Source organism: Gymnoscopelus microlampas (assembly GCF_963454915.1).
Source record: "Gymnoscopelus microlampas genome assembly, chromosome: 20".
Taxonomy (NCBI): domain Eukaryota; kingdom Metazoa; phylum Chordata; class Actinopteri; order Myctophiformes; family Myctophidae; genus Gymnoscopelus; species Gymnoscopelus microlampas.
In genome coordinates, this window is record NC_139957.1 from 27,419,355 (window position 1) to 27,475,138 (window position 55,784).

Genomic DNA, 55,784 nt, shown 5'->3' on the forward strand with positions numbered 1-55,784 from the left:
TTTATCTTCATGAACATAAACTGACAAGCGAGCTGAATTCCTGAATAGGAAAACAGCCCACAGCTTTGCATGGAAAAGTTAATGTTTGATTTGAAAGTCAAGTAGCTTATATCGGATGCCTGTTCAGCTTGATTGGTTGATTTTTATTTTGGTAAAAACAGACAAAAAGTTGTCTGTTAGTCTGTCTGTCTGTCTGCCTGGACAATATATGGAGATCCCCAAGGTCTGAGAAAGAGCCATGGTGACTCGAAAAGTCACTTCCTTTAAAATACATTTGCAAATGGTAGTACATTGGTGTGCGGATTCCTTTTATTTTGATTACATGTCGAAGCTTTGATTCAGCACCCAATTTAGTAGGTTTAGGGTGTGCGCGTCTTCTGCCTTCTTCTGATCCCCAAACTCTCCCGTTGATTCTATTTCACCCGCGCAATGACGTCATAGACTGCCAATAGGTACTGGCGTCAGTACTGACATCACCGTACTTTGTGGCCATTGCTTGTACAGATATCCCATGTGGAAATCCCCATACTGTGCCAAGTTGGTGCATCACAACTGTACTCTGTACTGCCATCATAGACTGGCCTCCAAGTAAGGCTCTGACAACAGGTGCTGATGTCAAATACTGATGGCACAGTGCTGACCTCATAGATGCTCTACATCATAGACTGGCCTCCGAACGTTGTGCCTATTTCACCCCGCACAATGACGCCTCCATGTACGCTACTCTGAGTTTACTTTAGTTTAGTTTAGTTTATTTCGATCCACATCAACAGTTACACAAAACATAACACACTGTAATTCCATATTTCATACTGTTTGATCGAAAAGGCATAGGCTGAAGTTCATAGCTTATTTATGCCTATATCCTTTATACAAGTTGGTTTAAGATATTCATATAGTTACAAAGTTCATATTGAATGAACACTCAAAAATGATCCGCAGTTACATTCAAAACTACCCTAGTTGTTCGGATTAATCGAACACTCAAAATGTTTCAATATTTACATTCATGACTTCATACTTACCCACACCATCACATGTGTGATGATGGTGAGTCTCTGACATCATAGTACTGACACGCGATATATGACTGAAGTCATAGACTGGTCTCCAGGTCATTTGTGCCTATTTCACCTATGTGGTTTTCTATAATGAAAACTAGAAAAAGTGCTCCTCGGAGCACAGGTCTCCTCCGCCAGGTCAGGTACGTTATTGTGGCCTCCTGGTGGCGCTATAAGAGGCCCATGTGAAAAATTTGAGGCAGAGGTTCTGAATTGGCATCCAGGGAGTGAGTGTGCACAGTTTCGCAGCGACCGGGCCAACGGTGCCAGAGATTAGCTGCTAACACACGGACAGGACACACGGACGGACGGACGGACGGACGGACGGAGGGTAAAACATACTCTCTCGCCATGCCTTTCGGCCTTGCGGAGACAAAAAGATTCAAAGGTGGCAAGGCAACAGTAAATAATCTAATCATATGGATCTCAGGATCTACATGGGAACAGTATGGCCCCAATGTGGATCTTGGACTTCATGTGGCCAGCCATTATGTCAGTCATCTAATCTATGACTATAAATTTGGGCAAGGGTTCATCTAGATCAGGGCCCTAAATTTAACACATTATAATATGTTTTACCTATGATCCTAGATTACAGAGGCACTACACTGTCTCTATGCATTTGATGTACAGTAGGCCTATGGGTTTGCTTTGCTTACTGTAAGTCGCTCTGGATAAAGAGTGTCTGCTAAATGCCTAAATTGTAAATATGTGTGTGTGTGTGGGGGGATCTGTGCATGTACTTCTGTGGCCTACTGGCAATGTGGCACTGATCGGTCCAGTGGTTGGCAAGATTAGGCGACATTGGCAAAATGTTGAAAATGAGATATTCATTTGCATAAAGGAATCTATAGTATAAAACTAAAATAAACACTCCAATTGGTTAGTTACATTAAAACATAATGAATTACATCTATAGACTATAACCTTTTCCACGTTTTTTAAAGGTATACACCTGTTCCCCCCTAAATGACTCTATACAGACATAATCTATTTTTCTACGATTGCACGTTGATTGTGGTTGAACTTGCTAAAGGCTCATACTGTACCATACGACTAAATAAGACCACTTAACCCCTATTTTATACTTTAAACACATTTCTGGAATCTTTAGAAAAATAGGAGTGCCAGGTTGAAAGTGATTAACACCAGGCCAAATGTGTGGGTTAACTTATTTCTAAAGGTTATAAACTATAGACTAATAGTTAATAGTAGCCTAATTCCAATGCCTGGCACACACCCCCATTATTCATTTTATGATCTGCAGCTGACCACAAGGTCAGCTTAGTATTTAACATTTAGAGGTCATGAAACTCAAATTTGTTCTGGTGTTAGGAGGATGCAACCAATGCAAACTGATATTATGTACTGTACAGAATGTAATCATCAAAGCCACAGCGGGGTAGGGTAGAAGTTATGAGAGCACTTTTCCTCAGTTTAAAATACAGTGCTCCAGGGAGATGGGACAGCTAGCAGGCGTATACTGTGCTACTTACACGCATAATGTCCTGGTGCGTTGGCTCCAGGAATAGGTCTCAGAGTTAGCACTGTCACGATCATGAAACTTTACTTGACTATTAGTTGTCATACAAATAATTGTGATTAATGATTGAATTGTGTTTTTGGCATAGAACATTGATACATATGAATAAAAATGACCTTTGTGTTTGGCTTTTAGGCTTTGTAAAAAAATGCATAGGGCAGATATGACAAATCATACTGTATAACTATAAAGGAATGACTGACATTTAATAACTTTATACTTCAAAAAATATTCCAGAAATAGCTGAAATTGCCAATCTACAAGCTCACAACATCGCGAAGCGTTGAAAGCTTGTAGATCCGTGATTTTCACTATTTTCAAGTGTTTTTAAAAGAATAATAAAATAAAGGAACAGTTTCGGAGAAGGTTTCTAACCGACAGCAATGATATAACTTTTAGGTTATAAAGGTGTCTTACACGGCAGGAGCTCTACCAACCAGAAATGCTTGACATGTAAGAGGTATGTCAGTTCTCTTTTAAGGATGGGATTTATACCAGAACTGAGACTCATATCAATTCATATACTGTTGTTTTGATTTGATCATTGGAATGTTCTAGTTGCTTCAGACAGTTAATGTGGTGTTACTTTATGCATGCATCAGCAGATTAACAGGGTTTACAAAAAAGAGAATCACATCAAACTCCGTAAACTGCAAATTCCACCTGTGATTACCGACCCACAAAGTGACGACGTGAAACTGGACCAGTGAACTCAAGCTTTTTCTGTGTTGTGTTGTGTACTGTATGTATGGTACAGCTGTGATGTGTCCAACAAGGCAGGAGACCTGCTATTGCTCTGTGCCATTTATAGTCTCTGCTGTCTCATTAGCCTTGCTTTTGTGCTCCCAGAGATTGAGAAATGACCAGCTGGAAACCAGCAGCATGGTCCTAGGGGGTCAGCTGTGCGTCACTGCAAGGAAGTACAGTACAGTAACGGCTTAACTGTACACACTGCAGACTAGAGCCAGACCTTGGCCGATATATCAGTTTGGCTGATAAATTTGTCCGTAGAGTTTTTGGACTACAGCGGTATCTGCAATTATGCAGCTGATAAAAGTGTCCTGATTTGTAAACTATTTTGGGCATGTCATCATAGGTAAAAGTTTTCAAAGACTCAAATGTTTAAAAATAGCCGATCTACAGTGCAAGTTCACGACGCGTGACCAGCTACTTTTTTTCATTTACTTAAATCCAATTCTAATCAATTTTACCAATTGATTAGAATTCATTTAGCACTTTTTGATAAAATATCAGTCAAAACATTGGTAATCTGGTGTTCTAGTAAGTGTTTGCTTAAATGTTTTTCCAAAAGTGGAAAGAGGATGCAGTAAATCCTTAGTCATAGCAGCTGAGTAGAGTTATTAGTTGTGAATGGTTTGGTGGTGATCTTAGAAAGAAATTAATCCAGATGTATGTCAAGAGAGATTTGTTAAAAGGTAATTTGGTTCAAAAGCAATTTGGTATGAACAACCGCAACTTATCATTGAAAAGACATCAACGGCTTATCTGTTTTTCAACTTAGACAGTTATTTTATTACATCTCTCTCTCTCTCTCTCTGTCTCTCTCTTAGACACGCACGCACGCACGCACGCACGCACGCACGCACGCACGCACGCACGCACGCACACACACACACACACACACACACACACACACACACACACACACACACTAATTTCTCTCATCATTTTGTCCTCTTCCCTGCAGAGACCGTTCCTCGGATCTCTCCTAATAAGGTGGCTTAATTAGCCATGGTTCTTAGGGAATCCATTTGCCCAACACATGCCTGTGTGTGTGTGTGTGTGTGTGTGTGTGTGTGTGTGTGTGTGTGTGTGTACACGCTAAGCACATGTACATGTGCACATGTAGGCTACATGTGAGTGTGATTGGTCAGGGTCGGTAATTGGTAACATTTTTAGTCTCTTTGAGCTGAAGATACAGAAAAGGAATTAATGAGGTGCATACCTGTGGACCATACACTTCAGAGGGATATCTACACCATCAGATATAATGTCACAGTCCTGTGTATTTGCAGCATGAAATTACACCACTTCAAAACAAGTATGTGTGTGGAAATGGATTGCTTGAAGCAACTTTAATATTAATATTTTAATATATTTAATATTATATTATATTATATGTTGAGTGCTGGTTTACATATCTAATTGATGGTCTTTTACAAAGAAAAGCTTTTATCCATATAATTTCTAGAGCTATACTGGAGTTTTCAAATGAGAAGGTTTTGTGGTACAGAGAGTCAATTAAAAGATTGATTATAATCATAATCCATAACGTTTTTTCAATTTTAATACATTTTTCACACTGATTAAAAAGTAAGTCTTGTGGAAATACATCAGGACTAATTAATGATGTAGAAGATGAATGGATCATCATTTATCATCAATAAAGCTGAACAGAGGCTTTGTGGGCTTGGATGCTGTGCAGCAGGTGATAAGACTCCCTTGTCTCTTGTTGCCACCGCATCATGCTGCAACACGTGTATTTAGGAATCTGCTTTCTAAGAATAACTGGCTGACATGTTTAGTCTCTCAGAGGACACAAGAACCAACCAGAAAGAGGTAAATGTGGAGCTTGACGGTTGACGCACATCCCTTTGTAAGTGTCAGAAGGGATATAGTAACATCTAGTATTGTGGACAAGATCAGCGGAAATGGCTGATCTTGGCATTGATGGAGTCCATATACTATTTAAATGGAATTGCAACCTTTCCCCCTTTTTCTCAAATGATTTTGTTCATATTGAGCCCTGATAGTTTACATGGACAGATTAAGAACAATGTTGCTGCTACTACATATCAAAAATATCACTCTTACCGTAGTCCTACATTTTCTATTGTGATGATCTAGATCCTAGATCCTGCTTGGGAAAGAACAATGTCACAAACATAGAGGTCACAATGCTTCTATTTTAGGAGCATTTTATTTCTTTTTTTTGTTCAAGATTTTATATTTTCACATACAGGTCAACTACATAAAGTATACAAAAACACTGTTTTTCGAACGAGCCACAACCCTGGTTATTTTAGGAGGAATTTAACTATCAATAAATCAAATCGGAATTATTCAGGTAGGTATATTAAGAAGTACATTTTATATAAATGGCACCCTACTACATCAGAAAGGTGTTTTTGTTAAATGTAGCATGTTCATGTGTGAAGTCATTAGACATGCACTGAGCACTGAGCTATTCCCAGCTCTGTGACAGCAACCTGCAAACAGCTCAAGCACAATTACGCACAATTGCTTCAGCATGTCCCAAAATATAGCCCACATCAACAGATGTACCACTCATTTGAAGAGAGAGGAACTGACAGTGTTATGCTTCAACAAATTGATGTATCTTGGTGTTATGATGATGTGTGACATTTAACATCAGTTTAAGATATTAAAATATATATATATTAAAATGATCTTGAAGCAAGAAAATCAAATAGCCTTCTCACACAACAAACATCTTTTGAAGTCACCCCTGCAAAACAATAAAACACGTGCAGACCAGTCGAGTGCGCCAGTATATTTAATTTGGGTGGTCTCTCCTGAAGTGCCCAGGTATTATTGTCTCCGCCAGGCCGAAAGGCATGGCGAGAGAGTATGTTTTACCCCTTGTCCGTCCGTCCGTCCGTCCGTGTGTCCGTGTGTCATTCGATCTGTCTGTGTACAGCTAATCTCCGGCACCGTTGGCTTGCTCGCAGCCAAACTGTGCACACACATTCCCTGGATACCAGAGCAGAACCTCTGCCCCAAAATTTTCACAGGGGCCTGTTATAGCGCCACCAGGAGGCCAATTTGTGCAAAACACATTTTTTGACAGTACTCCTACAGATTTTGTCCCAAAATCCCGCAAATCGGTACACAGTATCTCTATTGTCATTAAACGAAACGGGTCTTTCAGATTTCTAATATTCCATCCTGATTGGCTAAAAATGTCTTCCAAAGTTTGCAGGAGTGCTCCGTTTTGAACAAAATGCCTCAAATCATGAACACAGCATGCAATTTCCGTGAAATTTTGCACGCACATTCCCATTAGGCCGAGGAAGAACTACCATTTGAAAATATTCAAATCAGCCTCATGGTGGCGCTATAACAGGCCGATTCGTGTTTTTACCTATAATTGCACCGATCTGTGTAAAACTTTGTATGCACACTCCCTATAGGTCAAGGAAAAACCTTTGCCCTGCATTTTTCACATCTGCCTTTTATAGCGCCACCAGGAGGCCGACTTATGTAAAACACATTTTTTTATACTACTCCTTCCAATTTTATCCAAATTTCACGCAAATCGGTACACATGATCTCTATAGTCATGTGATCACGATGGATGTGTTTGATTTTTTATATTCCATACTGATTGGCTAAGATTGACATCTAAAGTTTGCATTATTGGCTTGTTTTGAACAAAATTCCACAAATCATGAACGCACCGTCCAATTGCTCTCAAACTTTGCACGCACATTCACACTATGTTGAGGAACAAATGCCACCCTTTTAACATTGGCCTGTTATAGCGCCACCAACAGGTCTAATTTAGCGAAACACATGTTTTTAACAAAATGCCTCAAATCATGAATGCAGTCAGTCTGATTGTCGTGCAAGGCCTAAGAAGAAATGGCACCCTTTTCACGTTGGCCTATTATAGCGCCACCAGGAGGCCACAATAGCCTACCCGACCTGGCGGAGACCTGTGCTCCGAGGAGCACTTTTTCTAGTTTTCTCTGATGCAAGTTGTTGAGCACCGACGGGCCCTTCTACTTTCTGCTGGCTGAAGCGCACAGAACTTCTCTATCTTTTGAATTAATTTTGTTGACACTGTCACTGCTGTGGGTGAATCCCCTTATTCCCTGGATGAGTGAAAAAAGTTAAAAAATTAGGTGTTTGAACCGGACCACACAATTGAGGAATCCTGCACGGGGTCTCCTAAATTACCTCTTGATTAAGACGGATTAGCTTTGTTTTTTAACATGTTCATATTAGGAATTTGATTTCACATTAGTAATTTTAGTAGCAATTAGCAATTTCCCCTTGATATCAAGTTATGATGTATTTAATAGCCTGAAGCATTCCTAATGGAAATAATGATCAATTAATGCTTCAGAACTTCTTTTTTTTCAAGAAGGTGGCTGAAATCTTATGACATTTTGACATTGCTCATGAAATATGTGATCACATGCCTTACAAAGGTAAATGTATTGCTAAATGGAACCCGGTGTATATGAGTCAGTCCCATAAACAACTCAAGGCGGTGCTCAATCCTTCATCTGGCAATAGGTAAACAATTAAAGCCCCCTGGATTACTTTCACTTAGCAGCATAAATACCTCAAGGTTAGAGCATATGGAGAGTGATTCTCCAGCCTCTCCAAAGGATCATGAATGCAAGGGACAGATTTTTCTTTATCCAATCACATCAAATGCAAGTGTCATGAAACATCGATTAAACTGAAGCAATCAAAATAAAACTGAAATGAATGTATAACAGAGACATTAACAGAAAACAGGCTTTTGGGATTATGAAAACTGTAAGCAAAGTTATAGGCTACATTCCCAGAATTAGGAAGAAAGAAAGTGAGAAAGAATGAAACAATTTACAATTTGGCCATCTAGCAGACCTGCAGACGCTCTTATCCAAAGTGCAAGATCTGAGTAACCAGGTGGTCAACAAACAACAGGGTAAATCGTCAAGTAGTGTTTTAAAAAAAACTATGAATTGCTACAAAGTAACTATAGGATAGCTGGTAAAAATCAAACCCAGCATTTGTCTAAACAACATGCAACTTAACTAACATTCTTAGCATTCGTAGTATAGCAAACAGTATATGTAACTATAACAAAATAGCATATCATATGTGAACAAGTAATCAACCAACCAACCAATATTTGCATAGCATAACTAGCATCTAATCAAAAATAGGCAACAGAAGTGATTTCTCAGTTAGTAGTGCTAGGTGAGGTAGAGTCTGAAGAGGTGATTTTCAAACTGTGCTAGAGGGTGAGGTATAGAGTCTGAAGAGGTGAGGGGCCAGGGGCGATGGTCAGGGTGTTGAATGAATGGAGAAGAAACAAAAGCTGTAAGGTATAAACTTATACAACTTCAGTTCATTGCCACAATCCACCCTCATCTCCCCAGGCCATCTATTTCTTCCACCCCTCTTCCTTTTCAGCCCTTCATCCACCCCCAGCAGTCAGTTGCTGGTCCCGTCAGGACCAGCAACTGAGAATGTAAAAGCTCTCTCTCTCTTTCTCTCTCTCTCTCCATCACTCTCTCGTTGTCTCTGGTTGAATGGTCACACAGGAAGTGCGGTCTTCTTTTCTATGGACACACACACACACACACACACACACACACACACACACACACACGCACACGCACACGCACACGCACACGCACGCACACGCACACACTCTTTCCATTATATTGCACATGCAGTGAAGGAGTTGTGTATAGAATTGAATGGAAAGCGTTTTTATTGTTATATTGTTTACACTATCTTGAATAATTTACTATTATTGCTGCTATTATTGTTATTATCATTTAAGGCATCTTTAACATTACTTTGTTTAAAATATTGAGCAAAGAACATCACGTAAGGTATAGCATCTCCCTGGATTCTATAATGAAACCCTTTCATCATCTCCACCAGATTATGTTTTCGCCCCTGTCTATACAATTTCAATTTCAAAGTCTAGTCTAGTGCATCAGAAACACTAGGATACCAGGTATAAGCAACTAAGCATCAAATCTAGCATCTGTCTAAACCTATCTAATGATATTTGTGGGCATCACATTTTTTAGTCTAAATGACAAAACTGTGTGTGTCGTTGTCCGCAGCTAATCTTGCTAACCACTAATCAGCGGTACATTTGTTGAGCATGCTGCTAAGGAACTCAACTCCTGAATATTTTTCACATTGGTCACCAATAATTGTTTAGAGAGTGTGTGTGTGTGTGTGTGTGTGTGTGTGTGTGTGTGTGTGTGTGTGTGTGTGTGTGTGTGTGTGTGTGTGTGTGTGTGTGTGTGTGTGTGTGTGTGTGTGTGTGTGTGTGTGTGTGTGTGTGTGTGTGTGAGAATTCATAACCTCAGATCCACCATCCCTCCAGGTTATATGATGAACCTCCTGGACTTGGAGGCCAGTCTGGAACTGTGTGGAACTCCATATTTGGGTAAGACTGACATCATCAATATGGGTCTACTGAGCCCCCTTTCTATTATAGTTCTTGCATAGACTCTAGGCTGGATATTGGAGTAAAAATGTCAACCCAACATTTTAATCAAAAACATTTCCAGTATTGTAAAATGGAAACTAGTATTCTATATATATATCTGTATTGACACTAGAAGTCACACTTTATCAAAGTAAACATACCCTGTAAGTGTGGCTGCTACCGGCCCAGGCTGTGTTGATGTTTGCATTCCAGTCAGACTCGGAGGGATGTCTGCAGTCTGCTGGCTGCGGTCGTCCTGTGATATAACTTCAAGGGCATCACATCACAGGGGAGCCTTGAGGGAGCCAAAGAAATGTATCATCACACAGGGGATCACACCTTTTCCATTACAAAGCCTAATTTATTATACGTTGTTTCACGACACATGTCGCTTAATGCAACAAAGCATAAATTAGGCTTACAGGTTGTGATTTGCCAGTAGAGATGCCTGTCTCTCCTCATAGCCTATGACAAAATGTTCCAGTGGTCTGGCACATGAGTAACAACAGTTGGTTTGTTATACATTTTCTAATGAATGTGGTAAATAAATAAACATGTATCTAAAATGATCGAGGAATGGCTGAAAATATGCTGTATAACAGTGCTAATATCTTTTAATCTTAGAATCAGTGTACTCTTTCCAGAAATACAGAGCAAAGCTGATTTCAAATAGGCGACGGAATTGGATTTTAGGGCACCAATTAATTAGCCCAAATGTCATGGGGGTTGGTCCAATAAGAGTTCCATCAACTCTTCTAATGTACAATAGATACCTCTTGGAGCTGAGGAGTGACAGGGCAATTATAAAGACCCCAGTATAATGACATGGTGAACATTATTGCCAGGCTATGAGGAAAGAGGCTTGTGATCGTACATTATTATAATGGGGTATTTTAAGGTCACAGGTACACTGTGTGTGTGTGTGTGTGTGTGTGTGTGTGTGTGTGTGTGTGTGTGTGTGTGTGTGTGTGTGTGTGTGTGTGTGTGTGTGTGTGTGTGTGTGTGTGTGTGTGTGTGTGTGTGTGTGTGTGTGTGTGTGTGAGAGAGAGAGAGGGAGGCAATAACCTCAGCCATGGAAATAAAAAAGAAGATATATTATTTTACTATATATGTTTGGAGACAAAAGCAAAACTGTGTGGGAACAATTGTGTTTTTAACCAGTATTTGTAGCAATTAAGCCTAATGTGCACTGTGTGATGTGTGAGACAAGCCATAGCTCATCATGATGAGTCATTAGTTACTCATGTTTTGTTATTTACATTTGTTTTGCTTGTCCACAAATGTTAAGTGTGTTATTTAGATGGTGCAGCATTTAAACAGATACTAGGTTTGCTCTGTCATGAACCTTTTCTCCAAGAGGTCATACTTTGTATTTACTTTGTATCCTAGTTTATTTGAAGCACTAAATTGTTGTCTTAGTTTGCACTCTACGTATGTGACCATCTACCCTGTCGTTTGTTGACTAGGGTTCAGGCCATTTACCCTGATCTCACACTTGTAAGTCGCTCTGGATAAGACGGTCTGCTAAATGGCTAAATTGTAGGCTAATTGTTATGGCTCATATATGAGCCATAACAATTAGCCTACAATTTAGCCATTTATCAGATGCTCTTATCTAGATAGCTCTGGGCATATGAGCCATGCCTCCAGCCATGAACAATGGCTTGTCTCACACAGTATACAATTAGGCTCAACAAGTTACTGTCACGGAAGTATTTCAGAAATGTCATCAAACAAAAATAAGTGTAAATAGATGTATATTCCAATTTATAGCAATAATTTCTATAAATTGTTCAGTAACAGAGGTCTCCCCGCCTCTCCAGCTCTTAGTAAATAGAAAATAAATGTTCAGGTTAGGATACCAATTTTGTCCAATCAGGAGAGAGAACTCATACAGGGTGAACAGGTGAACTGGAAGTGATGAAACAAAGAAATAAGATGAAAAAACTGGAACACTAGGCTATAAATGAATGGGCCCTCCTGATGAAATTTGCAGAGAGACAGGGAGACCCCCGTTTCAGAACAAACTCTCTATAGCAATGATAGTGCATAGCAATGAAGTTTTGTTTTAGTGAAAAAAAAGAAGAAACCTAAAAGTTTTTTTTTGTGACATGTTTTATCCTATTAAAACATATCACACCACCTTTTAAGCAAAAAATTGCCTCTTTTACAGCTGATAGCGTTATAAGGTCAGCATCAGCAACAGCAACTAACTGACACATCAAAGAGTAGGCTACTCAACAGCACTGTGTGAATATTCCTCCTCCTTCATCCTTCCTTCCCTCCCTCCCTCACATTATCTCTTCCTCCTTCGCCATCCCTCCCTCCCTCACATCATCTCTTCCTCCTTCTCCCTCCCTCCCTCCCTCACATTATCTCTCCCTCCTTCTCCATCGCTCCTTCCTTCCCTCATATTATCTCCGCCCATCTGTAAGTTTACAGCAGGCCAAGCAGCAGCGCGTGCCACAGTGTTTAGCCGTTAGAAGCGCACGCAGCGCACGCATGGACTCGGAGGGGGCTGTTTTGGCACGGCAATGAAGCGACCTTTGCACGATTTAAAAGGTACTCCTCGATTGACTTTCAACTTATAATTGGACAGAACTGAACGCTGTCCCAGACCTATGAGTTGTTTGGTGTGGGTGCCTCCCTCATCCAGATCCAGACACATCGGTTCTTTTCTTCTCAACACAGCGCGTCCTCGGACTGTCTGGCGTGGACACAATTTGGACGGTAACCGGAAGACTCGCCCCAAAACACGCTTGCCCCCATTGTTTCGTGGACCCGTGGTTCTTGTATGCTTGTATTTGTTTTACTGAGGATAAGGTTAGAAATAAGTTTAGGGTTAGGCATAGTTTGACTGAGGTTAAGTTTAGGAATAAGGTGAGATTTTGGCACCGTTTTACTGAGGTTACGTTAAGGAATAAGGTTAGTTTTAGGCACAGTTTACTGAGGTTACGTTTAGGAATAGCCCTACCAGGTGAATACCGTCGGATTTGGCCCGGGGCGACTGTGTTTTGGGCCGAGCGTTTTGGTATTCGTGGACACACGTTTGGACTTCTCTGTCCTGCTAATTCACGCACGTGTTACGAATGTAACATAATTATGTAGACCAAAGTGTCGAAGTGGAAACTCGAGCCCCAAGTGGAGAATATAGTCTCTCGTCGCAACAGTTCTTCAACATCAGACAGGCGAGAGGATGATCCCACCGACCAACATGATTCAGGACCAAAGTGACGGTAAAGATGACGAACGGGACGACGGAGAGACGCCTCCTCAGTCACCGGCGACAAGTGTCACCCAGCCGGAGACCAAGGTAGAGCTCAAATCTATTACAAGAACACCTGATCAACTTAGCCTCGGATCAAGACTATCATAGATGCATTTGATCGATTCTGACATTTGGATATCTAGATACGAAAGTAAAAGTCAGACTCGATAAAATACATGTATGACTATGATGGCTTTCTGCCTGACTTGATGGAAGACATTTACACAAAGATTCGCTTCATTGAAGCCTCATAAATCATAGCTTGTCACTTTAGTTGTATTAACTAGTAGAGTATGTTAATACAACATAATTAGCACTTCTGCAGTGGCTGGTGGTCTTCCTGAGTAATGTAGACCCTGGTGTCTGTAAGTCCACAATTGTTCTTTTAGGCTGCTTATGTCAATTGTATATTCAGAATGACTTAATAGCCTAGGCTAGTCCAAGCCTTTTTTTCAGTAGCTATATCTTGTAGCCTACTCAAGTCTAGTCTTAATTAGTTTGTTCATAATAACTTGATAGAGGTGGAAAAGCAGAACTTCTTAAATTTGTTTTTTCCTTGTATAAGATTTCCAGTTTATGGTACAGTATAGGCTATATTCAAGTGAACAACAGTTGGCAATTATGAGAACATGATCAACAGTTCCAGGTTTGCCACAGGCATTTTATGGTGTTCTGTCATTTATGTGGGTCACTCACTCATCGCCCACAGACACAGTAATACAATTACCAGTGAAATATAGTGCTATTAATCATGGTTGTTGAGGGGTTTACAGCCATAATGTTACTTTCTATTGCTCTCCTCAAGGCAGTTAGACAGATTAGACCTCTCTGACCTTTATAACCACTTTCACCCTGACCTCCCTATTTTGGGCATGTCATTATAGGCAGAAATGTAAAAAGATTTTCAAAAAATGTCAGTGTGGAAAAATAGCAGATCTACAAGCTCACAACGCATTGCATCCGTGACACGCTGTGAGCTTGTAGATAGGCTATTTTTGCCACACGACACCACACCATGTAAAATAGTGCTTACTGCTTAGTGGTTAAAACCACAACCATCAAAAAGCTGACGGAAATGTATTCATCTCTAGCCTACCTGATTATATTATATAATTATAAATTAAATTATCCATGGTCAGTTCAGTTGTGCAAATTAAATGACTGTTTGTCTTGTTTTAAAAGAGACTTAAGTCTCAATCTTTTTGCTGGTTAAGTAAAGGTTTATATCGTCTCTGTAGGGTGGAAACCTCACATGTCCAAAACTGTTCTACTCATCTACAAGCTCAAAACGCGTCGGGCCATTGCGCGCAACCAATTATAAATCTGGCTTAACACTGAGGATTTTGTTTCTCTTCCACCTTTAAGAATACTGTGAGGCCTGATCAGAAGAAGCGCAAGGTGAGAGAGTGATCTACTCGTCTGCGATCTGTAGCGTATACTGCCAATTTAAATTCATCATAACAGCATTCCTGCATGTAGCCTACATGAAGATAAAAGTTGTCTCACATCACAGCTTTTATTGCCCTTACAAAATAACGTCACTTGCTGATATAGGCTAATATCACATTTATAACTCACATTGCTGCCTAATATACAAATTTATTTCTTGAAGAAGCTCTTGCCCGTTTCGTTTTTTTTATCCATATAATTCATATTAATATATTCTAAGAATATAAGGAAAAAGTAAGCCTAGCTGTTTTGCATTAGCCTACCCTTATTGTCCCCCCTTAAACATCTCATGCTTTATGGTAAACTCTCTGAGTTAAATTAACACTGATTATTTTACTGTGTAGAAGTCTCTCCATGTGGCTGGGTAAAACTCATGTGATAGATATTCAATACCATCAACAGCATGAGCTCTTAAGTGCATGTACTGTATCGCATTAAACCGCTGTCTGACTTCTCTCCAAACAGTCATTTATTTTTAATATATAGAATATTAACTGCTTAGTTTTTACCCAGCGGAAAAAGCTAACATTTAGTCATTTACTTTATTAGATATAGATAATGTGACAGCAATACATAAAACATTAAAATAATAGTTGTATGATATGTGGCCTGGCAAGTGTATGGGAATCGCCAATAGCAGAGTGAATTTCTTCCCTTCCTGAAGCCACATACGGTGAAAGAGCGGTGAGAGGCAAAGAAAGTTTGTGTGTGTGTGTGTGTGTGTGTGTGCGTGCGTGCGTGCGTGCGGAAGAGAACGGGTCCTAATTGATTGTTTCTAGATTTACCAGCAAGATCAATTGGTCATCGTCATCCCAAACACATACTTTCAAATGTACTGCCATAATAAGTGTGTGTGTGTGTGTGTGTGTGTGTGTGTGTGTGTGTGTGTGTGTGTGTGTGTGTGTGCCACTGTGCCACTGAGCACAGATTTTCTGTGTGCATTCATAGCTAATGCTCTAGTACTGTACGTATGCACACACCGACGGCGTAGGAAACCATGCTAGGCACCAACCTGCTCATCGGGAGCAGTTAGGGGTTAAGTGTCTTGCTCAAGGACACTTCGACACGCCGGCAGGAGGAGCCATGGATTGAGCCAGGGATTGAACCAGGGACCTTCCGATTCCAAGATGGCTGCAGTTCCTCCTGAGCCTCTGCCACTTCTATGTTATGAGACATAATGGATGATTAGTCACCCTTTCTCCACTCATCCCTAAAATATAGATATGTTCTTTAATATTGCATCGTCAGACACCGGACTGGACAGAAACCAGCCCTATAAAATGACATTATATGTAGTCTGGAATGTGTTACTATACTTGGAAGTATGGGGGGAAAAAGTGGATTACATTGTTGAAGGGGAGGTCCTCATATGGAGGGTAAATGAGGAGATGCTGTCACCAGTCGTGCAGCTTTATAAATAGCATTTGTGTTAAAGAGGACCCTAATGAGATGAATAGAGGCTGTGGTCAGAGACGGTAACACAGTGTGTTTATAAATAGTGTTGAAATGATGCATCACCCTAACCTTGGAAATTGCATTACCTCTCAAGGTGGGGGAACTCTAAAGCTTTCCACTGAACAATGAGAGGTTGCCCCTAGCAATGGTCTTTTTGATGGCTATCCTAGTGCAATTTAACCACTTGAACACTAGCATCCCTATTTTTGGAGTAATGTTTGGCGAAAATAGCAGATCTAAGATATTTAGTGAAGAGGGAAAACACATTACAGGAGGGGGCCTCGTATAGAGAGCTTAAGTTGGGAAACCGCAATCCGGTCAACTAAGTATAACGTGTAAGGGGTTAAGAAGAACTGTCTGGAAAAAAAGGACTGAATGAGGAAATTGGCATTACCTAAGGACATTTTACTGATGAGTCTGTGAAATTCCAATAGGTTTGTTGTAACATAGGTTAATAATGTAACATGGTTAATGATTCATGGTAATTAATCAAAGTTATATAATTTACAGATGAAAAGAGAGTTAAAATGAATAGATTTAGTTGGTAATACATTTGATTCATATCGAATCAATACACATTTTCTGTTGTTGGCAAACAAATGATTAAGAAACTGCATGTACCAGAATGCTTTGCGACTGAAAGCTGGAAGTAGAGAGTTTTTTATATTCGCACAATAGTGCAAAGTATAAAATGTACATCCACTGATTTTCTATATAAAGAAGCTTTTGCTACACATCCGACGTCCTGCCAATGCCATTTAATCTGAAGGTACGGTAGTTATTCTACAAGGTTATTAATGGAACTAATGCACTCACAATCCACTTTCTCCTTTTTTTGTCTCTCAATCTCACTTTCTGTCCTTTCTGCACGCTGGCATTATGTCCTTTTTTCCTTTCTTTTTGCCTCCTCTCTCCTTCTCCTCCCTCTCTCATCTCCCTCTCTTTAAGTTGCAGCGGCTCAAGCGATCCCTGTCCTTCAAGACCAAGACCGTCCGCAGCAAGAGTGCCGACAACTTCTTCCGAAGTAGCAACGACAACAAGACAGAGCTGCTCTGCGATGGCAGCAGTAGCAGCACGGGGCATCTCAGCACGGTCGGGATGGCACTAGGCCTGTCACAATTACTACATAATCGCCTGATCGCAATTATTTGAGATAATCGCAAGTATTTTGCATAAGCGTCAGATTAATTCATCTGTTGAAAAATAGCAAAGGTAGCCGATCTACAGGCTTCACAATGCGGCACGTTGCGTTTTGAACTTTTTTTGGACTCTTTTATTTCGTAAAAAATGTATTTATCAAATGATAAAATGTATGGCCTGTTTTGGACATAGTACATTATTTTGATTATTGGTACTGGTCATTGTAAGTAATTTCTGTGTATATTTAAGTTATTTGTCATATCTGCCCTTTGGCAAACATAAATGTAATTTTGATTTGATAGGCAATTTTAATATAGGATATGTTCCAATGTTCAATGCCAAAAACACAGTTAAATCGTTAATCACAATTATTTGTGCGACAATTAATTGTCTAATATTTCATCATTGTGACAACCCTAGATGGCGCCCCCCCACTCCATCCCTCCGGTGCCTCCAGCTATACCCTCTGCCCCGCCTTCCTCATCACGCTCCCCAGCACGCAACGCGTTTGAACTCGACTCAGCAGGCCACTGTTTCATGGAGCATATCTTCAAGAAGCCCACCTTCTGTGACGTCTGCAACCACATGATCGTAGGTATGTTATGATGACCCCTGATTCTCTCCTTTTTCTGTCGTCTGGGAACACAGCATGTGATAGCTGCAATGTGAGCACAGTCAGAATCGCTTTAATCGACAAAACAGTTCTATAAATGTACAGGAAACTGCCTCGGTGACACTGGTGTTGAAACATACTGTAGTGTTAATCAACCTTAATCAATCTGAGTTTACATACTTACTAACGAACATGGTATTACTGTAGTATAACAGGACCTTAGAGAATGGTCTGCATTCCTAGAAATGCACAATTACATTGTGCATTCACCCATTCACATTCACATTCACACATTGATAGAGGAGGCAAACATGCAAGGCACCAAACTGCCCATCAAGAGCAGTTATGGGTTCAGTGTCTTGCTCAAAGACAGGCCAGGAGGAGCTGGGGAACTCTACCCCCTTCTTAACGTTTTTTTTCTTCTTTCATTTCACAGTTTTTTTTGTACAGTATATGATTTATTATCTTCTGCACTTAATATGATCAGTATCAAGTGGCCATTGGGCTTTAAAGAGTGTCTTGATTTGACAGGAGACGAGAGGCGCTCAGTCCGATGCAAAAACTAGTCAACCATGTAGAATGAGGAATCGTCAAATAGACAGACTGGTCCCAGTTGGCGGACTGGGGAGGCTTCAAGTGTCCAACTGACTCCCACATTGAAACAGGTCATTCTGACCTATGCTCTGATAGGGACTCTGGCTTTCATCAGAGCAAAATGCGTTAGCAGCCTGATGTAGCAGAAGAAAAAAAATGCATCTAAGCTGAAGTATTCTTTTTTGTAGCACTGCTACTTCCATTTTTCTGGTGGTTTTTAATACGCAGGATTGACTGAGCACCTGGCGGCAATCAGAGGAAGCAAAACTGTTCCAAATTTTTAGGTTATTCTGACTCTATGCTTCTCTTCTGATTGTGTATCTGATAGTCAGTGGAGACACAGACAGGATTTACCTGTCCTCTTATGAATATAAGCTCTAGTTTTCCCCTCATCGTTGGTTACTACAGCCCCAGACCTGAGCATAGCTGTACCTGTGGGATCTTCTATAAGGGGAGCCCTTACTGGATAGTGGTGACCAGAGTGGCCCATACCAATTCCGCAGCAGGCCCCAGACAGCTTGTCAGGTGGCTGACAAAAGAATCAGGCATTGAAAAGTTCTCAGAGAGAGCTTTGGCTTAAATGACCATTTCAGTTTATCTGTAAATGTGTACAGTACATTTGGAGTGCGGTTATCCACGGTTGTCCGTAGCATGATGTCATATTTATACAAATTAACATTGCAGTGCACATCACAAGCCTTGGACTCAGCAACTGTATTATATATCATATAGTATGTAGCACAACTGATGTCAGTATTTGACACATATACAGTATATACAGTATATGCGATGCGAGGGTACAGACTATCCAACACAGACTCGGGACTGGATCTGCGCCCTCCACTCCCTCCTAAGCAGCATCGGGGTCTGGGACTCTGCGGTGTTGCCGGCTCTGCTGTCATGCCGCAGTGTGTTCAGAGTAGGTGGTGCACCGCCTTCCCCTCCTAGCCATGCCTTGAGTTGGCTCCCTCTGTGTCAGTGGGCTCGCCATCAGTTAAGGGTGCCTGATACAGTGCCCAGCCAGCCTCATCCTTCTCTCCCTGACCTTGTCGGTGACCCACAGGAGGCCCCTGAACAGGTCCACATTTCTGATGTGGTCCCCCCCATGTGCCATCAAGTGCCATTTGTAGCATTCTTGTGTAGACGCCAACCAGGGCTTTGTCCTGCTGTACTGTGAGTGTTCATGTCTCGGCCCCGTACAGCAGTACTGATTCTAATGTAGCCACAAACATCTCAGATTTCCACACGTTCCTCATCCCATACAAGGCATTTTAGGCAAGTGCCCTCCAGACCTTCAGATCCTGTTCTGACGAAGCGGTCCAGGCACCGAGATATTATAAGTCCTCCACTACCTCTAGCACCGTCCTGCTGGTAGTAGCAATGGTTCTGTCCTCCCTGTTGAATGCAATTACTTTTGTTTTCTTGGCATTGAGCTTGAGGCCGATCTTACTGCACTCCATTTACACTGCCAGTAGTAGTAAGCTTCCTTTCTCTGCTGTGTCCGAGACTAGGGCAATGGCATCTGCATAGGTCGTTGTCTGTAATTGTGATGGGACGTTTTCGTTGACTCTTCCTTCGGAAGAGAGTTAAACCCATTGTCTCCTCCCTGCCACCGATTGTGAGTCTCAGGGCATGGCCCATCACCACAATGAACAAGAAGGGCCAGGGTATCACCCTGTAGGGTATCTTGAGTATCTTGAACTCTTCTCACCATCATGGGTCAGAACTTTGGCTCAAGTCCGACTATAGCTTGCTGCTATCACCTGTACCATCTTCTTGGGAACACCACAGGCTCCGAGAATGTTCATGAGTTTCCCGATAGAAACAAGCCCCTAGGGCTTTTTGTGTTATCCTTTTAACAGTCATTGTAAAATCGTACCTCTGTACTATTTGCAAACTGTTAATAAAGTATTCCATCAATCAAACAAGGCTTATATTAGAAAAGTAGCAATATACTAATATTACAAAGGGCAGATTATGAATACTTAACACCCACCTTGCACCTACAGTTGGATGATTTACTACATTGAAGTCTCCACAAAATTAATGTGTCATCCATAATGAAAAAGCTCAATTAGATTATTGTGCTTTCTCACTCATTCATCAGAGATGAAGGCTAAGCTAACTTAATTTGTAACAATTATACAGAGCGCTGAACACATTTACCTGCAGGTATGCACTCATTCCTTTAACAAACTGTAATTCAGCCCCTGGATACATCTAATATTAATTTTCCCAGTGCATTCAGCTGAACTGACTATTTGTAAGGGAACATGTCCTTGTGCCTTATCAGAAAAGTAAAATGCAAATTGTCTGGAACGTTGTAAGCTAAAAGTTTTTCTATGGTATGTAACAAAAATATATTGTAGCAGAAGAATGTTAGACATTGACGAAATGCCATAGTAAATCAGTAAATGTGAGCTTTCCTGTTTCTGCATTGTAAATAAAAGTAAAATTGCAGCTTTAGGGTTTATTTGTATGCTATCATCATCGGCAATAAATAGATCATTACAATGATCTGAAGAGATGAGATTATGTTGACTTTTGTTAAATCCCAACAATCATCCTTTTGGGGGTATTTTTCAGCATAGTGGGGTATTTCTCATTGGGCCCTCTGATGGTCATTTCTTCAGTACAATTACCAATGTCATAAAAGCTGTTTAGCAACGTTATTTTTTTCCCCTAGAAGCTGCAAAGCTGATGCATTTCTGAATTGTTAAGGTTGCACCTTCCGTTGTCTAAGCAACCAGACTTTCTAAAACGTTGACTAAATGAACAGATTACCAGTCAATCATGCTGATTATGACCTCTCAGGATGAAGAATATAATAATTTGTTCCCTGAACCTTTACTCTTGAGAATTCTTGGTGAGCTCTAGGCGAAAATAAATCCTATACACTAAAGGTTTTTCAGAAACATGCCAGCTATGATTTATTTTTTGATTATGTCTTTAGTGAGTGCATTCTCTGAGTCTGTACCCCTTTCAAGGTTATTCTTATTGTTATGTCCAACAATGTGTTTGAATAAGATACATGTAATGAAAAACAGCTCTTTAATTGGAAAACCTGCCTTCGGCATGCATTGTGTGCCCTTGCTTCATAAAAACAAGAGTACTTTTTAATTAATTGTAGACAGTGGCATTTGTATACAGTATGTTTCGCTATTACATAAAAGTACTTGAGTGATGCAGTGTTATTGATTGCAGCCCCACATTGTAATTGGCCTATTAAATGAATGTCTAATGAATGTGCTGGAGAATGAATTGGAACTGTATCTTTGGTTGATGGGAGGTGAAATATAATTTAAGAGCAGAACTGAAAATATGATTAATTAATCTTAAAATAACCTCTTACTGATGCCCATGGATTAATAATGTTGAAACATTGCTACACAATTCTACAGAAAGAACTCATAAGATTATAATTCTAACCATAACAATATTTCTCTAACATTGCGTTGATGAAATATGCAACAATATATATGCCATTATTACAGAGAGCAACTGTCAATCTGAAGTCAAGGATTTAAAAATAAATAAAAATAAATAAATAGGGAAGCTTAAAGGAGTGTTTTTTTCCCCACTTGTGTGCATATGTGTTCAATCTAGTTGAATTAACATGCCTTACTCTGTTCCATTAAAATCACAGAGATAGGGAGTGCCTTGTTGTTCAGCAAGTTAGTGCACTGCCACTGACCCTATTGTCGCTGTTTTTTGTAAATGAATACGCTACTTTGTCACACTACAGTGTCACACAGTAGTAGTAAAAATAGACGAGTATTAACAAGAGTGTGTGACTAAATAATAACTACATTGGATCCATTAGAACACAAGTTATTTTTCCATCTCCTGAAAAGTAACACTTTTGAGCGTACAAGGTTTCCACCCGACAGCAACGATATCCTCCTCCTTGTGAGTCGCAACGGCCCCAGTTCAAATCCAACCCTCGTCATGTCTCCCAGCATGTCTGCCCTGTGTTTCCTGCCTATATCTACTCTCTCCTATCTAAATAAAGCATAAGGTCTCCTCCCCCAAAGACAAAGATAATCCCCAGAGATAAATATGGCCAGTTTGATTGACCCCAAACCTATTCATAATCAAGTTAGACTGATATGAGATCCTGCTGATTTGTGGAAAACCTGCCCGTCTGTAGTGTAATTTATCTATTTGCTGTTACTTTTGTATTTTTCTTTTCATTTTCTTTTGGTACGGAAAGTAAAACATAAACATTTGATAACAAACCAAAGAGAGCTGCTTAGGCCAATGTTTTGAAAGGGAGATGTGGAACAGGGAGGAAGAGGATGAGTACTGCCTTCGCCATTGACAAAGGTCATTTACACAGGAAATGAGGAAGAGTGAGGTGCATTGTGTGGGGACAGGATGACAGAATGTCAAATGAGGGAGAAATTGAGACAGTATGAAAGCAAAAGAGGAGAAAAGAAAGGGTGACAAAAGGAGAGGGAGATGGAGTGACTTATCTGGCTGCTGTCCAGTCTTATTACCATGATGTGAAGGAAAGATGGGCATTAATTGAAGCAGAGCTAAAAGAGCGCTTGCCAGAGGGAGCAATTGAGTGCTGCCATTCACTTCTCCTCAGTTAGGGTATGTTCACACATTTAACATTTTCTGCTGAAAAGGAAAAAGGAAAAGACGAAAGAACGAGAATAAGGGAGACACGGCCAGTGATCGACTGAAACAGACTTCAATATAACTCCATGGAACATACAGAATATTGAAAACAAAGTTTTAAACTATGTGTAGATGGGAACTTAATCAAGATGGAATATTTCTAATCAAGATCAATACACCTAAAATGTATTGATATTTTATAGACAAGCTGCCAGAGATGAGCTCCGAGGTCTCTGTGTTTCTCCTCTCCCGCCTTTCAGCTCTGCTGCCAGGCATGGCTGCTGATTTGAGTCACCTGGAGCTCACGCTGCTGGATTACAACCTTCTTATTAATTGCGACATATGAATAGACCATCGAGCAATGCGAGGGTGCGGACTAGCCGACACCAACTCATACTCCTGAATTGTTGCCCTCCACACACTCCTGTCTAGCATCAGGGTCTGCAGTGTTGCTAGCTCTGCAGTCGCTCCGCAGTGTGTCTACGTAGGTAGTGCGCCTCTTTCCCTTCCTTGCTGCACCTTGGGTTTGGTTCCCACAGTGTCAGTTTACTCGCTGCCAATTCCGCGTGCCTGGCACAGTGCCCTGTTAGCCTCATCCTCTCTCTGACCTTGTCCGTGACCTGCGGGAGGCCTCCGTAGAGGTCCACGTTTCTGATGTGGTCCGCCTATGTGACATCAAGTGCCATTAGCATCAATCTTGAGTAGACTCCATCCAGGGCCTGTTCGTGCTGTGCTGTGAGTGTACATATCTCGCCCCCTTATAGCAGCACTGACTCCACTGTAGCCACAAACAGCCACCTATTGTGGTCATCTACCATGTCAGATTTCCACACGTTCCTCATCCCATGCCAGGCATTCCAGGCAAGTGCCCTACGGACCTTCTGATGAAGCAATCCAGGCACCAAAATATTAGTCCTTGACTACCTCGAGTACCATCCCTTTGGCAATGGCAATGTTGTTGTGTTAAATGCCATTACTTTTGTTTTCTTGGCATTGAGCTTGAGGCCAATCTTCCCGCACTCCGTTTCTACTGCTAGTAGTAGTTCTCTTCCTTTCTCTGCTGTGTCCGAGACTTGGGAAATTGTCATCTGCATAGTTGAGGTAATTGTGATGGGATGTACTCTGTGCTTAGTCTTTTGAAAGACAAGGAGCTCTGCAGTTGTGTTCAGTGATTGGACTCAACTCAACTCAAACTTTATTTATAGAGCACATTAAAAACCAAAGTGCTTTACAGAAAATGAGAGAAAAATAAATAAACCACAAATACACAAATACAATTAGAGTTGAAAGCCATAAAAAATATGGCTTTAAAAGCCTTCAGTGACTGGGCACCACGAATATGAAGGGGCAAGCTATTCCAGAGCCTAGGGGCAGCTGCCTCAAAGGCTTGGTCACCTCTGTTTTTTTGGCTGTTTTTGGCATAACCAGAAGCAGCTGATTAGCCAACCTCAAGGTTCTAGTTGGGTTGTGCCAGGGTACAAGTTCAGAAATCCACATCATAATTACATTTCAGAAAAGGTTCTGACCAGCACCGTTTTTGTCATTTCCCATAGGGTTTAATGTACAGTAAAACGATGGTGTCTATTTTTTTAAAGGCTGCTATTGTGACCATACCCTTATAATCTAAATTATAAACAGTAGAATCCTGAGTGTTAATTTAACTCTGCAAGTTTAAAAATGGAACCAAAGGGACCCGAAAGGGTCCATTTATAAACTCAGAGTTAAATTAACCCTCAAGATTTTATAGTGTACTGTAATGGTCAGGGTCGAGGTCAAGCAATTAAACACACATCCATACACACTTGCACAAATGCATGTGCATGCACGCACGCACATGCACAAACGCCCACAGCCCACTCTGTCATTAGAGCAGACACATGGCCCATCTGACCCAGTCATTATTGGGGGTGGAGGGGGCATTGTGAGATGCTTGTGTCTTCCTGCTCAGCCACGTTGTTTTCTTCCCAATTGTAGTTGAGGCCATTTAACTCTTCTCATTATGCTGTCATGTTATTGTAAATTGGAATGAGTCAGCTCAGACAACCACAATCAACAATAGATTGACATGGGGTGTCTTTTGCCCCCTTGCCAATGTCCAGTGGCCCAGCCTGAGAGCTGGGAAAGGACATCATATAGCAAGGGAGTCTGAAAGCTTGGGTCATACAAAATGGTTGCGACTACAAGCATCTTGAGAATTGAATATCTGACAGATATCTGCCTGTTAACCACTTAAATCCTATATTCTTAGTTGACGGGGGTCCTCCAGGGCTATGTCGTTCTGTCAACACCAAATCTTGAATAACACTGAATGTTCGCAGAGAATAGGGCGATAGGGTTCATGTGATTGATATAGTCTACTGAACAATGATTCCTGTTTACCTGACTTAGCTTGGCCTAAAATTCTATACCACAACCGGATCAACAGTAGTCTGTGGCTTACTGTTGTCTGTGGTTTACATTGTTGGTGTTGCCGCTGTTGCTGTTGTTGTGATCTTTGACCCACCACTGTGGTTTACAGATCTACATCGCGTCTCTGGTTTCTCTCACAATATCATTAACACTCTTGTCCTGTGCCAGGCTCAGGCTCAGTTAAGCAGTAGTGCAGTACACGTCTCAGGTTCCTGACATTTCAGCATGCCATTGGAAAGAAGTTCACGTTACAGCACGTGTGCTCAGCATGCACAGATTTATTTCCCCTCTGGCTATCAAAATACCCATGAGGAGATTTGCGCCTGAGAGTGCACTGCATCTCATGTTTGCTGTCTTGTTCATGGATCTGGTGTCATGTTTTATTTCATATTTACAACACAGTATCACCTCTCCCCTCCTGCTTAACCTCATCTTGACACTAATTGTCTCCGCCAGGCCGAAAGGCATGGCGAGAGAGTATGTTTTACCCTCCGTCCGTCCGTCCGTCCGTGTGTGTGTGTGTGTGTCCTGTCTGTGTGTTAACAGCTAATCTCCGGCACCGTTGGCCCGGTCGCTGCGAAACTGTGCACACCCACTCCCTGGATGCCAATTCAGAACCTCTGCCCCACATTTTTCACATGGGCCTGTTATAGCGCCACCACGAGGCCGATTTGTGCAAAACCCATTTTTTCTCATTACACCTACAGCTTTTAACCAAACGTCATGCAAATCGGTACACAGTATCTCTATAGTCATGTGATCAACCCGGATCTGTCCGATTTCCCATATTGCATCCTCATTGGCTAAGGTTGGCTTCCAAAGTTTGCAGGATTGGTCCGTTTTGAACAAACTGCCTCCAATCATGAACGCAGCTTGCCATTTCCATAAAATTGCACACGCACATTCCCACTAGGCCGAGGAAGAAATGCCACTTGAACATTTTCAAATCAGCCTCATGGTGGCGCTATAACTGGCCGATTTGCATTTTTAACTATAACTGCACCGATCTGCGTGAAACTTTGCACGCACACTCCCTAGAGGCCAAGGAAAAACATTGGACTGCATTTTTCACATCTGCTTTTTACAGCGCCACCAGGAGGCCGATTTATGTAAAATACATTTTTGGAGATTATTCCTTCAGATTATGTCCAAAAAACACGCAAATTGGTACACTGCATCTCCACAGTCATGTGATTCTGATGGATCTGTCCGATATTTAATATTCCATCCTATTTGGCTTACAGTGGCTTCCAAAGTTTGCAGGATTGGTCAGTTTTAAACAAAATGCCTCAAAACATGAATGCAGTGTGCAATTTCCGTGAAAGTTTGCATGCAGATTCCCACTAGGCCGAGGAAGAAATGCCCCCCTTTTCACATTCACATTGGCCTTTATAGCGCCACCAGCAGGTCTAATTTAGCAAAACACATTTTTGGAACAAAATGCCTCAAATCATGAATGCAGTGTCATCCCATTGAAAGGCCTAAGAAGAAATGCCACCCTTTTCACATTGGCCTATTATAGCGCCACCAGGAGGCCACAATAACCTACCTGACCTGGCGGAGACCTGTGCTCCGAGGAGCACTTTTTCTAGTTATGTATTATTTTGCACATCACCTGTTAGAATTATTATTTCAAAATAACGCTGCTGTATGACAGACTACTCACTGAAGTGCCAACTGACAATTTATTCTGTAACAAATTATTCCCAAATTTAACTTATCAGCTTGACAACATAATGTAGATAGACTGTCCGACTGTCCATGCACTGTATATTAATGCGTCTCAGAAAAAAGAAAAATGATTTACACACATACTGTGTTTGCATGCCCACTGACAGAAAGGGATCAATGAATCCTTTGCAGCCCACATTTTCACATGCACACAAAGATTGTGTGCCAGAGCATGGCATGTGCACATTGATTAATCAATAAAGAGCTGGAAACACACAGCTGACTGACTACAACTAATGGCAACACTGGTATGAGGTAACCCTGCTTCTAATCACTATCACCGCCAAACTGCACGCCATTGTTGTTTGTAAACATCTGTTTAATGCTAATTGGTAACATGTTTGTATTGCAGTGTGGCATGATTATTTTCAGCCTGTCATACAAAAAAGCCTTTTAGAAAGTGTCTCTACAGAGACTACAGATACAAAACTGTTACTTTCTGGTGGACACTACATTATTTCACTGGACTGGGAAAAATCAGCACTGATCTCAGATCTGTAGTCATTTGAAACCTAAGCTTGGCTTTAGCATTAACGCTTCTTAAATGATATATATAAGCTCAGAAAGCCACGGCAATAATTAGCACTTAATTACACACACGTGTGCTCTGGAGCGTACATAGTAATATACTGTTGCAGGATCATTTTAATGGTTTACATAGATACATTTGTAACAGGTATTCAGGAGAGCTTGACATTATTCACATTTGAATCATTAGAATTATTAAAAAGAGATCATTTATTTTGCAAACATGGCAATATTGACTGACATTAATCTCTAGGTCACAGATCAGTTATTCTATCTGTGGGCATATTTGTGGCAGAAATGTGTGTTCATTTACTCCTGATTTAAGTTGCGCACCGAGTTTGTAGATCAGCTATTTTCGCTACGAGACACGATGCACATCCAAGTATAAATTGGTTATCAGAATTCAAATTACTGCATACGGTACATGCCAAAGTTTTACCTTCCCTCCCACCACGCAGGCACTCTCACTCAACACACGCACACGCGCACGCACACACACACACACACACACACACACACACACACACACACACACACACACACACACACACACACACACACACACACACACACACACACATACTAATCAGGGATCCACTCATTAGAAACTGGAGTCAGCTGGCAGGGAGACAAGAAGATGGTGCAGAACATCTGTTATCAGCAGTGTGTGGGTCCTCCTCCCTCCTCGGCAACCTCTTTCTCATTACTTCTCCTCACCTCTCCACCCAAAACAAGACTTTCTTCCTCATTTTCTCTTAAGACCCTTTTCTTTATCCATCTGTGGCTCCGTCTGTCTCTCCCTGTTGATCATTTTACACTCACTCACACGCATGCGCGCACGCACGCACACACACACACACACACACACACACACACACACACACACACACACACACACACACACACACACACACACACACACACGCGCGCACGTGCTCGCGTGCACACAGACCGCTTGCTGTTTCATAAATTGAGTTCACAAACAAAGTTGATTAATCTTAATTTAATGCATCATCACTGAGTCATTTTTCATTGGGTATGTGTGGGGTGCAGTGCAGACAGACAGGGTGCTGCAGACCAAGTGAAGAGCTGGATGGAAATGGGGGGTGGTTTGAAGGTTAAACGTAAAACACGGAGTAGTGGTTTATGAGGAATATTGGATTACGTGAGCTCCAATTTGAATTTGATACGTTTTTGTTTTGGGTAGTTACACTAGCAGAATTTAATGGTATACTCGGGTGAAGTTGCATTTGGGTACAACTTTGTTGAAAGTATCACAATATTTTAGGGATGCTGTAAATCTTTCTCTTTCTTTGCCTTTGGTGAAAGACGCAGTCAAATGTTGTGAAATTTACTCAGTAATAATAATATAGTATAGTAATAGTATTTTACAGGAAGTAACACTGGAGGTGATCTCAAAATACTCAAGCATTTAGCCACTTTAACCCTGAGATCCCTATTTTGGACATGTCATAAATGTACAGACATTTTCAAAACATAAAAAAGGCTAGAATTTTCAAAAATAGAGATCATAGCCTATCTACAAGGTCACAACATATTGCAAAGCGATGGGTTGTCTTGTGTAGATCATTAGCATTTTAGCAATTTCTGAACATCTTGTATGGCTTAATTTGTAAAACAAATCTGACATTTCCACATTTACTTAACAGACACTTCATGCATTCATTTATTAAATACAACTTGGGTGGGCATAGAAAGCATCATAAGTCATAAAAGTCCTAGAAGTCACAGGACAGAGGACCATAACCATTTAAGCCTTATGTAACTTGCTGTACAACGAATGGGGTAAATAACCAAAGATCTGCTATACAGGTATTCACTGTTGTAGAAATTGTTTGCCGATATGGCCAAAATACAACAGGTTGAAATGAGTTAACTTAATTACACACTGTATGTAAAAAATATTAAAATGCACTAATCAGGGATATTTGGTCTGAGGTTTCAAATAAATAATAACATTATCATCCTGCCACTGTTATATTTGTTTGCATTAAAACATGCCCCTTTAATGATGAGACAACTAGAAACTGTTGAAATGTACTTAGTATTTTCACATGTGGAGGTGGGAGAGTGATCATTTGTTTTTACTCTGAAACCTCAGGCAGCTGACTCCAATGTCATCCCTTAAGTGAGACCTAAGTAATGAGATCTGTACTTCATCCTCTAACTGTGACATGACTGATGTTACCTTTTAGAAAAGAGAACTTGACCATGATGTATGTGTGTGTGTGTGTGTGTGTGTGTGTGTGTGTGTGTGTGTGTGTGTGTGTGTGTGTGTGTGTGTGTGTGTGTGTGTGTGTGTGTGTGTGTGTGTGTGTGTGTGTGTGTGTGTGTGCTTGTGTGCTTGTGTGTGTGCGTGTCAGGTACCACGGCTAAGCATGTGGTCTTTCTGGCGGGGAACACAGCTAAGCACGGCCTGCGATGCAAAGCCTGCAAGATGAGCCTCCACCACAAGTGTGAGAGTGGAGTACTATATATGCAGCAGCGTTGCATGGGCAAACTGGTAAGAGCAGGATCACAATCACTATCTCTGTAATTGCCATATAGATAGTGCCAATAATATATAATTGGCAATATAATAACTGACGACAATGTTGAACAAACGTGTTGACAAGGGTGCAGTTTATCAGTGGATACAATACACCAGTCTTTTTCAAACCTTTTCTTTTCAATGACCCCCAGTTTGATATGCAATAGGGCACTAACCCGAATGTATATGTTTTTAGTTTTGTTCCAGGTTTTTGTGAGTGTTTATTTAACTCTGTGTGAGGGTATAAATGGACCCAGGGTCCATGTATACTACTAGGACAGCGCCCTTTAGTATATGTAATATGAAAAAAGATAGTTGCTGATAGCCAACAGTCAATAACCAACAGTACAGTATATATAACCATTGTCTGTCCTGATGAAGGTCTAACGACCGAAACGTTTTTTTTGCAAGTTTCTGACGGTGTGCGGGTCCTATTCTTTAGTTTAACCATCAGAGATCTCCTAAATAACCAACAGTTGAAGTCGTTCCCGGCACGAACGTCACGGGATACGGCACGAACGTCTCACAAAACCCTGCCTAGTCTGATAGACCAAACCAGAGAAGCCTACTGTAGAACCGATGCCTCCGCCTCAGATCTCCGGATTAAAAAAATCCTGTGCCTCCTCCTCAGGCCTGGTTTTGGATCCGTAACGCTGCGTTCCCACTGGCAGATACAAGATACAAAGATACAAAGCTACACAGCATATTTGTAGCTTTGTATCTTTGTATCTTTGTATCTAAAGTTAAAACCAGCTCAGCTTTTTTGTAGCTTTGTAGCTGTTGTTGCTTTTGTAGCAGCTACACACGTTTGATGTATCTTTGTATCTGTCAGTGTGAACACAGCATAAGCCCCTCTCATTGCCCTTTGGCACGTTCCATCAAGGGGTCATCTGAAGCTCATACCCCAAATCTGGGACCATTTGGTCTATGGTGCCCCGAGTTATGCCCCGGACAGAGATTCTGTCCGGGGCATTCTGTTCTGATTCATGCAAAACGGCAGCATAATAATCAAATGATGGATTATTAAACCACAGTGTTCATATAGTTCATGGAGAGAGAAGTACAAAGAGATTTGCGGTATGACAAAAACATTCAATGGCTGTAGCCATAATGTGAGTCATATTGAATAATTATTATATCTGAATTGTATGCTGTCGTTATCATAATTAAATCAATGTTACACATAAGGTTGTCTATTCAATCTCAGATCACGCCTGTGGGGTCCTTTATTTATTATTTGGCAATGATTATTACCATTAACATTATCATTTAAATTGTTATTCTTAATGTATAATCAGCATGTCTCCCTCTCTCTATTTGTGCGTTGTGTGTAGCCTTCTTCATGTCTTCTCTTCTCTTCCCATCTGTGGGGCTGCATCATAATGAGACCATTTTGTTTCTGGTATTGGTGTACGGGGGGTTGTGTGTGTGTGGTGGGGGGTGGGGTTGGGGGTGCTCACAAAGGCCTGTGCCAAGCAGCATTCGTCATTTTCCCATCTTCTATCGCAGTCCAGGACACTGGCAGTCATTACTGAACTGGGACTGTTTAAGCCAGAGTTATACATAACTGCGTGCCAGTGTCGCACACCGGCCACCGCAAATAGCTTGTGGATCAGCTATGTGCAGTGCAAGACACCGGCGTGCAGCTAAGTATAAATCATGTTTCCGTCATTCGAATGCATATGTCCCTCATGGAAGGAGGAAGAGCATTTATTTGGGAGGGTGGGGTAATTTTTTTCCGTAATCATGCATGTGCATCACCACCCTTCGTATACAGTACTGTAGGAGCATTCTTGGGGATTGTTTGAATTGTGTTCAGGGTGAGTTGTAATGGCTTTTCTCATCCACTGTAGCCTTGATGTCATTGAGATCATTTGTCTACATTTGAACCGAAACCCTGAAACTCCACATGGGACACGAGACACAGCAAGACAAATGTACTTTTTTCCATATAATGCTTTGAGGATGAGCCTTCGTTGGCGATAGGATCAGCTTTCAGGAGTGGAAAATGAGGTTGAGGGGTCACACATAAAAATGGAAAATTTCCCAGTGGAGTACTGCTCTAAATTAGGGTCGCTCTAAACATGGACACTACATCCGTGCTTATTTCTCTTGGCCTGAGAACCACAAAAAGAGACCTCTTATTTTATTAAGATTCTCAAAATGTATATATAAAAAATATATATAACTCTGTGCTTATGTAAGTTTCAAATCTCAAAATATGACTCAGGTTGACCATGACATTAATAACGCTCGCCTTTGTCTCAGCTATTAAATCCCATCTGATACAATTCAGTGATATTAAATGGTCACCCTTACTTACACTTACATGACAAATAAAGATAAGTCAATAAAACTTGATCTTAAGCATGAATTAAAACAGACAGGGAACAGACATATACTGTACATAGACCGACAAATATAAGCTACAGAACAGTTTGGGCTATTTGAAATAATTCAATAAAGGTAGAAAATAATTTACTGTATCAACAACAAACTGAACATTATTAGATGACAAAGAGTTGTTTTGTGTTTCTCAAATGCAACTTGAGAAATAGTGTAAATGATCGCATCAGTGTGCGGTGGATGAAAGGCCACGCAACAAGATGTTGTTCATTTAAGCTGCATTAAGCGCAATCTCTTTTTACGCTTTTCCATAATGAATTTCCCCCTGAATGCCTGACATCTCAGCTCGAGAGGAGCTCGAACAGCTCAAGGGTTGCTTATTTTAGCCTTCTCTTTGTGAGTGTTGCAAAATGGAGAATTAATCAAGAGCTATTAGAGATACAGATTACACCAACTGTTTATCATGCCAAATATAAACAAAGACAGTGTAAGCAAGGCTAGGCAAGTTTATTTTTATAGCACATTTCAACAAGGTAATTCAAATTACTTTACGCAAAACATTAAAAGCATTAAAACAAAGTGTTAACACTTTGTTTTAATGCTTTTAATGTTTTGCGTATATAATATGAGAATAAAAAGGCAGTGCAGTGCAAGAAATTAATCAGAAGCCTCAAGCCAGATGTAGAACATTTTATATCGGAAGTTACTCTCCTAATTTTGAAATAAAACTATAATAATAATAAACGAAATGTATACAGCACTAAGCAAAAGCATTAATAGTGTGTGTGTGTCTGCAATAATGTGTAGCTAACGAAAAAGAAGATGAAAACATTAGCATTCTAATTACAGCACTTCTTGGCTGTTCAGCATTGTTTGACTGTTTACCCAGCACTCACAGAAGTACATCCAAGAACATCTAAACACTGAAAATGTTAGGCTATATATATATTTCATAGACTGCAGTTACATCTATCATTATCCTCTGTGATGAGTTGACTTCCTCTGGGGATAGAGGAGAATTTTACCCATTTGTCACGTTTTGCTGGGTGTGAGAAGAACTCAACATAGATCGATATTCAATGATGAGATAGGAGGCAGTGGGTACAGATAGATAATGGATAGATAAATGATAGAGGCTTGAAGCCTGTCCTTATGTGAACTTGCACGATAACATGCAAGTAACTTTAACCAGTGGAACTAAAGGCGTCATACTATATCTCAGTGTAAAATGTGTCATTTGTGTCCTAAAACAAGGTCATCCGGCAAAGTATGAATTAGCCATAATCACATACACCCTATTTCGACTGTTTTTGATAAAGAGGTTTGATGAAGAGGAACATGAGTGGGCCAAGGACACTGTAGATCCCTGGGGTCCATGTCAACAGAGCATATAGGGTTCAACTTACACCCTATATGCTATGTACTCAAAACACAAGGTCCGTCCCCACAACAGCACCAGCTCACTCTCAAACTTTTTCAGAAAATATCGATATCACTCTAAGCATCTAATTTCCTAAAGTCATTAGATGCTGTCTTTTCTTTTAATATAATTGTGCTTTGCATATTAAATCATCATTAGAATGTTGCTGTTACTCTGTACATTGCATAACATTATGATCATATAAAACTAAAAGAGGTGAACATGGAGGGCAGTAGTGATACTACTCAAGGCATGATGAAATGTGAGCAGCAGGATGGACTGTGAAGCTATGATTCAATAGTAGTTAGCTTTCTTTTTAAATTGTTTTAGGTTTACAGAGTCACTGGCCTGGGACTGATTGAGTTAGCCTGCTTGCTGAAAAATTAAAGCCATATTGCATTGTTGGCTGGAGGAGCAGTCCCTCGCCCAGACTAGCAGAGATTTAACAGCACATTATCAGTGGGGTTATGTATTTTAGTGTCAGGATGCTGAGCTGTCTGTGGCTCTATATATCGATCCATCCCTCAATGTAATGGCTCTGTCTGCTACCCGTCCCCTCTTTTGTCCTCCCTCTGTTGCCCTTCTCTCTGCCTTCTGCAGCCAAAGGGCTTTCGAAGATACTACAGCTCCCCATTACTGATTCAGGAACAATTTGGGATCATCAAGGAAGTCATGCCCATTGGTGAGGACAGCCATCTTCATTTTTGTGATAAAGTTGAAGTTTCAACCCTCCTGAATGAAATGCATGGAAGCGGGCAGCGGCCAATTCCATTATCCAAGTAACACATTCTTCCAGTCTAACCATTATCCAAGTAACACATTCTTCCAGTCTAACCATTATCCAAGTGACACTTTCTTCCAGTCTAACCATTATCCAAGTGACACTTTCTTCCAGTCTAAATGTCCTTACACACCGGGAGCATATGCTTTTCTTTTTTCGTGTGATTAATTCACCCAAAAATACATATATCTTCAAACTATTGTTTGTGTCATGAAAACATCCACACAGAACGCAGATTTTATGCAGCGATAAACAATTTGTATTCGCAACGAGGTAGAATTTTCACCACGAATGAATGCATCAACCTGTACGAATGACATCACGCTCCCGGTGTGTAAATACCTTGATTCTACATCAACCGTCTGACAGTTAAGCAGCAGTCTTTTGTCAACACTTCATCATAGTTATTATAGCTGCTTGTATTTCTCTATGTTGTTTGTCTAGCTTGTGGTAATAAGGTGGACCCTGTGTACGAGGCTCTGAGGATGGGGACATCGCTGGCACAGAAGGCCAAGAGAACCAGTGGTTCTGAGTCCCCTCACAGTCTCTCAGTAAGTACAGCTGATTCAGCTGGTTCATTATCAAGTTTAGTGCTGCAATTATAGTTTATTTTCTTTGCGATTATTCTATCTATTAATTGAATTATCAAGAAGTGTGTTTTTTTCTTCTTTACCTTTTTTTTTTATGTCAACGAATCAACGCAAAATAATACTTATTGATTTTGTACAACCAACTAAATCGATTAGTCTGATTAACCACTTAAGCATTATTTTATACTTTGTCATACAACAGTGTTGCACAAAAATTGCCGATCTACAAGCTCACAATGCATCGCATCGCAATGGTTGTAGATTATTTTCGGTATTTCTTTAAAGTTTGGAAAATTTCACCTATAATGACATGCCCAAAATAGGGATGCCAGGTTGAAAGGGCTGAAATGTTACAGCCCTATTGGACTTCATGGCCCATTTATGCTACTGTATTTTAAGATGGGAGGGGAAAGATGTTATGAAGTTTAGAAAACAGAACAGTACAGAACAAAGACCAGAATGCCACTATTCTTGCATTCGTCTTTGTTCGGGGGATTAGGGCTCGAAGTTACATACTGTTGACCTCCCGTCCTGCTGCCGTTTTTAGATCAAGTCCCTTAGTTCTGTTCTGTCTCTCTCAATTACTGTATTGTTGTAATCATTAAATGCGATTTTTTTCCACACACACATGCACATTAAGATAAGAAGATTATCACAGTTTAGAGCAAGCATTATGAATGTTATGTTTAGTCCAAGTCAGACATACAAAGTCGATGCTCTCCTTAGATATGGCCACTGTGCAGCAGTAAACACTACCAATAAAGGTAGTGGTTAGGGCAATGAAGAAAGGGATGTGTGTGGGACTGCTCACATTACAGCTCTTTAGATGGACTGGATAGATTGTTGAGCTAGGCTACACTCTCCAGTCTCCTGTCCCTAGTTTGTGTAACTCAAAATGAAAGCTCTTATTTATAGCTTATCACTTATATTATAAGCTGTATCTGCAGCTTGAATAGGCAGCTCTCTCTTAAGTGGATGTGAACACTGCTGGCTAGAGGCCACCCTGTCCAGTACAGCTGTTGGTGAATGGGTGTGTGTCACTTGCAGGCTTAAGCCTGAGTTATACTTAGCTGTGCACGGATGTCGTGCACCGGAAATAGCCGATATACAAGCTTATTACGCCTCACTCTGCAATGTGTTGTGAGCTTGCAGATCGGCAAATTTTGGTGCACGACACCGGTGGACAACAAGTATAAATCAGTCCTAACAGACACAATGTGAACCCAGCGGGGGTTATGATAATAGTTACCAAATGCAGTCAGACTGCACATGTGGCAGTTTCTAAGGTACTTTTCCAAACCTTACAGAGTCTCCCTGCTGCAGTCTGTTATGTTCAAGTCATCAACTCTTGTGTCTGTGTGTGTGTGTGTGTGTGTGTGTGTGTGTGTGTGTGTGTGTGTGTGTGTGTGTGTGTGTGTGTGTGTGTGTGTGTGTGTGTGTGTGTGTGTGTGTGTGTGTGTGTGTGTGTGTGTGTGTGTGTGTGTGTGTGTGTGTGTGTCTTCTCTATGTGTGTGTGCAGACCAGTGATTTGGACAAGGTTCCAGAGGAAGTGGCGGCGGACCACAGCAGTAGGCATGAACTATCCAGAAAACACAGTGATGATGGTGAGGATCCAGTACAGTGAAGTATGTGCATCTGGAAAAAAGCCAGGCGGTGACATAGAGGGAGAAAAATGCAATTGTGTTTTTCCTGTAAGTGAGGCTGCAAAGGTTGCGACATATAATTGTATTTCCCCAAACTGCCATCTGAAGTATTGAGAAATAAGACCTTGGGTTCCATTGAGCTAGACTCTCTTTTCGGTCTGTTCATTCATTGACCTGTCTACAGAATACACCAAGGGCAAAGCTCAAAGAAAACTAGGTTCTATGTATTTTATTTGTAGCGGTGGCTGGGCTCTTTCAATTGCTCAGTGATACAATAGGTCCCTACTGGAGGGCAAATCATTGACCTCTTAATTCCTGCAGCAGTCAACCTCAGTAAAGAAGAGGAAACAAAGACAAATGTAGAGAAAAATCAACTACAATGAGAGTGGTAGAGCATAGACCTTGGTGTTGAAAGAAATTGCTATTTGAAGCACAGCTACAAGGCTGATCAATATCCTTCAAGACAACAAAAGCATACCCAGAAGGAGACGAATAATCCTCACACTGGTATTCTTGGGTTGTGCTACGTGACAACCTTTTATTTTATACTTATGAGTTTTCTCAATAGAAATACAAATATTTATGAATCTGTATATCATCAATCCTGTTTGGATAGCCTGCGGTTGTTACAGAAAGGGCACTTCATTTGCTCTTTTGAGGATTATTAATGAAAAGATTGCCTCTGAACTGGTCTTCTGTTGCATCCTTCGGTAAGACGGTGTATATTAAGGTCTGGTCTATAATGCATTATAAACGCATTTATAATGCATTATATTTCACTTATAAGGCTTCATAACACTCGCTATTATAAATGTTTATAATTATGCTTATAACAAAGACACTATAACTGACCAAGTTATGGTAGTTATAATGTTCTGTTCCGCTGAACTTATAATGCATTATGACCAGCACTTGTAATACTTCATAAACCTTAAGTTGTTATGCATAATTATATACATTTATAACCAGTGTTATAATACCTTAGTGCATTATAATGCATTACAAATGCGCTTATAATGCATTTTAGACCCATCCTAAATATATAGTCTTACTCATCTTTCATTATCAATACTTTACTGTTATTCCTGTCTTAGTGGTTAGATTTCTTTGCCAGTGGTTGTAAAACATCTCCTTCTGTGTTTTTTTGTTACTGAGTGATCTATTCTGTTTTTAGTTTTCACAGTCGTCGAGAATGGAACAGAGCCATACCACCAGCCGGAGAGAATGCCTGAGGATTCACCGGTGAGAAACTCGCAACTTAACCACATGAACCCTAGCATCCCTATTCTGGGCGTGTCATTCCGAGAATATAGGCAAGCATTCAGAGAAAATAGCTAAACATTATGAGAAACTAGACAGACATTCAGTGAAAGTCACCCCAACACATTAAAGACGGACATTTGAATTCAGTAAAAAAAAAAAGAACACCTATTCAGGACACACAGCCAAAAAAAGAGTACAAAAATGTATCAATATAAAACACTATTTAAAAGGAGATTTGTTTGTATACAGTAAAAACGAAAGAAGTAGAAATAAAACGAAATAAGAGAATAAAATTACAGTGCAGAGGAATAATTCAAAAATCTCAATAATAGGCAGCGATGATTTTGCAGCAGACCTGCAGTTTTCTGGGAGCTTGTTCCAGATATGTGCATAAAAAGTGAACACTGTGTAGTTCTGATTCTAGAGACTTAAAGGAGACCTGTCCGTCCCAGATGACTTGAGAGGTCTGGGTGGTTCATGATATCATGATCAAGATCAGAAATGTATTTTGGCCCTAAACCATTCAAAGCAGTAGTATTTTGAAAGCCAGTGTAGAAATCTAAGAACTGAAGTGATTTGCTCCACTTTCTGGGTAAGGACTCGAGAAGCAGCATTCTGAATCAACTGCAATCGTCTGATTTATTGTTTTAGGGAGACCTGTAAAGCCACCGTTACAGTAATCAAGTCTACTGAAGATGAATGCTCAGACAGGTTTTTCTAAATCCTGCTGAGACATAAGTCCTTTAATCCATGATATATTCTTAAAGTGAGAGTATCCTGACTTTGTGTTAATGTGGCTGTTGGAATTCAGGTCTGAGTCCATGACTACACCAAGGTTTTGGCTTGGCTTTAGTTTATTTTTTAACATTTCTGATTGAAGCTGGGTGCAGACTTTTAATCTGTCTTCCTTGGCTCCAAAAACAATTACTTCAGTTATAGCACATCCAATTGGTATTGTTATATAGATACTTACTTATGAGCCAACAATACATTCCTCATTATGTAGAAAGGAAAAGAAAATTCAGACAGGAATTTCAATGTTAATTGAATCAATAGAAGAGTTCTCACTGAAAATGGATACCGGTAATTGAAATAAGAGAAAGAAAGTTGGCGAATTGTCCCTTCACAGGTTTATGTGAAGCACTTAAAAACGAGGTGCATTTCACATTGTTTGAAACATCTTCTCAAGGTTTTCTCATGTTTTGAGGTATATGATATATTTTATTTATTTGTATTGCGCTGTCATGATCTTTCTTCCACGGCATTTAGTGTACTGTAGCTCAGAGTCTAGGAGGGCAGTGCTGGCATGGTCTGAAAACCTCTGACTGACTGACCAGCTACTGAACTCTTGTTAGCCTGAGAACTGAGAGTCAGTTCTTACTGTGTGACCCTCATCAGCTTGCTACACTTGGCCTGGCTCCATCATCACTGCTGTATTTCCCAGGAGTTAAGAGGAAAAACGTATTTTTCTGTCAGTACAAATCATACCCATACTGCCTTAGACCCTGGCACACACTGATAAGGATAAAGCCATCTTGAGAGACTGCAGGGCCATATTTATTTTATACTGCACAAGCAGAGCTAACTGTGCAAAACTCATGTGAGTGAAACAGAAATGGTAAGATGTTTGTGGACACCATATTATCGCCTGTAGATGCACTTCACTCTTTATAACTGTGGTTATTTGGTGAGAGAGCTCACCAAAGTAGTGACCACACTGCAATACTGGGAAGATTCACTGTACATTTTCTATTTGAGGTTAGATTTCCTGTTTACCTTTTAGTTTTACATGTTTATCTCCAAATTCAACAATGGAAAAAGACACATAAACATGTTGGCATTTGCAAAAATGAACAAATAAGCATTGAAGACACAGACCAACACACACCCCCACCCCTTACCTCTGTCCTCTGCACACACCCAGCACAATCTCCCAGGCCAGTCGGCTATTTCAGGGAAGACGCACGCTGTGTATTCTGCGGTGTTATCAGCCTGGGCCGTGCACAGCTGGCAGTAGGCCGTTTGTCTGTCTGACGACAGGTCCATTAGAGCAGAGGGGCCAACAGACAGACGGAGACTCTGCAGGGTAATGAACAGAGGAATGAGACATACGGTCATCTCGCTTCTCCACCTCTCCACAGGAGCATGCTGCCTGTGGAGAGGCCTCCTATCTGGAATGAGAGGCTCGGGTGCATGCAGAAAAACACGCATGCACGCAAACCGACACACACACACACACACACACACACACACACACACACACACACACACACACACACACACACACACACACACACACACACACACACACACACACACACACCCCCATGGGATCACTGTCAGTTCACATTTTCACACTTGAGGTTGAACTGCAAAGTTCTTTATACTGTATGTATTCTAAACCAACTCTGTCACAGACTGCAAAACATTTTGTACAATTACAGTGTGAATTGATTTGATTTATTTTTGTTTCACTTAATAAATCCACCACAGTACGCAATACTGCTCTTAAAGCAGCCTTTTGTGGACTATGTGGTTAAACTTGAGCCGATACTCTGCACCTTAACCGTAATACTTTCTTGCACTATATGTCATGAACCGTATATACCAGCTGCTATGCTCATGTAGCCTTGTAACCCCCCCCCATCTTCTTTCTTTCTTTCTCTTTCTGGAAACAATCAAAACGATGGAGCTTTCACAAAAACAAATTTCACCTGTTTTACACCTGTAAACCTGTGACAATAAAGATGATTCTGAGGTTCTAGAAAGTTGTAGAGTATGGAAGGTTCTGGGTTACCCTTCCTAGTCGAAAAGGCCAATAGAGGCTTCTCTATGGTGCAATGTAGCTCTCAAGGCTGCTGATGAGCTGTTAGTTAGTTGTAATAAATTGCCATTGGGCGATGTTGCGCCTTTCATTCTGGTTCAAAGGAGTAGTTTGCTTTGTTACCGGGGAAACTCGCCTCATCCATCAGCCATATCACTCGTCCACCTGGGTGCTCCATTGGGGACATTTTGTGCAAAGGGAAATTACTCCTGATTTATACTTGGTTGTGCACCCATGTCTTGCACTGACAATAGACGATCTACAAGCTCACAACGCACCGCTTGTAGATCTGCTATTTTTGGTGCAAGAAATGATACACAACCAAGTAAAAATGAGGTCACTTTATGTCTTTGCCATGGCTCTATCACATTACTGGATTAGGCAGATTTCCACATTGTCTTATAAAACATAGTTTTGTGTGAGCCTTTGTTCCTTTCCTATACTAGCAGGATTTCTCTATTAGCATCATAAAGAAAGATACATTCATACAGTACATACATGCATGTGGAGGAAATTTCCCAGACCCACTAGACACAGGAAAACACCCTCGGGTTCGGGTGCAGGCGTACAGAGTGCCAGAATACTGAAATATACATGATTTGCTCTGTTATTTGAGCTAACACTTCACTAATTTCCTGAGAACTTGAAAGCCCAGCCAGGAAATCATGCCTCTCCCACTTACGTTAGCAATGGATTAGAAAAACATGATTGCAGAACAAATTAAGCATTACTTCAGACCATCAGTCTAAACAATAATTTCTACCACTTTGCGACTGTTTGACTGTTTTGCGACTCAACTATGATATTGTTACAAGAAAATAGATCATGACCAGCACTCAAAATTATAATGTGCTGGTGTGTGTGTGTGTGTGTGTGTGTGTGTGTGTGTGTGTGTGTGTGTGTGTGTGTGTGTGGCAGGAGCAAACACAGTTGCAGGAGGATGACCTACTCAACACCTATGTAGCATTGTACAGCTACACTCCCCAGGACACCCACGACCTGGAGATGAGGTCTGTGCATGCGCGCACGCGCGCGCGCGCGCACACACACACACACACACACACACACACACACACACACACACACACACACACACACACACACACACACACACACACACACACACACTGTACAGTATGTATTGCCATTATGCTGTGGAAACTGCAATACTGTAACTGTCCTGGGATAGCAGGACATCTGGTTTCCACATCCATATCTGACATAATCTGACATAACCAGAGTGATATATAGTATTAATGCACTTCCCTTTCAGAAACACCGTAACAAATCCTATATACTGTATTGGCCGGGGTCCCCCAGGCCAGCGGTCTATACTTGGTCCCCTCCTTTTTTCCTACTACATCAAATATCTTCGCCCAAAATGGCAGATCTACAAGCTTATAGATCTGCTATATGCTGTGAATATTCACCTATTATGGTATGTCCAGAATAGGGAAGCTAGGGTTTCATGTGGAGCAGGAAAAGGGAGAAATAGGAAGAAGCAGAGTCAAAAAGAATGTGCATTGAATGTTTCTGTGGTTCCGATTTTGTGCTGTGAATATTTAATGTTTCTTTACTCTCTCTATTAATGTGTAACAGACTACAAGAGAAACAAGGGCAACCTAGAAGCAGTGGTGGACAGTAACTATGTACATTAATTGAGTACTGTACTTAAAGGGCAAGACCCTCTTTGATAGAGGTTTGGGTTGTGTAGTTACATGATGTAACTTCAAAGATGGACAAGAAATCTGAAATAATTGCTCCATTGATTATAAATTGATCATTCAAAATATTCTCCTCATTGACTTACGTGCGGTGAAACAGCTCTCAAAGTCCATCTTTTAGCACGTAAACGAACACAAACAAAGCTGATTCAGACAATATAGAACATCACCAAACCCAGTACTGTTTATTGTTTTAAATAAAAATGTCAACTTCCTGTTGAGTTTACTATTTGAAGATCCGTATTAGCGGATCCAGTCCAGATTTTCTCCCTTATAAAAATAGCAAAATTAGCAACAATGGCTTACTGCTCTAACCTGACCCTGCCAGATGGGGCGGTATTGAGTAACCAGGTTCCTCAAGCTGTGAAACAATGTGTGGAGCAAGCTTTTGGATCTGGTAGCGTCAGGTTATTACTGCTCATCCAAACTCCAAAGCCAGAAATCTGTTTGTACATTTGCTGTCTCACATACTGTACAAACTCAAAATAGAAACCATGCTGCCAGTTCCTCCTTCAGTGCAGACTTAAAGGACCATACTGGTGGTCGGGTATGTTTACACCATTGACTACGGCTCAACATACTGTATACTTGACATGACTGCCAGCATCGCAGTTATGTTTAGCCAGCATTGACTCAGGTAACTGCGGTAGCGTATGAATGATGTTGGAGAAAATGTAAACAAACGATATCTAAAAATAAAGCTACTGTATTAACGTGAAAATGGCCTGTGTTTATGTACGATACACTGAAGCTGTGAATAGACATTAACATGTTTTGACGGCGTATTTTGACGGCGTTATGGTTCTCTGACTCATATCTGTTGGAGCAGGATTTTTGATTGCCTTTTTAATGCTAATGAAGCAGTTATTCTTAGCTGTTTGTCAATGTTAAACAACACAATGTGTGAGCCTACAAACCTACACACATACGTACACAGTATTTACCTTTACAGATAAGCAGGCAGGTGTCAGTGAATGATAGTCAGTTGTCAGTGGAGAAAAGCTATCTAGTCATAGCATACTGTAGCTTTCCAATGACTACTTTATTGGTAGTATAATCCAATTGTTTTTCATTAGTCTACTTGTGTTATCTATTCATTTCAGGCAATTAATTAATATTCAGTAATTAATTATATCAGAGTGCTCCAGAGGTGAGTCATAGATTTTTTTAATGGACCTAATTATTATTAACATTTCTTCTTGTTTACCTTGATTACAAGTACCTGTTTACCGTTCAAGATCTTATTTTTAGTAACCTTAACAGATGCAGCTAATGGACTAAACAATAGCTTGTTTAGTCCATTCGCCTTCACCACAGGACACGATAATGTTTGTTTCACGTCAACATGTGAGAGAACAACAATGCACAGTGGCTACAGTATGACTCTTACTATGTTATTATGAGCCCTGGTTGAATCTGAAGCTTTTAGACCATCAATATCTGCCCTCCATGAACTCTCATGAATAGGCCATCATTTTTAACAGCCCTTTGAAATAGGTCTTTAGGAAAGAGAGCATTCTCCTTCTGTCTCTCATTCACTCCCTCCTTCTGTCTCACACACACACACACACACACACACACACACACACACACACACACACACACACACACACACACACACACAAAAATGATCCTCCCCATCTTCCCATAGAAAGTTCAATCATCAGGTCTGATAAGGTATTCATTGGAATCTCTCGGACAGTTCACTGAAAGCTACAAGTGTCTCTAATGCGATGCGAGAGTGAGGTCTAGCCAACACCAACTCGGGACTCCTGAATCGCTGCCCTCCACATTCTCCTATCTAGCATCAGGGTCTTGAGCTCTACAGTGTTGTTAGCTAAGCTGTCGTGCCGCAGTGCATCTACGTAGGTGGTGTGCTTCTTGCCTTTCCTGGCTTTGCCCATTTGGCTCCTATAGTTTCAATTTGCTTGCCACTAGTTCCGGGTGCCTGATGAAGTGCCCTGCCAGCCTCATCCTTCTCTCTCTGAGTTTGTCTGTGACCCGTGGTAGGTTCCCGTAAAGGACCACCTTTCTGATGTGGTCCGTCCATGTGACACCTAGTGCCATTCGTAGCATTCTTGTGTAGACTCCATCCAGGGCCCTTTCCTGTTGTGCTGTGAGGGTCTATGTCTCAGCCCCATACAGTAGTACTGACTCCACTGCAGCTACAAACAGCCGCCTCTTGAGGTCTTCTCCCATGTCTGATTTCCACACTCTCCTCATCCCATGCAAGGCATTCCAGGCAAGTGCCCTCCGGACCTTCAGGTCGTGTTCCGTTGAAGCAGTCCAGGCCCGAGATATTTGAAGTCCTTGACTGCCTCGAGCCACGCAGTGGCAATGGCTTTGTCCTCTGTGTTAACTGTCAGTACTTTTGTTTTCTTGGCATTGAGCTTGAGGCCAATCTTCCTGCAATCCATTTGTACTTCCAGTAGTAGTTCCCTTCCTGTCTCTGCTGTATCCGAGACTATGGCAATCATCTGCGTAGTAGAGGTCAGTAATCATGATGGGGTGTACTCGCCTTGACTTCCTTGGGACCAGAGTCTCTAAATCTCTCCCCTTATGAAAGTTTATTTCAAAGGCTCAGGATCCCAGTATAGTGAGTATGCATCCAAACCAACATGGAAAAGCTTCAATGGTGAAATGGTTAAAAATCGAGACACATAAGCTGCATAATTGCTGATATTGATCTTGTCAAAAAAAAAAATCAAATAATGGTTGATATATTGGCCAGACTGATATATCGTTTTCCGTTTCAATTTTCTCTTCAAACTGGAAATGTGGCTTTTGATTAGCTACTTGCAGCTGCTGCCGCACACTTTGATTACACAATTACTGTGAGACTATATGATGATTATCATTATGACATGTGCTGCATTATTAAACATCAGACTGATTGCTCGGCTATTAGATATGTACTTTCTTGTTGTTGAATAACCATTTTTCACCCCCTTGTGTAAGTGAGGGTCTGTGTCTTGCACAGCCTTTCAGCACAGAATGCTGTGTTAAACTTCACTGCGCACTGGAAAAATGTACGGCAGGTCGTTCATTTCCTGCTCTTACCCTGGAAGTCCCATATATCAAGTTGTTGTCGACAGCCGAGGAACATTTTACAGCGTCAAATGTCATCGCGTGTTTTTCCTCACCTGCTATAAAACCACATTCTCTGAGTCATGTTGAGTATTCCCAGCAGAAGACTGTCAGCATTTTAATTGGACCACAAGAGGGAAGCACAGGAAACAGCCTAAACTGCATTTGGGCCCAGCTTTTGTCCCACTGCTCTCTCTGGTTCTTATTGGTCGAGTACACCCATGGCTTTGAACAGATGCTAGTAATTATGACACATGAGTTGATGAGGTATTCATGATTCATTTTGCCCTGAGTCTGCTGGGTGCGGAAGAGCTTCAGAATGATAGAAGACCATCAGAATACATGAACTAGCCTAAAAAGATCCCCAACTTAAAAAAAATACTCCTTTCCTTGTTCTCTTAGCCACTTTCAACCTGGTGTCCCCATTTTGGGCATGTCATAGGTGAACATATTCAAAACCTCAAACATAAAAAATTATAATTAAATAAAAAAATCTCCAAAACAATTCCAAAAATAGCCAAAATAGCAGGTTGCAGTGCGTCACGTTATCTACCAGCTTGCAGATCGGCTATTTTAGCAATTCATGGAAATATTTGAAAGTCTTAAAATATGGCTTAAGTTGTTTAACATTGATTTACTTTCTTCAAGAAATCAAATCAATACCAAGACTTGTTTTGCATCCATTACCCATGGTCATTTCAGGACCAACACTCTTTGCTGTTGGCTTCTTGTAATGTTGGTGTCATAGGAAATTACTGTTGCACTCATTAAAAGGTGTAATCATACTAAAAAAATAAATGGTGTGTGTGTGTGTGTGTGTGTGGCGGGGGGTTGCCAAGCATATTTGTACATACCTATCGGTGTGCCTCTCAACCTGGGTTCATCTGTGAAACAAATGTCCAAAGTTTTGTTGTTCATTAGGATTTGTTTTAAAGTTATTCTATAGCTTCTAAATTGTATTACTACATGACGTTTCCCACAGTACACTTGTGACTAATGCTGAGCTGAACAGCACACCGGCCACGACGGTTCCACTGTTTAGATGAGAGGTGAAAATGACTAAATTATTTTTGTTGTATTGCTTTACAGACCTGGAGAGAGAATCATTGTGGCCGATGACTCCAATGATGACTGGTGGAAGGTCAGTCTGCAGTCAGTAATGTATTATGTAATTAAATTAAGTCATTTGTTTTGGCAACCTTATTTCAGACATTTATTTATCTCCCTTCTCCCATCTTATATTCACTGGTTCTCAAAGTGGGGTCCTTGACTGGGTGGTCCCCAGCAAAACGAGGGACAGTTTATACCTATAGACATTTCACTTAAGCCGTATTTTATTTTTCAGCTATTTTTGAAAAAGGTTGACAAATGTTGACACATCTTCTCTTATGGGGGTCGCTGGCAGTAAATCTTTTCAAATGGGGACCACAGCCAAATACATATCAATGTGGGCTCCTTGACTTGAAAATCTTTGAGAACCACTGGTGCAGTATATAGTGTTTGACGGTGCTGTCTGCCTGTCGCTGGGTTGACCAGTGGCGTTTGTGTTTTATTGTTGAATTTTGTACCAAGCCAAGAATGAATATAATATATGATATGGACTGATAAATTACAGGCATTAGAGCAGTAAATGATGGTAGTAAGACAACAGCCAACCTCACGACAGAGAAGCATAGCAGATAAATTAGGGAGATGGGAAGGCCAAAACGTGACTTGGCAGAGGAAGCGCAGTGCTACCAGGCTACCAAGACATCCATGCATCTTAACAATGTTAATGCTTTCTGCAGATTCTTTGGAAACAGATACATCCAAGCTGTTTGGCCTTTAGCAGTTTAGCGCTGAACCAAGTGATTTTGTCAAGTGACATTTGTCATCCCGAAGGGAAATTCTGTTGTTATCGGAACAAATATCAGAAATAATGTAAGTATAATATACTGTAGTTAGTTACAACAATGAGTTAGATTGGTTAGCCAAACTGTTTGTCTACAAGAGTTAAAAGGATTCTTGTACTTTTAAACTAGTTTCATTAGTACCTTCTGTTTCTTATTTTTATGCTGAGTGTCTTTTTTTGTCCAGGGATTAATAGAGGACAGGATTGGCTTCTTCCCATCATCCTATGCTCATCCGTTGCGGCCTGGGGACCAAGTGTTCAGGTGTTCCAGGACCTTCATTGGCTGTAAGGAGCAAGGCCAGATCACTCTAAAGGAAGGACAGGTAGTCTTTAACTCTGTGTTTTAATAGTGCATTGAGATTATTGATATGGACAAAATACTTATTACAGATACTTAGTGCTATTCTCTGCCCAGCTACTCCTTACCGATGAATTGAGCAACATAAGCATTGAAGACAAGCCGTTTCTATAGAAGGACTGAATATTCTGGAACTGTGAAACAATTACTTTTATCATGGCTATACAGCATAGCTGAATCGGTAGATTCCCTAGTCTGGAAATCAGAATGTTACCCCCCAGCCTATGTGTCAAAGTCTCCCTGAGCAAGACACTTAACCCCTGGGTGTTGGATTAATAGTGCCCACTGCTTCTTATAGTTAGGATGGGTTAATGCAGAGGACACATTTTACAAATGTGTGTGCAAATGGACTGTGACCAAAAAACACCCCAATGGATTGGAGACCATATTATTGTCCGTGGTACAACTCTGTCTAAATCATAACTACAAACATTTTGCATCAACTGTTCCATCACAAACATTCATTTAAAAGTTTGATTTGAACTGGCCAACAGAGAATCCACAACCATGACATTACCATTTTGGTATATTAATGGCTATGCTTGAACCACGTGTTCCCACAATGCTTTGATCTGTGGTGGTGGTGGTGGTGGTGGGGGCAACCAACCAACCCCCAGTTGAGATTAAACCACTAAACACAACTTCAGTTCCTGACCCTGTTCCTGTCTTCTTGAGGGAAGCTCAATGTGCAGCACTGTCCAGTAACACAACAACAAACACTACCCCACACTGGTAGAGCAAACACACAAAGAGTGGTTCTCAAACTTTTTAATTTCAAGGACTTCGTAACTCTGAGAGTGTACATATGGAACCAAATGGACGCTTACTCTCTTTAAGTCTGTAACTCTCAGAGTTACAGACCTGTAAGGGTCCATTTAGAACCCTCACAAGGAACCCTGAGGGTCCCTAAGAAACCTGAGGGTCCCTGTTGAGTGTTGACCCCACCTCCTCATGATAGGAGACATTTTCATTAGTTTTTTTTTTGTTTTTAAATGCATTTACTTTAACTATCCTTCTTATTTGAAAGAGCTTTTACGTCCATACAGTTCAAGATATCCATTAAGACATACACAACAACCTTTTTTTGAGGTACCTGCTGTTATACAAAAATAAATTGAAAGACGTTCATTTAAGTTTAAAGCACCTTCTGACTGGAACAATTTACCTACCTGAAGAACCACTGCTCTATGGCCAAACACATTTTAGGAAATGCTCAATTGAATTGTTGTGTTCCCCTATTGATTATCCCTACGGCTGCCCATAACCCCTTTGAAACTGGTATTCCTATTTTGGGCATTTCAGTATAAATGTCAAACATAAAAAAAAAAAAATCACAATTTCTCAGTTTTCTTTTTCTTTCCTTCAGAAATAGCAGCAATGCAACACTTTTTCACTATTTTTGAAAAAATGTTGAAAGCATGATATAGGGCTTAAGTGGTTAATAGTCATATTTGCCCTTATCGTCGTCATTCCCACAGATTTGTGTGAGCTGCGAGGATGAATGTAGTGGCTTCATCAAAGTGTCCTGTGGAAAAAGGATTGGTCATGTACCCTGTGATGTTCTGGAAAACATTTGAGAGAGAGAGAAACGCTGAGAGAAGTGGAGAGAGAGAGGAAGTCAGTGGACGAGAGTCAGAGCGAGAGAGAAGAGGTGAGAAGGGCATGAAGGCTGTGACGAGATCAGTTGTATTGCCAGGCTGCCAAAAAGATGAGAGGAAGAGGAGGAGCAATGCTGAACTTTCAAGATGGCTGCCACGGAAATCGCTGAGGGAAACTGCCCTCTGTAGGGCTGCGAGTCCAAACTTCAGAGCATGATGCTGCTTCTGCCCCTGTGGACATGACCTTGTTTTGGGCCACTGACTGAGCTTACAGTACCTTCCTCTCAACCCTAAGATGAGAGACACTGAACTGATGAATGTTGTGCTCTATAATGCGAACCTGGGGGGATTGCATAGTTGTATTCTTTTGACACATACTGCTGCAGTGTGATTCTGAGGGTGAGACATCCAGGTTTAAAGGCGTCCCTATATTGGGCATGTCATTATAGGTGAAAATTCTCAAAAAATAGCCTGGGCCTATTTGCTTAATTTATTCTCCATTGTACGACAAATAGATCATGCAGGCTTAAGTGGTAAATATATGAGATGTGGAGGGATGTAAGAGACAACTTTGAACGCATAGGCCTTGATTTATACTTTGTCACATTGAATAACTCAACAGAATTTACGCAATTTCTGACCTAGTATAAATTAGCCATCAATTAATGTGAGTTTGTTTGTTTTTAATCCATGCAATGGCATACTTCTTACAGGTAATGCTGCCTCGCATTCATTTCAAATTATATTAAAATCAAAGCTTTTGCTTTAATACAAAGTAGCAACTGGTAGATAATGCACTACAGTATGTGTATTTATTGTCTCTAGGATAAACCCTGATGCTAGCAGCTAATAAGATAAGAAAAAGATTAAAGCAAACTGCCTATTGTTTTTAAAAGAATACAGTAACCTTGATTATTTCACCGTCCATGAAATCAACTATTTCTAGCCCACAGTCACAGATTGTCCTGTGACAAAACCAACAAAGCAGAGTAACGTTGCAATGTACGGTATATCAGAAACAGCAGAAACTGTGGAGTATTTTAAAAGGAGCTTGACATAAAGAGGTGAGAAATTCTCTGTCCGTTTTCTCTAAGAGGCCCCATTCCAGTTTTCCTCCCATTTTCTGCAAGATATTGGCATGTCTAGTTGCTTAGCCTATACATTAGGGTTTTACTTATTCATGAAGATAAAAAACTTAAAACAGAATCTGTTAAACACATTGGCCATTACCATGACCTACCTACCCTAAGTTATTCCTTCCACCCTAATTTACTATTTGCTAAATTAATTTTCTAGTACAAAATGTATTTTTTTAAGTATAATTAAGATGTTTCTTTTTTTTCTTTCTCCTGTTGATCATAAGTAAGTATTATCACTGTAAAAGACAACTGAATGAGATGCAGATGATGAATTACGGTACAGCTGACTTCTTGGTAATGTTTGAATGTGTGTGTGTGTTTACTCAGAACTAATTCATCACTTCAAAGCAAACACTTGACAATACTTTTTAGAGAATAAACAATGCATTTCTAGTTATAACTTTAAATGTGACCTCTCAAGACAGATTTTCAGTTTGCAATAAATATGTGTCAGCATGATCGTTGGGTAGTTCAAGGGGCGGATATTTGCACTAGGCTTACCAAGCACTTGCTTGGAGCCCCAAGGCTGGGGAGCCCCCACCTCCCCCCTTTTTTTTTTTTTTCTTAATTCATTTTTTTTTTCTTCGCATTTTCGCGCGCGCAAAATAGGCCCCGAACCAGAGCTTTGCTTGGAGCCCCTAACTTCTTAAATCCGCCCCAGAGTTCCTAGGAAGCAGGCCCATGAGCAGGAAGCAGCTGAAAATTAGCATAAAGTGGCGTGACCAAGCCTTATTTTCCTATTATTCAGGCACTGAAACAGGTTTGCTTCAGATTAAATTGAATGGATTCCCCAATTGTTTTATGTAATCTCTCCCCCGGGTTTCCTCTATTGTGGCTCAGAATATTCTACAAAGGATACATTATCTTGTTCAGATCCTACTTGAGTGGTAACGTTTCACACCATATATCTTGCAAAGGCCATCCTGCCCTGAAACTCATTCACTCCTGCTCTGAAATACCATTGTATTGTACATATTGTATGCACACAATTAAAATATCTTGATTATCAAGACGATTAAACGCGAAATTAATATTGTATTTTTTGTACTGTATTTTTTAAAACCTCCTGCACTTTTATTTGTGATCCACAATTTATCCATAATATTCAGCTTTATACTAAAACCCCTGTAAGTGATTGTGTGGCCATCTGACCTTGCAAATGAAACCCTGAAGTCTGCTGTATACAAGATTATTCCTCTGTAGTGCGTAAGGCAGCGATTCCCAACCTGTGGGCCGGGGCGTGAGGATATTGCAAGTGGGTCCCCAAATAATTGGCAAAATACAAAGATTTTAATGATAATATAACATTAATGTTTTAAAAATGTAAGTTAAAAAAAAGTCATGGTATTTTTTTTCTTTAAAATATTGAAAGATTTTCATTGTGATACCGATTAATAGGAACTGATCCAAGCTGGAACACAATCGATTGATTGATCATTAAAATAAACATGCTCTAAAAATGCACACGACCACTTAACACCGCAGCCAAAGGGGTGCAGTGTTAATGGGCCGTGAACACATTTTCCAGATTTTCAAGTGGGCCCTGATGCAGGAAAGGTTGGGAACCTCTCTGCCTTAAGGCTTCTGCAGGTCCATTAGGCAGCTGTTCAAATAGCCAAGTGGCTGCTAGAGGGGCAACCAATTGAGACTATCACAGAAAAACCTTCCTGTTCCAATGCATCCCCACTCTGTAATGACACTCACTGGGGGATCGCTGCAGAAATCAAACAGGTCTCCAACTGCTTGACTCTAGCACCCCCCTTTGGTATAATAAAGCTGAAAACATTAACATTTGGCACATCAGCAGTTATAGGGCTGCTGCCTCTGCTGTGTGTGTGTGTGTGTGTGTGTGCGTGTGCGTGTGCGTGTGCGTGTGCGTGTGCGTGTGCGTGTGCGTGTGCGTGTGCGTGTGCGTGTGTGTGTGCGTGTGTGTGTGTGTGTGTGTGTGTGTGTGTGTGTGGGTGGGTGTGTTTGGCGAGGGCCACATTTCCCCACAAGTATAGTACAATTTGAGAAATGGACAATGTGTTTGCTTGGTCTTCACAAGGGAAATGGTTGTTTAATTGTGAGGAAAAAAAAGAAGTTAGGTTTACAATTAGGTTAGACTGTGAATGCGCACTGCTAGCGGGCCAGCAGAAGGGTACAGGATGTACATGGGAGAGACACTTAAGAATCAACCCTCATGCTCCATGCTCTCATGATCACCACGTACCAGTCCCTGTATGAGTCAACCGGCAGCGAGAGCCGTTAGTATGTTTGTAAGTATTGTAGCTGATGTCATGATGTGTGAGAACATGAGGACTGATGCTCTCGAGTCTAGTTACTGTTGCAGCGGTTGACGGAGCAGAAAGTCACACCAGGGTCACACCAGGGACCAGGATTGTAAAAAAAAAACACACACACACACACACACTCGCGCGCGCGATGACGTGATGAATAAGAAAATCATTTATGTATCAAATAAATAAATTAGGAAACATACCATATGATTCTAACACATACACAGTTGTCTGTGACAGGGCCTGACTTTTAAGGGGTGAAATGTGTATTAAAAAGTGTTTTATTCAAGCATGATGAGATGGCATGATATGTTTTTTTCATAGTTAGCTCCGCCAGACCGAAGGCGTGGCAGAGACTATGTTTTGCACCCTGTCTGTCCGTCCGTCCGTCTTATTGTCAGCAACAGCCAAGAACACAGGAGTCTATCCCTGTTACGATGCACTAGACCCCAGGGAGCCAGATTGCTCATATACTGAGCTGCCGGTGCCAGGATTCGATCGCATGACCTTGTGGTTCAGAGTTAAGAGCTTTCCGACAGAGCTACCCAGACATAAGAAACATTGTACATTGACATGAATGTGATGGGTCATTCCCCCAAAATAATTAAAGGCACTTGGCTCATGCACAAAATAAAATATTTTGAAAATGTCAAAGTACTCCAGCATTGAACTATATAGGCAAACCAGGACTTTAACATGGAATCTCTGTGCTGAGAGTCTGATAATTAGACCACTACACTATCTCTCAATAGCTCCGATGAGTCCCCGATGGTCCTCCAGTATCTTGATGGCATGACACTTGAACTGGCAAACTGTTTGTAGCAAAGGCAACCGATCAAGCACACCACACCATTGCACCAAGGCAGCTTTCTAATGCTTTTGAGTTTTTCTTTTGTATTTTAGCCTTGAAAATTCCAAAGTGCTCCAACATTGAACTATAGGAGGACAGGGATCATTCAGTCACTCAGCAGAGGTCTCTTAGTACTGTCTTAGTACCTACCATGCTACCTGCTCCAGAAATGTTTTCTTCCTGCTTTAACTATCAACAGACAACGATACAAACAAAATATATCAAGATATGCAGTTGAATTTATTTTCGTTTTTATATACAGGTATATCGTTGCTGTTGCTTGTCTGGATTGTTTATGGAGCAGTGTTGAGCACAATGGAAACAAGCCTCTGGCTTTTTTGTGATGAATTAATTTGGCTTCACCAAAGGAAAAGCAATTTCAATAGCTCTCTGCGTAAAGACACTCTATACATGGTTCAAGTCCAACAAATACTAGATCTATATTTTGAAGAAGCTTGAAATTCCTTTGACAATTTATTAATACTTTTGAAAGTTTTTAACAGAAATCTTTCTTATGCAGCCTTATGAGTATGTGTACTTTACCTTTTTTAATTTTTATTAACTGATGACTTTCACTTAGAGTTCTCAAATTCTGCCCGAACTCGACCCGACGTTGGAGCCGGCCCAGTTAGGGCCCAGTTAGGGCCGGGTCTTAATTTTCAGGCCCGTTGAGAACTCTAATACAGGCGCCGTCAGGCTGAAACCACTTTTCAAGAAATGGAAAAAACACAATGTCCTCTGATCAGTCGTGGTTTGAGGTTAGAAGTGATGAGACCATTCTCCCCCCGCCCTCCCACTCCCCATCTCTCTCGCTCTCTGTTTGCAAAGGTGTTATTGTGCAGAGAGACTCATCAACAGGTTAAAGTCATTTATCAATTTCAGAAGACCAAAACTAGCCGTTTTAATCAAGAGTGTGAACCTGGCTCAGAGTTCAAACAAAATAAGAGCAATACACTTAAACACAGAATTGATTATGAATATAAAGACAAAGGCTAATTAACTAATTGTTTATGAGTGAGTTAAGTCTGCAGAATCTGTAGTGGATGCGTGTAAAGCAGTGGTTTACAAAGTGGGGTCCAGGGGACCCTCATGGTTTCTTGAGGGGGTTCTGAATGTCCCCTTACATTTCTGTAACTCCCGAGAGTGTACAAAATGGAACCAAATGGACCCCTAATGGTCCATTTGTACGCTCTCAGAGATATGGGGGTTATTGAAATTAAAATGTCTTGGAAGTAAGGAGTTGGATGATGGATGCAAACCAAAAGACAAACAAGCCACAATGTGAGAGGGGAGAATGAGAGACTCCAAAAGTAATGAAGACTGCTGTCACTATGCGAGTCAGGAGGGGGTGCAGGACAGAAAGACCAAGGCAGACTAGTTCAGATACAAGGAGTTTTCTTGTTTTTATTATGACAAAAACCAGAGAACACAAGGAGCACAAGAAGGACTAGAGGAGGGCACTTGCAAGTTTCACTTGTAAAAGCACAAGAAGAAAGCCTACATACACCGAATCAAGGAGACTAGATCAAACACTAAGATACTCACAGACAACTACATATAACAAACAGACTGGCAGTGAAGGGCAAACAGAAACACATTGGAGACACAGGTGGTCATCTATGGACAATCAACACACGATTGGCTAGGGCTAAACAAGACACAGGTGAACAACATTTGCAAATGACATGGTGAGACAAGACAGGTAGCAGCAAACAGGAAACACTCAGACGTCACTACAAAAGAAAAGGTACACAAGTGTAAATTAAAACTAGCCTAGAACTAAGAAAATATATTTCTAAAATGA

At 40.8% G+C, this 55,784-nt stretch overlaps 1 protein-coding gene across 1 annotated transcript; it reads left to right on the forward strand.

Moving 5' to 3' along the window:
- The first annotated feature begins 12,796 nt into the window (after positions 1–12,796).
- Positions 12,797–50,043, forward strand: stac (SH3 and cysteine rich domain). The gene is made up of 13 exons (XM_084044463.1): positions 12,797–13,136; positions 14,457–14,489; positions 16,944–17,093; positions 17,556–17,730; positions 30,021–30,160; positions 34,554–34,635; positions 35,179–35,285; positions 36,844–36,928; positions 38,142–38,209; positions 41,973–42,064; positions 46,955–47,006; positions 47,942–48,079; positions 49,593–50,043. The coding sequence occupies exons 1-13, from the start codon at positions 13,020–13,022 to the stop codon at positions 49,689–49,691; spliced, it is 1,338 nt and encodes a 445-aa protein (XP_083900589.1). The 5' UTR covers positions 12,797–13,019; the 3' UTR covers positions 49,692–50,043.
- Positions 50,044–55,784: the final 5,741 nt, after the last annotated feature.

What these genes read in the sequence shown, in the direction of transcription:
- stac (XM_084044463.1), top strand. Translation starts at nt 13,020, where the DNA reads ATGATCCCACCGACCAACATGATTCAGGACCAAAGTGACGGTAAAGAT. An exon ending in TCACCCAGCCGGAGACCAAG is followed by an intron (nt 13,137 to 14,456) that starts GTAGAGCTCAAA and finishes TCCACCTTTAAG; the next exon opens with AATACTGTGAGGCCTGATCA. An exon ending in AGCGTTGCATGGGCAAACTG is followed by an intron (nt 30,161 to 34,553) that starts GTAAGAGCAGGA and finishes TGCCTTCTGCAG; the next exon opens with CCAAAGGGCTTTCGAAGATA.